At 31.0% G+C, this 71,892-nt stretch overlaps 5 protein-coding genes across 7 annotated transcripts; 2 read left to right on the forward strand and 3 right to left on the reverse strand.

Moving 5' to 3' along the window:
• The first annotated feature begins 6,176 nt into the window (after positions 1–6,176).
• Positions 6,177–10,134, forward strand: LOC124834435 (BTB/POZ domain-containing protein SR1IP1-like). Of its 2 annotated transcripts, XM_088094248.1 has the most exons (6): positions 6,177–6,406; positions 6,513–6,668; positions 6,829–6,898; positions 6,979–7,581; positions 8,096–8,638; positions 9,412–10,134. In XM_088094248.1, the coding sequence occupies exons 2-6, from the start codon at positions 6,649–6,651 to the stop codon at positions 9,949–9,951; spliced, it is 1,776 nt and encodes a 591-aa protein (XP_087950374.1). In that variant the 5' UTR covers positions 6,177–6,406; positions 6,513–6,648; the 3' UTR covers positions 9,952–10,134. The 2 variants fall into 2 exon arrangements, with proteins under 2 accessions (XP_087950374.1, XP_047165070.1); XM_047309114.2 differs by having other exon boundaries at positions 6,177–6,668.
• Positions 10,135–11,896: 1,762 nt separating this feature from the next.
• Positions 11,897–14,474, reverse strand: LOC124834437 (uncharacterized). Its single transcript, XM_047309116.2, has 3 exons — positions 13,940–14,474; positions 12,653–12,834; positions 11,897–12,570 (listed from the first exon to the last, which is right to left on the reverse strand). The coding sequence occupies exons 2-3, from the start codon at positions 12,731–12,733 to the stop codon at positions 12,025–12,027; spliced, it is 627 nt and encodes a 208-aa protein (XP_047165072.2). The 5' UTR covers positions 12,734–12,834; positions 13,940–14,474; the 3' UTR covers positions 11,897–12,024.
• A 20,535-nt stretch (positions 14,475–35,009) lies between these two features.
• LOC124834436 (peroxidase 73-like) lies at positions 35,010–37,799 on the forward strand. The gene is made up of 4 exons (XM_047309115.2): positions 35,010–35,306; positions 35,538–35,738; positions 35,875–36,040; positions 37,090–37,799. Exons 1-4 carry the CDS (start codon positions 35,088–35,090, stop codon positions 37,491–37,493), a joined length of 990 nt encoding a protein of 329 aa, XP_047165071.2. The 5' UTR covers positions 35,010–35,087; the 3' UTR covers positions 37,494–37,799.
• A 2,017-nt stretch (positions 37,800–39,816) lies between these two features.
• Positions 39,817–42,160, reverse strand: LOC124834438 (uncharacterized). 2 transcript variants are annotated; one of them, XM_088094053.1, is made up of 2 exons: positions 41,942–42,160; positions 39,817–41,347 (listed from the first exon to the last, which is right to left on the reverse strand). In XM_088094053.1, the coding sequence occupies exon 2, from the start codon at positions 41,322–41,324 to the stop codon at positions 40,290–40,292; it is 1,035 nt and encodes a 344-aa protein (XP_087950179.1). In that variant the 5' UTR covers positions 41,325–41,347; positions 41,942–42,160; the 3' UTR covers positions 39,817–40,289. The 2 variants fall into 2 exon arrangements, with proteins under 2 accessions (XP_087950179.1, XP_047165074.2); XM_047309118.2 differs by having other exon boundaries at positions 41,819–42,160.
• Positions 42,161–52,015: 9,855 nt separating this feature from the next.
• LOC148195648 (scarecrow-like protein 32) lies at positions 52,016–54,219 on the reverse strand. The gene has a single exon (XM_088094877.1). The coding sequence runs from the start codon at positions 53,599–53,601 to the stop codon at positions 52,189–52,191; it is 1,413 nt and encodes a 470-aa protein (XP_087951003.1). The 5' UTR covers positions 53,602–54,219; the 3' UTR covers positions 52,016–52,188.
• Between the last annotated feature and the right edge of the window lie 17,673 nt (positions 54,220–71,892).

The following is a 71,892-nucleotide window of genomic DNA, read 5'->3' on the forward strand; positions in this document are numbered from 1 at the left end:
GGATTTCACTCTGGCAAGCGGACCTTGAGAGGCCGTGTTCTCCGTGCTGGATATTACTGGCCCACTCTCGACCACGACTGTGAGACATTCGTCAAGAAATGCATCTCCTGTCAAGCACATGGCCATGATATCCGTGCACCTCCCGAAGACTTGCACAATATTGTCTCTCCTTGGCCATTCGCCCAGTGGGGTCTCGACATAGTGGGACCACTGCCAGTCGCCAAAGCACAAAACAAATTTCTCCTCGTGGCGGTCGACTACTTCACAAAATGGATCGAGGCGGAGCCATTATCCATCATCAGTGCACAACGAGTGCAGAAATTCATTTGGCGCCTGATCTGTCGGTTCGGTCTCCCTAAAAAGATCATTACCGACAACGGTCGCCAATTTATTGAACGCAAGTTAGAGGATTTTCTCAGCAGTTTGGGCATTAAGCATGTCACGTCATCAGTCGAACACCCTCAAACAAACGGCCAAGCCGAGGCCGCGAATAAAGCCATCCTGACAGAATTAAAGAAGCGACTCGGCGAAGCCAAGAGTTTATGGGTAGAGGAGCTGCCAGAGGTCCTGTGGGCATACAGATGCACACCCCACGGATCTACAGGTGACACGCCATTCAACTTAACATACGGCACCGATGCCATGCTCCCGGTCGAGATAGGCGAACCCTCATTAAGACGACAAATCACTGATATGTCACTTAATGAAGAGCAATTACGGACAAACCTCGACGTACTTCCTGAACGTCGAGAGGTTGCCACCATCCGCGCAGAGGCCCAGAAACGCATACTATCTCGACGATACAACACAAAAGTCAAGCCCAGAGCCTTCAAAAGCGGCGATCTGGTATGGCGAAAGCGGGGAGAGGCTCGGAAAAATCGAGCCCATGGCAAGCTTGCAGCTAACTGGGAAGGACCCTTTCGGGTCACAGAAGACATGTCGAACGGTGCATATCGCCTCCAACAGCTTGATGGACACCCAGTTCCCAATACCTGGAACGCCACTCATCTTAAATATTATTTTAGCTAATATCCGTTTATTGTTCATTTCTTTTCACAACTCTATCAAGTTCAGTTATCAAATAAAGATTACATTCCATCATGCTTATTGTCTTAATTCATTTATCAATGTTATGATGTCGAGTCCCAAGGCTGTCGTACAGGACACTTCCACCTACAAAGGATTTAAGAGCAGACCCATTAATCGATGTTCGCCCTTGAACATCCAACACATGTGGAACACACTCCCATTAATCGATGTTCGCTCTTGAACATCCAACACATGTGGAACACACTCCCATTAATCGATGTTCGCCCTTGAACATCCAACACATGTGGAACACACTCCCATTAATCGATGTTCGCCCTTGAACATCCAACACACGTGGAATACGCTCCCATTACTCGATGTTCGCCCTTGAACATTCAACACATGTGGAATACACTCCCATTAATCGATGTTCGCCCTTGAACATCCCACACACGTGGAATACACTCCCATTAGTCGATGTTCATCCTTGAACATCCAATATCTGGTAGAGGTTCACCCTCGAACACCCAGTATTTTCTTCACTCAACCATCGTTCTCAACTGTCACACGACATGTTATCAACACACTCGACACTCACACTTAGCCATCACTACCGCAAATACATTGCAGAATCAGCTAAGTTAAAAAGCAAACCGCAAAGTCACCAAACATACAAGTCGAGCATTCATAAAATTATCAAAGTTTAAACATTCATAGTCGTCAATCAAATACTCAAGTATTTATACGCAGATCATTACTACTTCCTACTCTATTACAATTGGGGGTGCGTCGCCTTCAACAGCTTCAGCAGTCTCTTTGGCAGGCTCGTCAGCTTCCTTTGCTCCCTCAGGCTCATTGTCGGCGACCTCCTCTTCATTCTCTTCCCCCTCCAGGACAGCGTCATCCGGAATTTCCTTCAAGGGCTTCAGATGACCTTCATGCACATCCTTCCGGACGTCAAATTCAGCTCCTTTGGTTGATACCTGAAGCAAGTGCTCGACTTGTCTCAAGGCCTTCCTGAAACCTCTCTTATGTTCGTCCATGATTGCATCCTTCAACTCCTCGATCAACTCATTTTTGTCAAAGATCTCTACCTTTAGTGCGTTTCTCTCTCGGGCCACTAACAACATTGAGTTCTTTGCTTGATCCAAATCCCGGCCCATCTGATCACGTTCTTGTTGAAGGGCCACGCCAGCTTCTCGAGCCTTATTCAACAATATCTCGCCCTCCTTCAGCAGTTGTTCAGTATGCTTCTGCTTGGCCTCACAGCCTGCATGGATCTCGGCGAGCTCTTTCAGCTGGGCGCGCACCTTCTCTAACTCGGACCGCATCTGACCCCTATCCGAGGCATACGCTAGATGCCAAGCCAACGCTTGTGCTCGTGTGTTCATCTCTAGTAAGCCTTCAGCAATCTGTTGTTCGCTCATGTTTTCGATCACCTTCTTCTCTGAAACATCCAAGTTGAGGTCTACCCTATGACCAGGCATGAAGGCACGATCCCATATACCCTGCGGCAGGGGGCGTTCAGTTTCTTCAACCACCTCCTTACTTTTCTTTGCTGCCTCGCGGTTGATGTCGCCTGTCTTGGATTTCCTTTTGCGCACGAGAGGCACCTCAGCTATTGTCGTCTCCGCAGCCGCTGCCACCACGACAGGAGGTGGACCAGATGGTGGCACCGGAGGACATTGTTGCCCAGCGGATGACCCTGGACGATTGCCTTCATCCCTCTCATCGTCGATGGTCTGAAACCAACTGCGACCACTTCCTTTCCTCCCCATTATCTCTGCAAAACACCAAAACCCATCCAGCATGGTCAGCAACAACATAACAAGTTACAAAAATGATAAGCAAGGACACATACCAAACACCCTCGCCCCTGCGTCGTCGAACTCGAGGCAATTAATAAGCTGACGAGAAGAAAGGGGGCGTGGCAACGCAGTCAACACACTCAACGCCTCTAATTCTTCAACCGTCATCTTATCCTCCGACCAAGAGGTGAACCTCAGCGGGTCCTGCGTCCAGTACAGGGGAAATCTAGGGTTCCCCTCATCATCGAAAAAATACTGTCGACCGACAGCGGTAATCGACACCTTAAAAAATTTTTCTTTGAAATTCCTATAGGATTGCAAATATAGCTCTAACAGCGCGTTACCCGGCTCCGAAATCAATGACACCCATCCCTTTGTGGCTACTGGTCGACATCTAAAGAAATGCAGAAACAAACCTACAGTGGGCCTAATAGCTAGTGCCCGACACACTATGGCGAAAGCCTGCACATACGCCCAACTATTGGGGTGCAACTGACTCGGTGCAACGTTTAGGGTACGCAGCACATCCATTTGGAAGCTGGTAAAAGGCAGCCTCACATACAAGTCGTAGAATAACACAGAATAAAAATAAAAGAATTCCTCAGAAGCATTCTCCCTCCCATGGCACACTCTCTCATCATCCCGGCAAGCTATCAATTTTATACAAGTTTGATACCCTAGGGTTCGCAACACGCAGCTATTTTCAATCCAGTCTGCTAACACAACCCTACTCCTAAACTGGCTTCTAAGTTCTTTCACCTCACGCGCCGCCCAGGCGTACTCATCTCCACTAATCGGAGATATTATACGCCCCCCCGGTCCTTCACCACACACATTTCCATATGTAAAAGCCTCCTCCCCAAAAGGCAATGTGGTAATTTCGCGACATTCCGCCGTAGATGACGGCCCCGGCGTCTCGCCCCCAGTGTTCTGCCCCTTTCCTTCCATAGTCAACACTAAACAAACTAAGATGAAGGAGATTTTAGGGTTACCTGATAACGTCTCGTAACAGGGTAAGCAGTGAAGATAGAAGAGAAACAATCTCGCTCAGGATGCACACTGTCAAACTCTGTTCCTCCGCAAAAGTGAATAACCTCCTTCTGAATCGTGCTGAAGAAGCCAAACCGTTTAATCGTCAGGCGCCGTCCGATCCTTTCTAATCTAGCGGCTATTACGACGCGTCCCCTCACTTCCCTACAGGAGCGGGAAAACCCAAAATTCGTAACGCCCCGTACAGCTGTCATACACTTCACACATTACTTAAAAGTCCTTCATAACTCTGTCATCACCCATTTACTCGGACTTGGGGGGCTTGTACTACAGAATACCTAATCCTACAACTGTCGACCAATAACCCGACGACAATTAAACCAATGCAGGACATTCTCATGCCCGTAATGACATCCGACCACTTAGTGTGGTCGACCACTAGACAACCGACTATAATAACATACGACCATGTGGCGTTGTCGTCCAGTTGAGGCTCGACAATCGACACGTCGTCCGCCCAGATCGACACGCATGATGATCGACATACAATATGCGACATCGTGATCTAGCGGTTACAAATAAACAGTTACGCATATTGGCTAACAAGCGCCGTGAATCATGGAAGTACTTGACTCAATATCTAGCAGTTATACCTTATAGATAGCCAACTCCAGTAACCACCCGAGATTTCAGGTAAACGGTTTATTTTACTCCTTTAAATATACACAGCATACCAGAAAAAAGGTACGTTTTTCCCCTAAGAAGATAGATATTCTCATTTTTCAGACAACACCCTTGTTGACTTGAGCGTCGGAGTACTTTTGCAGGTACCCAGCCCACCTTGTTCAAAGGAGACAGAAAAAAGGTAACACAGTGAAAGCAGCACAGAGAAACAGCGCAGAGCAAGTTTGTTAGGTTCGTATCTCGTTCTCCACATCCCTACCGAAACAATATATAAATATAAGAAGAATTAAATTAAAAAAAGAAATTGTACTAGAGTTGGACCAATTTTACTAGTTATATCGATAAAGTTAATAAAAGTAACGGTACATTACACACTTTTACATTCATTTGAGACATAATATAAAGATAAAATAATCATAAAATATAAAATTTTGTATTTTTTCAAAAAATAAATAAATAAAAAGTAAAAAATAGTAGTGTTAAATGAAGATAGAATATTTAGGTATATGAAAGAGTTAATAAATATTTCATACTAATAATAAAATTATAGCCAGATCTATTTATGAAAATTATTGATAAAGGTAATTAACTTGATATGTTTGCAGTATTTAAACAAACAAATATAGCCATGAAAATTATTGAATGGGCTATACGCTAAAAGGAATTCAAGAAATTACAAAGAACATATTATAAAAAAAATACCATTATCTCTTTTACCTATCTCTAGTGCATACCATCTGTCCAGTATGAATAACGACTAACAATGTCATCTCAAACAGTACATCTAATTCTATTGATTAATTCCTAACGTAAACGACTATCTTACTAGATTTTTGTGTTTTGGTAGAATATAAGAGATATATTATAATTAAGAGTTTTTATTTTATTCATGCATTTTATATATAGAAAAAAAATATAATAGAATATTAAATACTAATTATATTTAAAATTGTAACTTTTTAAATCTAATCAATAATAATATATTTTTATCTTATTTAAAAATTAAAAAATTTCTCAAAAATTAATTTGAATAAAATTTAATTTCAAATTCATGTTTAATTCTACTTATTTTAATTGATTTATTGTGTTATAATTTGATGGATTTTGAGCAACCTCAGATAAAAAAGGACATTGGCGAAGGATGTGAGATTTATCCATGGTAGTGGTTCAACTCCAACCATTTTGTCCTTGGAAAATGACACTTGAACAACCATTTTTGACAACATTTAGACACGCGCACACGTGTCTAAATTTGAGTGGTCCATTTTCATTTAATTTTTCCAACTGGACCACTCAAATTTAGACACGTGTGCGCGTGTCTAAATGTTGTCAAAAATGGTTGTTCAAGTATCATTTTCCTTTGTCCTTTGGCCACTACGAGAACTTTGTATGAACATGTATGTTTATTATGTTGAGAACCCCTTTTCTTTTGCCTGTATGTATGTACAATGTCATCCTGAATTGAAGATGAAGACTAATGTATTGGAAAAAGTAAGCATCTATTTCTAGCTTTCTTGAAGGATTGAGTTTGGTCTGATAGGAAAGGCTTTTGTCTTGGGACTTTCCATGTGGGGAAAGTGCTGACTACACGCCAACCAAAATCCAACTATCTCATCCTTCACACTCTTACTCACTTAAAGCACACACCACACACCACACATCACAGACACAATCACAATCTCCACGCTAATATTTTCCTTCTCTTCTTACTCATTACTTCCAAAGTACAGCTCTTTCTCCTCCCTGTACTCTCAAAAAGGTCCATTTTCTTGCATGCAACAAGACCCTCCTTTGGGATTTCAAAAAAGTTAATTATTTCTTTCGTGGCCTTCAAGTCCCCTTATTATTGCCCACCACTTGTTCTTCTTCTGTTCGCCTTGAAGCTTCTCATTTCAGTATTATTTCACCCTTTTCCCCTCAAGTTATATGTGATATATAATTTAAGAAGAGCTTTTAACCGTCTTAATGTTTTTGCTACCTTTCTTTCTGCTTCATCGTCAGTCATGAAAGGTAAAGAAACTATAGCGGCCGACATTTCTGCCTCTGACATTGGTCGATGGTGACAACAGAAACCTACTACAGCTAGCTAGCTGTTGCTGATTTTGTTTCTCGGAATTAGGAGCTTATTTCTAGCACCATGAATAGAGCAAGTGGATGGTATGTTTCTCATCTTCTAAATTCCTTCTTTGGTGGCTCTTTTAACAAACGTTTCCTACTTCCTTTAAGTAACATACATTTCCTGAGTGCTAGCCTTAACATTTACTTAGATATAAAGAAAATTATTGGAAACTCTCCGACTTGAGCTATTTGATTGCAGGGCTTTTTCTCATGAGATTCCAAGTGATGTCACCGTAAAAGTTGGCGAAGTTTCGTTTTCCTTACATAAGGTAGTGAACCAATTCAAACATAACCCTTTACAAAAGATAATATTTAAGTTTGAATTGATGGATTGAGATATAATTTGCAGTTTCCATTAGTTTCCAAGAGTGGTTACATAGAGAAAATGGTCTCGGCATCCAGTGGCGATGATGTTTCATTCATTGAACTCTATGATGTCCCTGGTGGAGCAGAAGCATTTGAACTGGCAACAAAATTTTGCTACGGGATAAACTTCGAGATTAGTGTTGAAAACATTGCTGTGCTTCGATGCGTGGCAGAGTTTCTTGAGATGACAGAGGATTATTCAGTTGGAAATTTGGTGGGAAGGGCTGATTCTTACTTGAATGAAGTGGCACTGAAGACTATTTCTGGGGCTGTGTCTATCTTACACGTGTCAGAAAGGCTCCTTCCAATTGCGGAAAAAGCAAAAGTGGTGAGTCGATGCATAGATGCTATTGCGTTCATAGCCTCAAAGGAAACTCAATTGTGTTCATCTATGAGAAGTGACATTAGCAGTGATGGCATGGCATCTCACCAGAGGCCAGTTGTTCAATGGTGGGCTGAAGATTTCACAGTTCTCAGAATTGACCTTTTTCAAAGAGTGGTAATTGCTATGATGGCAAGAGGGTTTAAACAGTTTGCTCTTGGTCCCATCATTATGCTGTATGCACAGAAATCTCTACGAGGTTTGGTAAGACTATGACCTTACTCAAAACATGGAAAACATTCAAATAAATATGGTTTTATGTATTGACTCTGTGCCAAGAAAAGATTCATTTTTGTGATTACTGTTAAGAAATAATTGTTTCAAATACGAAATCATTTTTCATTCAGTCACGTATTATCACTAATAACAAGTTTATTAAATTTTATAACAATCACTTTCGCGAAGTTATGTTTAAAATAATTTCTGATTGATTAATATTATTGACAGTACAATGAGTTCAGCATTCATGCATTCTCAGTATACAAAATTTTACAGTGTCAAACTATCAGAAATTAGTGTTGATGTGACTTTTATGATAATTATTATAAGAACTCAAGAATCGTATATGATGGTTTAAGTTGACAAGTTTCATAGCCTAAAGCTATATACATAAAGGTAAAACGTAGTTTTATGATTAATTACAACAAATAACAGTGATTAATTATCACAAGTAATCAAAATGCAGAATGATTCATGAAAATTTCTTGTTGTGGAGCAGGAGATATTTGGAAAGGGTAGGAAGAAGATAGAAATTGAGGCACAAGAGGAACACGAGAAGAGGGTTGTTTTAGAGACTCTAGTGAGCCTTCTGCCAAGGGAGAAGAATGCAATGTCAGTGAGCTTTCTTTCTATGCTGCTTCGGGCAGCAATATATCTGGAGACTACGGTTGCTTGCAGGCTTGATTTGGAAAAGAGGATGGCCCTGCAGCTAGGACAGGCTGTTTTAGATGATCTTCTCATTCCTTCTTATTCCTTCGCTGGGGACACATTGTTTGATGTAGATACAGTGCAGCGAATCATGATGAATTACCTACAATCTGAAAATGAAAAACATTCAGCCTATAATGCAGATGATGAATATTTTTCTCCTCCCCAAAGTGATATTTATGGGATTGGAAAGCTAATGGAGAACTACCTCGCTGAAGTAGCCACCGACAGAAATTTAATTGTTTCAAAATTCATCACTCTTGCTGAACTAATTCCTCAACAATCAAGATCAACAGAGGATGGAATGTATAGGGCCATAGACATCTATCTTAAGGTACGCTTCTAAACCCATGTGGCTGTATCTTCTTTTGGGGTAACTTTTTGGCTGAAACTTGGTACTACATATTAAATTATTCATCACTCTATTGGTATAACTTATATAAATTGGATTCCTTAACTATACACACACAATAGGTCATGCATGTGTTGAAATATTAATCATTAAGTGAGTGTTTGGTCTTGAGTCAGTGACCTATACTATGTCTGGATGCAACCATGGGGATGTTTCGTTTTCCCACCATATCTCTTTGTAGCTTTAAGGTTATCATTTTTTCGTCATGATAAAGGCTCTCTACGGTAGCTTTTATGTCTCAGTTATTTGGGGTGAATTCTTACAACCTAACTTAGAAAATGTATTTCCAAACACATGTTTTATCCTTACTCATTTTAAGGAGTCAAATCCAACTTTTGTGGTGTACTCAGATTACCTGTCTCTTTTTCGGGTCTTATTAAAACTTTATTTGCATAATGATGTTATTTTAGTTGGAGAGACATGGAAGGAGATCGAAATCTGAGACAGGTTACTTCATTTCCTTTTGGTAGAACACGCACTCAAGATCACATTTTGTACTTTTTACTATTTTTCAAAGCCAACATCAGATTCCCCTTCTAGAAAGCACATACACTGAGGTTTTACCACATTTGAATTGGCTTTAGATTCTGATGTCACCACATAACAATATTAAACTTACAACAATAATCTAATGTTATCAATTTTATAAAGCATCATAGATTGCTGGTGGTAAAGTAAAAATTTGCAAATCTCAGGCTCATCCAATTCTAAGTGACATTGAGAAAAAGAAAGTCTGCAGCGTGATGGATTGCCAGAAGTTATCACGAGATGCGTGTGCTCACGCAGCTCAAAACGACAGGCTTCCCGTTCAAACAGTGGTTCAAGTTCTCTACTATGAACAACAACGTCTTCGCGATTCCATGGATGGTAGTGTAGGTTGGGATTCTCCCAATAATTTTCGTGACAAGACGAATCTATCCCCCAACGAGCTTAATCCAATGTCAAACGAGTTCTCCAACTTACGAAGAGAAAACGAAGAGCTGAAACTAGAGATAGTGAAGTTGAGAATGAAACTAAAAGAGATCGAAAGATCTTCCCTTAGATCAGCATCAAGCAGTCCTGTAATATACGGTTCACCCTCCGCTGATAAGCCTCCTCTCCCTCGAAAATCGTTCATCAACTCAGTGTCTAAAAAACTTGGACGTCTTTCTCCTTTTTCACGTGGCGGTGCAGCCTCCAACCCTCTCAAAGGTCGCGTAAAACCTGACAAAAATCGACGCCATTCTATATCCTAGTATGCAGGACACAAGTTCTATCTTTGTTCTCAGAGGCTTATTGTATACAGGGCTAGTTTTACTTCACTGTTATACTCGTGAAGATTGAATTTTCATGATCCTTACGTCCAAGAACTTTAATGTGTAATTTGTAAAGGGTGGTGAAAAGTAATACAGAGTTTCTTATTGATTGCTTGCGTTGCAGCCCAGTGACTACATGATTGCTCTATGGTTCCAGAAGAATAATAAAATCAATAATTTATCTTCTGGTATCATCGGAGAAGATAATTTTTGTTCTAATCAACATGAGCATATAAACGCTATAGAGTTACTTTTTGCAGTTATGTATGAATCAACTCCTGTAGAGTTATGCGTTATGTTGAATACCCAGAAGAAAAAAAAACTTTTTATTCATTCCCAAATGCCAAATGAAGTTGTAAATTTTGTTCTGTTCCATTTAAAAGTGCATAGCTTCTTGCTGAAGATTCCAATGTTAATAATTCTGTGTCTGTGGTCAATTAGAAAGGGAGGAACGGAAATTATCCGTGTTTTGGGGACAATTTCAGCAAAGGGTTTAGTGGTGTAAAGATGAGAAAAGTACAATTTTATAAAATTTCTAAACGAGTTAATGGTATAAAGAAAAATGAATATTAGGCGGGTCAACTTGGAACAGTACAGCGACATAGACACTACATCTTTCCAACGACCTTAAGATCCCTGGAAGAACACAACATCTGATAACAGCAGTTAGTGGGGTCTGTCTGTCTTTGAATTATTGAGTCCTTGGGATAAAAGCTTGGTAATATGGTTCAAGTGACAGCCTAGCAATGTCCGTGCTGATGTTTGAGCCTAATCATGTAAAGAAAGGAGATCATGGTCTGGATTCGATTCATGTATATTCCAAAGGCACCAAACATAGCTATAAGTTATACATATTTCGGGACAGACCTAACGTAAGTATGTTAATATGGATGTTTAAATATTAGCTGGAGAATCTGATGTCCATCCCATGGCAGACAGGATTTAGATCTCCAACTTCTTGTTGGCTTCCAAGTTATGTGAAGATAAGTGGAAAATGAATGACACTGGGGAGAGAGAGAAAACATCGTTTGCCTACTTAATGCGTTCAGGGAAGTAAACAACAATATCGTCAAATGAATCCTTTTTGCTTTCTACTCTTAACCAAAACTTGAATTGTTTTTGTTCTGTACCCATCCTATATTCAATTCACTTCCAATAACTAAGACTTGAGATATGCCACCACGACCTTCCAGCTGTCCAAATACACTGAATTATAGATTTGTAAGATCTGTGAGAAACTTGTATAGGAAAGGCCAAGATGACATAAATAGGCCTAATAGGGCTTGATGTATTGCTATCTAATTTCTAACTTCACTTGAACATTAGAACATTTGCAGATACACCTTGAGACATTGACAATGCCAATTTCCGAATTGACTCATTTGGAGATTCCGTTTGAATATTTTGTTCTAGAGAACTGGTTGTGTTGTGAACAGTTTTTATGCTATCTGCAAAGAACCATCCACTCTCGTCGGAGGTTTGAAGGGTTTTGACTCCTTCAGAAATAAGATTTATTGTGAGTGGTATCGGGAATGAACTACAGCGGCCTGATATTGCAGTAAAACACTGCTGGGGTCAGTTGCTTCAGAGAGACCTATTAGGATAGACAGTTTTTTCTCATTTTAAGGAAAATTGGTATCGAAAAGTTCTTTGTTGAAAGATTGAATGTGGAGGTGGGAATCTAATTAAAATGAAAAATCTCAGCGTTTCTAAAAAAGTGATATTTAATTCATCTAGTTGTCCTCCATTAATGTATGAAAGGATGTTTGCATGGCCTTTAGTGGGAAGGAACGCGAGTAAGTGCAGGACCAGAGAAATATGAGTGGCATGTGACTTGTGAATAGTAATGGGTTTGGGCATCAGGGAAAAAATCGATCATACGATAGACACATCAAATCCCACCACACTCAATAATTCGGCTGAACATTCAACACAAACATCATCCACAAAAGTTAGTCTTAACTTTTGAAACATAAACATAAAATATATCACATTGACCACAGATTTTTCTTTTCAAGTCATGTTCAGATTCAACACTTGAAAAAGCCAAGGTGACTGTTTTAATTTCTCTTGTCTTAATTGTTCTTCTACATCAAAACTGTTTCTAATTCCACTTTGGCACCCTGGGTTTGAACCGGGCATCTGGACTAGGCGAATTATGCTTCCACTTGATTCTTCTCTTGTGGTATGACTGCCATGACACCTTGTCTTGTTTATACGGCTTGATCCACTAGAAGAAGAAGACAAGCTGTGTCCTGAATCTGAAGTTAGTGGTGTCTCGACTTTCTTCCTACGGTTGTAACTTGAGGGGCCTAATGTTAGCTCAATCTCAGTCTCATCTATGATCTCTAGCACCCCATCTTCTGATTCTGCAATGTGCTCCTCTGCTGGCCGTTCAAGGTCAAATTTCATTTGAGGCTTTTCTTGTGCTCCTTTATGAGTTAAACTAATCGCATTCTTGAAGTACCACTCTTCTTGGTTTACTTCAACACCTCTTCTGGCTTCCATATTTTGCATCAGTATCTTCTGAATTCGGTACAAACGATGTAGTTCATATACCTGTTAAAAACATTCTCAGGATTTTAAGGCTCTAGTATTCATGATAGAAGAAGATATCCTGAAGGACTAGAAAGAGAAGTACCTGCTCTTTGAAGGTTTCTTCGTGTTTTAACATGGCCATTCTCATGTATTCTTTGTCGCAGGACCTAACAAGCTTCTCCATCGGTAATCTACTTAGCCTCTGAGCAAAAGAACTTTGAACGAGTGCTACACAGTTGAGTCTTCTTTGTAGGAAATTTTGAACTCAGACTTGTATCTTCATGCCTTCATTAAGTTATATGTCACTGATGAGTTTAAGTGATGTAGTTGAAAGATGAAAAGCTTTTATATAGAAAACAGGATGGTTCATAAAAAAGAAATGGTTGCAATGGCCTTCAGACCTAATACAAAATGATAGCATCAACTTCCTTTTAGTATAATTTGTCTGTTCCCTTGCTCGCTCTCCTTTCAAAACTTTGGACCACATTCGACTGAACCCCAGCAAAAAGAAAATATCTCCCGACACCTTTATCAGTTAAATTTTCCTTCCATAATTACAACTCCTCATTCATACACACGCATGATGTCATTATTCATGTTATCCGTTCAATTATTGCAATATTTAAATTAACGACCAAGGAGACATTTTTCTCTTCTTTTCATATGCCCAGATTAAAAAGAATGCTTGAAGAAGCAGTATCATTATAGTTAGGACCATAAGGAAGCCCATTTACTTGTTTTTTAACCCTAAATTTCCTTCCTCAGTTTCTCTCTCATTCACGGAATGTGTACCATAATTTTGTTTGTCATAATTAGTTTTTCCCTTGTTAAACTATCTGCAGACAGACATCCATCCCTATTACACTGGATATTTAAAGGCGTGAATGATTTAGGCTACGCTTTTGTTTGGGTAATCTTTTATAAGGTACTATACTTCTCCACATTGACCCGGCAAGACGCGAAGCATATTCCTCATCTCTCAATTTCTTCAGGATTCAACACTTTTTTGTTTTGTTCTCTACAATCTAATATCACAATCTGACATTAAATTATCACCCTAATGACATAATATAAATTTTGAACACATCAATATATCATCTTCAATTCTCAACAATAGAAAAACTTTGTAGCACCCTCTCATTAAAGTTATGCAAATCCAATCCCATAGCCTAAAATACATAACAATGATACAGAATGACACAAAATTTGCTTGCAAAAAGGGAAGACGAGGGGCATGCAACAGTTTAAAAAATCAGTTTGTACATATACCAACAATATGCCTATCATAAATACTGAACTGATTTTGGTTTTGAGAATATTCCTAGAATCAAACACAAGTTCAAATAAGAAATAACTGAATTTCCAACGCAAAAAGATTGTAACTTCTAACCTGCTAAAATTCTATGAGCCGAGGGCACCAAAAATTTGTTCTGAACAAGAAGACGAGAGAACAAAAGGGGATCTCAGAAGGAAAGGCGAGAAAGACAGTCTTCCTTTGAAATTCAAGCCAAGTTAAGGGACAAGACAAGACTGTGTTAATTTGACGAAGACTCTGCTAATCTGCTAATCTGCTAATCTGCTCTCATATTCCCCATCAGGGTGGTCAGTACATACTGTTGGGGATTAAATAGAAGAATACAATGTAACAGAACTGTTGTGGAATTTAAGATTCTCTCTTGAAGACACGGAAACCGAGGCGCTATTGCATGAGGCTAGAGGCATGCGAAAGAAATCCCAGTGCCTTGACCAATGTGATCGAAGTATTGTGGAGGAGATGCCTGAGACAGGTCCAGCAATGCAGATATATTAAACAAAGGAGTAAAGAAAGGAGAAGAAATAAAGAAATAGATGTATTATTAGCACTAATTTAAAAGTATATAATTGTTGAGGATCACAAGGCCTTGGTTTGCTCAAGACAAATCATGAACAGAAGAGCATAGCCTGCTGAGGTGAATCACATGCACCTAAAATTTCTACATCATAAAATAGTTGTCTGAAAGTGCACATCAGAGTATTATGTATGTATGTATGTATGTAGGCTAGTATTATTGTATAATTGAAGCGTGCCTATGAGGTAGAGAAGGAGGTTAAGGTGGCATGTTGTGTGCCGCCGACAGATGGATCCTGACCGTACGATGAATGGGTATCTCTGGTAGTTGTCGGAGGTAGAAACAGCCCTCAGGATCTCAAATCCAACCATTGGTGTTCAGTTTTGGGTGATTAAAAAAACAAAAGGGGACAAAAAAATCATGGGTTTATCCGTTCCTTAATTCTTTTGTTGGGGGCGAGCAAACAGTGAATGATGAATGATGGATGTTTCGTACCTGTACTATGGGAAAATAGATGCAATATTTGATGGGTTTTTGGCAATGATTATAGAAGTTAACTGGGCATGTGGGTGGTATGTTTTTGTTAATAATGTAATGTAATGATGTAAAGTAATGTGATGCAAGTGATTGCATGGTTGTGGTGAGTTTATAGATTTTTATTTACCAATGGATGTGCATACGTTACGGGTATAGATGTACGGTAATCCATGTAATAACGTTGATCGATGTGTACCGTGGTCTTTGTGAACATGACCACACAGATGGTTGTGAGGCGTAGCTTCTGTCTGTTTTGGCAATGTTGAGAAATAATAATAATAATTATAATTATAATAATATATTTGAAAAATGATTAATAAAAGAGAGGGAGGGAAATGGACGTGGAGTGGAAGCACGCGTTGCCGGGGAAGAAGGTGCATTCTTATGGGTTGGTGGGTCCTTTCAGTTTGCACAAAAGCCTGACCTACATACGGGGCTTCCCTCGTTCTTTCAATCACACCAACCAACCAATTCACACAAAAAAATACTACTATATGTCACATGCCTAACCTTTTTAAACTAACCATTTCACCTACACCCTCTTAGATCCACTCAATTCTTATTAATATACTTACTCCTACTAATCACCATCTGCCCAAATTTTAAATTTAACATAACATCTCGCACAATGCTGAAAACATTTTTTCTTAACTATTTCTTTCCCTGTTACGTTTATTACTTTTTCATTTTTCTTTTAGTTTATAGAAACCTCTTTTATTTCATTAATATATATTACAACAAGTATTTTAATGACTTTTTTTAAATATTTTCAATTTTTCTTTTACTAATGAAAAACAAGATTTAGCAATGATTTATTATTTCTGTTGTAATAACTTGTAAATATGAAAAGAGTTTTATGTCAGATTATTTTTTTTTCTGATATAAAATATCTTTCCTTAAATATTTGTTGTTGTACTCAACCATTTTTTTTCATCTTTTTCGTTATTAGTGTATTTTTGTGTTTAGATTAATAATAGTCGTAGAATCTAACAAAAATATAATTGAATGGTATCAAATAAACCTTTGAAGAATATAGATGGTAAGACTTTTTTGAAAGAAATAAAAACACCTGACAAAAGCACTACTAAGAACGAAATAGAAAAATAAAACACAACAGTAAATATGCCAAAAGAGTTGCAGCCTCTTAGCATTAACACATCTCCATCAAATTTCACAGTACAAGTTTTATATGGGGTTAATTATTTTTTTGTTTATAATTGGTTTTTTAAGTGAGTATTTACTAAAAATTATAATAATGAAAAAGGAAAAAGTAAAAAAGTATTATTAAAATGAACAATTGATTTGAATGTTTTATATCATAATTCAAAAAGTCTTGTGTAGAAAACTTAGATAGTTGTACGTTAAGAGAATATTAGTAAGAAAATTGTACTGGAAAATTTATAATTTTTATAAAAAATATTTATGGTTTTTATAAAAAAATATTTATTATTAAATATTAATAGTTTCACTAAAATGGATTGTAATAATAACTTCAAAAAACATAATACATGCATAATTCATTATAAAAGTCTTAAGCCAAAGAATTCTATCTCGTCAGATACTTTGTATATTGAGATCTAGTTTCCACTCCAAACAACAAAATTTGTTCTATCAACCGAATTGCAATTTTTTTTTCTTATTTTGTGGACGAGATCGTAGCTGAATGAAGACTTTGGGACAATAGAAACAACCAGCAAAGCAGGAGCCAATACATAAGTTATCATTATAAAATTGTTTGTTTTAGACAACAATTGAAAACGTTACACTCATACTCTACTTATAATATGCCGGGACTCAATGAAGGATTGGTGACTGGAATCAAACTTTCTATAGGGTTAGTTTCACTCCATACTTTATAAATTCATCAGTTTTAAACTTAGATTGGATCATCATCCACTCTACATATATAAAATAATAATAGTATCTCACAGTTTCATCTTTCCTGATAAGAATGCAACTGTCTCCATAAAATTATTGTTGTTGGCTTGAAAGGGTCCCATATTGTGTTTTCCTTCACGCGGCAAAACATTAAAATGGTGATTTTTTTCAAAAAAATTATTAAAATAAGAAATGTTTCAGGTATGGGTAGAGGCCAAGAGTTCAAACTATGTTGTATCTAAAATTCAAGTGCTGGGTCTAATTGATTGTCCAAATCGTTCAGATGGTACTTTGCATAAGACATTCCGATACTAAAGTCAATGTTTAAGAGTTAAGCACAGTAAATTCAAATCACCTATCTTCTTACCTCATACTTTTATTAATAAGTTTCAGGGTGAACTTTTATTAACACTGACATAATTACGATCCAATCACCGATAATCATACTTTACCTTTAAGTTGATAAGTAATAAGGTTAATGCGCTGACTTATGACCGACAAGTTTGCTTGGTGATCGGTCAGGTTCATTGGTGGCTCGCTTGATGGCCTGAGCTATGATTGATCGTCTGATTTTTAGTTGACAAACGATCATATAGTATGTAAAGATTTCAAAAAATTATAATTACAAACAAATTATGTTAGTTTAGTACAATTTCATTATAAAAAAGCCGATTATAACTTTTGATTTATTAAAGTGAACTTAAACTTGCATGGTACAACTTCAATTAATTGTAATTTTTTGAAATTTTAAATAAAGTCATGTTTGAGTGACACTATTTTAGTGTATTGGTATATAAATTAAAGTTGTGGTGACACAACTTCAATTATGTAATATTTTAATATATATTAAAAGTTTAAAAAATGAAAACTTTTGTCCTTGAACATATGAATTATTTAATAAATCTTTATTTATTATAAAGACACATCACAATTTTTTTTAAATTCTATCATAAATATAAGTATATCAACTAAAAGATTAAAATGTAGAAAAAAGAAAGAGAAAATAGTAAAAAAGAGTAGTAGTAAATTATGTATTTTTTGAAAAATTGGATTTCTAATCCCCTTTGAACAACTTTCATATATAAAGTATATAAAGTGTTTCAATCCGAACTCCCTATAAAAAGTTTTAAGGGTTTGAAATTTTTCTCAACAAATTTTTTTATCTCAAAATCTATATCCTATAAAAAATAAGATAAAAATCAATTTTTAGCTATTTTTAATAGTTTATAGAAAACAAATTGTATAAACAATTAAAATTTCGTCACTCCTAAGTTCAATTCAAACTACACTAAATTATCACGACTTTAATGAAAATTAAAAAAAACAAACTAACTGAGTCAAAATCAATATAAAGTTGAGACCACTTCTTATCATACCAAATTAATAAAATTGGTCTATTTTCATAAATTTTTTAAACATGTCTACTTTGATAATTTTGAAAAAAAACACATCATTTTAGTAATTATTTTGCCTATACAGTGATATTGAGGGATTTTCATTCTTAGCACCATAGTTTCAACCTTTTGATATATTAATTTTTAAATCAAAGGCAGAGATTTTTTTTTCTCTTACAATTTTCTCTGATTCTTTTCTGATTTACCCCCTTTTATCTGTTCATCTGGTTAGTGCGTGCGTGTTGTGGTCCCTTGTTATTAACACCATTATTCATCACTTCATTCTTTTACTTTTTTACTTTTTAACCATTATTACCAGTCAACGTAGTTAAGCATTCCATTTTTGCTCAAAACAGAGTATAAGGATAGTCGAAGAAATTAGAGTAGGATCTTAGGTTTCAACTTTATCTTCTTATAAAAATGGTTTTGTTTTTAAAACCCGAGATTCTGATATGGTTGACAAAGATAGATTGGTCTTTGACAATTTTTGTTGTTACTGTCCATATTGGATACAAAATGCTTAGCAATAAAAGTATTTGAGACAAAATAGAAAGGCTAAATTAATGAAATGGAATAATATAGATAAAATACACTATTACTATTTATTACAGTATAATATTTAGACTAAAACAAATATAGTCATGTTTATTTAAATTTTATTAGCACAAAAGGAAACATTCTAATTTATTTTACTACTAAAAAATAATAGATAGAAACAGAAGAAGGTACGATAGGTTCTATTAATTTTTTAAGATAAACTTTAATAACACTATTTATATATTATAATTTAATGACAATTTTATAATTAATTGAAAACTTTGAATATAGTTCTCTTGTGTGGAAGAGATGGAACGTGAGAGGAAAGAAAAACTGAAACAATGAATGGCAAGATAAGACAGGACATAATATTGACGTCTTGCCAATTTGCTAAAGCATGGTCATTGACTTCACTTTTATGCATTATATAAATAAAAAATGAAATCTTCAGAGAAGAAGTAAGAAGTTGAAGAAAAAAAGAGGAGAGAAGAGAGATGAAGAGGAGAAGTGGTTTTTTTATGCTTTATTCTGATGAGCATTAAAAATATACTTTGTACTTTAATTTTTTTAATTAAATTAAATCTTCAAAACTAGTGATCGTAAGTGTATTTTGAAGATACAATATGGGAACAAAACAGAAAAACTCAACAAAAAAATCTAAATTCGATAAAATCACCCATAGGTAGGGAGTAAGATGAGATTGAAAGGAATAAGTGTATTATGTTAAAAAAATAATCAAAATAAATAATAATAATAATTATATAAAAATAAGATAAAGATATAGATAAAATAATATTAATTAGAGTCAATCATTATTTTAACAAAAAATAAAAATACAAGATAAAAGTAAATAAATAAAAGAGTAGAAATAACATGAGATGAGCCATGTGTAATGATGTCTTTAGTAAAAAAATGTCTCACACGATAAAATAAATTATATACGTTTCTATCCAAAGATATAATAAGATCGATCGAATGCAACAAGTGATCTTTAAAAGACAATATAGAACAAGAATGAAAATATTTTTTATAAGTTGATGTGTTTATTGTATATTTTCTCATGCACATGAAAGATATTTATAAATAGAAGAGAAAAACTTATTAGTTAATTGTAATAAATTTGATTTTAAAATAAAATAATTTGTAATGAACATAATAAATATAAGTCGTCTATCTATAAATAACATTTACTTTTAAAATTAATTTGACATAAAAACATTAGTAACACTAGGATTTTATTTTAATTATTTATTTTTTAAATTATATTAAATATTTTCAACAATCTCCCATATAATTAAAAATAAAAAATAAAATAAAATACATCCTTTTAAAATGGCTTAAATACTCTTTTGGTCCTTATTTTCGTTGAATGATTGTCAGCATCACGAGTGATGATGGTGGAGCAATCAACAATGGTGTCGCATGGCAGACAACATGGAGGAGGTCATGGTGGTTGCCTAAGGTTTCTAGGTGTGTTTGAAAGAAAATGAGATGACATGGTGGTCACGCTAGAAAAAATAAAGCAGGTCATTCAAGCAATGCCCGCGTGTATAGTATACCAGTAACTGACATTATGAAAAACAACCAAATTGAACATAAATTACGAAATTTTAGACCACATTGAACACTCGAAAAAAATGAGTGTTATATTAAACAAAGTCGACAAAAATAAGGATCAAAAGAGTATTTAAGCCAAATAAAATATTGTATTCAACATAAGAAACCTTCCGAATTTGAGCCTTACACCTAGTGTTTATAAACTTCCTCCCTAGAAAATGCAAAGATTTAATTATCTTGAGCTATATCTCCTGTAGAGACTTCATTATCTCGAGCTACATCTCCTATAGAGATTTAATTATCTTGAGTTACATCTCTTGTAACTGGGTTTTAATAAATAAAATATCGATGTTCATTTTAGGTTTTAATCAGTGGTTCCACGTTACGGTCTTATGCATGTATCTTGGTTCATGAGTGTCACTTAAAGATTTGTTCATGTCTCGTAATAGTGGTTTCGCCTATGTCTCATAATAGTGGCCCCACCATCACACTCACTGTGTAAACCCTCAAAGGATGGGTTTGACTTGCACCCCTACAATAATTGTTATTGGGTTTATTAAGATGTATTTTTAAAAATAAGTATGATAATACACATACTTCAACCTTATTATTGCCATAATTTATAGTACACATCACTATAGGAATGAGACATAACATTTAGTCAAACTAGTTGGTGTACTTTAGTCAAAAGTAACTTCGTTATTACCCATTGAACTCTATTCCATGGAATTGCCATTCACGTGGAGACAGGTGTCCATTATTGCAACAAATTTATGGGCTTTAGTCTCACTCTCCTTGGTGAATCAAGTACTTATTAATGCATCAACCTTTGATGTGTGGATATCTTTTGATATGACAAAGTCAAGAAAATTAATTTCATAAATAATTCTAATATATTTTTGCCTCACAATTAGTTGCCTTCTTTTTTTAATAAAATTTTTGCTAGAAATTTTAGATATGGCAAATTGACTATCACAATGTATTGAAATATGAGGTATAAGTTTATTTAATAATGGTAAATCTTATAAATAATAAAAAATTTCCTCAACAACAATAGTATTTACAATAAGAATCTTTGCTTCCATGGTATATCATGAAACAACATTTTGTTTAGTAGATTTTCATGATATTGACTTCCACCCAAAGTAAAAACACAACTAGTAGTTGATTTTGTGTCACCGAGAACACCATTCAATTTGTATTAAAATATCCTTCAATAATCTCAAGAAATTTCACAAAGTGAACGTCATAATGAGAATAATCACAAATAATATCACTAGAAGACTTTTCTTAGAAGTATAATAACCTTTGTAAAACACTAACACACTTTAAATATTCTAAAGGTGGTTCTCCTTTTTTCCATAATTCATAAGGAATTTTATCACAACTTTTATAAGGAATATAATTCTAATGTCATTACCAAAAACAACACAACTCAAAAGTTAACCCACTTAATTTATGTCACTCGCAACCTTTGCTATAAAATTTCTGCAGTCAAATCCAATAAGTGTGCTGGTTCGTTCATAGTAATATCTCAAATATCGTACCAACAAAAATTTATCAAGAAAACTCATAATTTACATCTATATTTTAATGGACCAATGTAAAAGATTTGGTGATCATAGAGAAATAAATTATGCAAAAATAAATTGAAGTGATTGGAATATTGATTAACCAAGGAGGTTGGATTTCATATCCTTTTATGCTACTGCGCTATTATTGGTTTGATTATGCTTATTGCATCAATGTACTTATATCCTAGAAATACTCTTTTTTTAGATCTAAATTCATTCTTGAATCACTATAACTTGAGGATTTCAAACCCTAGTTTGATTCCTCTACCTCTGGTAGAATAAATTTTGACTTTTCTCGCTCAACACACCCTCTAGATCTTGTGAGAGCCTATAGTAAGAGTGTGATGGTTAGATTAGATCTTAGTTTGAAATTAGTTTTTCAACTGAATCCAAACCTGTGAGAAGATTGATAAGTGTGAAAAAGAGTTAATTTTATACTTATAAATGAACTCAATCTTGTAATTATTCATGTTGTTCCTCATTGAAAAGTTGTAATAGGTAGTAGATTGTTATGTAAAATATTGTACAGGGAATGGTGTATTAATTAGACTCTGTAAGCCAATTTTCGCAAAGCGAAAGCCAAAATTCGCACTGCCAGAAAAAGGAAATTCGCATAGCGCACCAGTACTTGTGCGCTGAGCGAATAACATCAGTTAAAGTGCATCAGTTAAGAAAATTTGCATAGCGCACCAGTACATGTGCGCTGAGCGAATTAATGAATTTAATGGCTTTAAAAGACGTGACAGAGCGACAGAAACATCTCTTCTGATAGAAGTTCCGGACAAAAGAAAGAAACGAAAACATCTCAGGAACTTCCGGAGACTACTTCAAGGCATCAAGACACCATTGTTGCAAGGGATTGCTTCAAATGTGTACGTTTTAGATGACTAGGAGCAGTTAAATTTCTCTTTCGTTGGGATTGGATGTAATGAACTCACTGTAATTTTACTGTTTAATATATTGTTGTTCGTTCATATGCTCTTTCTTGAATTTATTATCATTGTATGAAAATATAATGTTATTTGTATGTCTTTGATTACTAGAAAGTAACTTTGAACATGAACGAACGTAGATAGAGCACTTAAGTGATTTGGGATCTAGGGATAGACTCAATAACTTGATCATTCTTAACATCGGACTTAATGCAAATTGTATATTAAATTGACTAAGGGATTATCATTTTAATATATTAATTTAGAACTAGTTGCTAAGGAATTAGGACTAGTATACCTTGATGTGAATGTTTGAATAAAGTAATGAAATATTGAACAGAGTTTTATATTCATATGATTCATGAAACCAAATTCCAACGAAGTTTCTTTTAAATATAATTCTTTGCACACCAACTGTTTGATAAAAATACCAAAAATAGTTTTGTGCATTTTGATGTCTAATTGAGTTATAAAAGGAAGAATTGTCATGTGTTGCACAAGTCCCTTGGGAGACGATACTTTTACTTATTTACTGTATTACTTGGAACGATTTGGTATACTTGTCAAAAAGTTATCAAATATATGAAATAAATATAAACCAAACCACAAAGTATAAAATCAAAGATGAATGAAACATAATAAAATATAATAATGCAGAGAATGTGAGTTAATTACATCAACCTACCAAAAGAAGATTCAACCACTCATGGTGAATTTTGCCGTTAAACTTTTAGAGTTGTATATCCACGTCTTTATCATCTAATACAAATGATAAATATCGAGACTTTTGACAACTCTTACACTCAATAATTTAATTAGATCATAAAGTTCATAAAAATTACAAGAAACTATTTTTGGTATTTTCATTTACAAGTGGTGGTTATTCTCTCACTAACATTAATAGAGTGGATTGAGACGAAGAAACTCTAAGTTGTAACAGCAAAAATAAGATCATGATTCGACAAACATACAAAATGAAGTCAAGAAATTTTCCGAATTAGAATGATCCTTGGTGAGTCAGAAAAGTGCAGGAGATGTGTCGTATATGAAATAAAGAAAGCAATTGGCTAGGATTTTCGAGAAGGCAACAGAAAGAAAAAGGGGATGTGCATATACATATTTGGACATTTGCTCTTCTAACTTGAACTTCTTTAATTCCGATTGGTTTTACTCATGCTACAGATTTTAGACATCTTCGATATGCTCCACCTTCATTGGTTCTTTTGCATTGTCTGCTTAGCACGTTATCCCCCACATGTATTATCGTCTTTGTTGCATTATGATGGAGTGTTCCATGATGATGTGGACAGAGAGAATCCAAATTGGTTAAAATAGCATAATTGCGCCCCCACCATGTTCAAATTTAATACATCGACACATTTGATTGCGTTACCAACACCAGAAAACAGAGATGAAAAGGTCATGCAAGTCTTCGTCGCATGTCGTATGTGGAAAAAAAAGACACCCTATGAATGTACCTTAAATCTATTTCACTCACAATCACACCTCCTTGGACCCCCACCCTCAAAAAATCAATCTATATCTTCTCCTTCGTATTCTTTTAATATCATTTTTTAATTTCTCCATAAATTAACTTCATCATTATTCCTTGGAATGCATGAGTATATGCTCACATCAATTATTAACTTCATAACGATTTTTCATGATCACAGCAAGATCATGAAATACACGTGGGAGAGTGGAGGAAGTGGACTCGAGACTCTGAAATACACTGTGAAATACGAAAAAGAAATTTGACAATACAAAAAATAACCAATCTTTTTAAATTTTATCTTAAATTTTTTTATATTTATGCATGTGTACACATAGATTCTATTATATCTGTCAGAAATTAAGCCTATTCTAGATATTTTATGATTTTATGTTCCACTTGTTCACTCTTCTTAGGTTGAACTTAATTGCTGCTCTGTTTCATAATGTTCAAAATCAATAGAACTCAGTCTATCATATCAGTTTGTGTTTTCTATAATGATTGCCATATTGTCTGCGACTTAATGTACATAATATGAAAAAAACTGCATAAAAGGAAACAATTACGAACCGGTGCCAGTGTTGTAGTTTGAGATAAGGCGTACTTGCAAAAAAACAATGTAAGCAAAATGATGAAGTGAGCCTTAACAAATAGCAAACCTTTAAGGTAGTGGAAACTATTTTTCCTTTATTCGTTCATAAATGGAATCCAGTGCATCAACTTTAAGAAATTTCCCTACACATGTTATGGTACCATCAATACCCATTTCACTAACAAGTGCATTAACTTTACCTCTTTAGCTTTACCATATCTTAACAAGGAATATAATAGTCTCGTATTGTCAAAAAAAAAGTGTCGATAAGTGATACATAATATTGTTACTTAGTTATTATATAGACTCGTAAAGTTTTTATATGCATTTTTTTGTTACTATATAATTCAATACAATGCTTATCAAAACGTTTATTTAAACAAACCTTAAAAAGTAAAAACAAAGCGAAAAGGGTAATGCGATATTTGGTACCCAGGATCCACTCCCATACAGATGAAAATAAAAAAGCTAACAATAATTGAAAAGTCATTTTCATCTAAATGGAAAATGTTATTAATGGAAATTAAGAGGAGCCCATTGACGAGAAGAAGAAGAGGCCCATTATGATTTTTCACGTGGCCGTGAAAGTGTTGGGTTTAAAACAGAAATCCAAAAAATAAAATGGACCCATTGATTGCAGTGCCGAAAACAGGGGAAGGCACAAAGTGGATCTTGTCGTGTATCTCCGTATCTCTCTCTCTCTTGCTGTACTTAGAATTCACTTCAATAAACGAACGTGACGGCTACCTAGATCTTTAGAGTTTTACGGAGAATCTCAAGTAAGAAAATAATTTTAAATTAAAGTTTCAAGTGAGAAATGTGAAATTAGAAATTAAAAAAGGGGACAATTAACTATTTTAAAATTAAATTTAATGTTGTGAGTGATTTCGAGTAAAAGAAAAAGGAGACAATTCGAGAGGTTTAATTATCAATGAGGGCATCGGATTTGGTTAATTTTAAAATTAGAAGGACTCAACCGAGTTTTAAAAAATGCAGGAGAAAATCATACATTGACCAAATTATAAAATAACAATTAAGTCAAATTTCTAGTAAAAGAAAGGTGAAACTCAAACAAACAAAAATATTAAAAATAATTCAAATTTGCGAAGAAGAGAAGAAAACAAAAACAAACACATAAACATGGACTTATGATCTCTAATACTAAAGTAAAACACATAAATATAGGTAATGAATGAAAGCAAGACCTGTAATTTGTGAACTCCCATAGGTTTCTAGTTAGTGTATACTTAAAGAACAAAGTCAGGTTTAAAATTAAAGACTGGTCAAAATTTGAATAATTCAAATTAGATTGAACAGGGGTTAGAAAACAAGACTCGTATTAAATGGTTTGAAGAAAAATAAAAGAGCAGGGAAAGATAATTATGAGTTTAAGATAAATTTTTAGGTGAATAAAGTTGTTCAAACTAAATCTTCTTTTTTACACTGTTTAATTTTTGAATAGCTTATCTTGTATTTTTTTTATCTATTAAGATAATAAGTTAATAGAAGTTAGACTCACACTTGGATTTTCAACATCTCTCCCTCAAGGGTAGGGTGAGCCGGTCACCAAGACAAATATGGCAAATCTTCGGTTCTGATAGCACTGTTGGGTCTATCGAGAAGGAGGTTCCTTGTGGGTTACATAAACACCAATAACATCTGAGTCAACTATATAAGGGATCGACACCCTTCTTTACCCAAAACCTTAAGGCAATGAGTTAATGAATCTTTCATCTTTATATATTGTTCTACTTTTCTATTTCTATCTAATGTGAAACTTAGACTTAGATTTGGATTTCCAACAAAACGATCATCCAGAGAGTGATCTATCTAAAAGTGATAGACTAAAACTAATCGATTATATTAATCGAAGAGTGTTAATTCATATATGATTAACCAAGAATTATTGAACTTAAGTTAATCAATCCAAATATATATACCTTTAAAAGAAAGTATATTTTATTTTAATTACTTTAAAATTTAGAGTGATTATATGAAAAGGATATACTTTGAAAAATAAGTTTTGGAACTTAAAAAAGTAGGAATAGTTTCTTGCGTTTGTATGAATACGAGGGCAGGTATATGATAGTTTGGTTTAGAATAAATGATAAAGTTTAATTATTGGTTTTGTCACATCAACAGGACAAGTAAAAGAGTGTAGTTTATTAAGATGATAGCTGGCAAAGTTGATACACTTTTGTCCTTCGTTTTCCTTCATAATTGATACATTTTTGTCCACTATATAATTACACTATTCTCAATCAACATTTTATTTCCAAAACACAATTTTCCTATTAAAAATATGGAGACTCCATCTCTCCTTATCCTTATGGAAAAGTCATTAAAATGAAGTTGTTATCAGAACTTGGTTTTTCTCATCATAAAAGGCCAAAACTATATAATTAGTAACTACTTTTTCTCTTTGTTTGCGTACACGTGGGAGCATAAGATACAAGAACCTCTAAATTCTTTCTACTTCCTTTTAGACAAAATTTCATACTTTTTTTTTTCTTCTATTTCTATGTTTATTCAGAAGAATAAATCAAATTTGAAATTTACAATGACTTACACAGTCTAACATCTGAACAAAATATATTATGTCGTTTGCATCTAGATTGTTATTTTAAAAACTGGCCAAAAGATTTTAACAACTTAAGTTAAATTTATTTGTGATTAAGTCTGATCTTTTGTAAATACTATTTTTGTTTTAATCTGTTACTTTTGTGAATCATAAAACAATTTTTGAGATATTTATATTAAATATATTTGATATTTTTAAATACATAAATTGACTAAGCCATTTACTGCATTTTATCATATAAATGATTTTGAGTAATTTTAATTTTGAAAAAAGTTGTTCATTAGGAATAATTATTCTCTAGGTAAATTTTAGGGTTTGCAGTCAATCTATCTAATTACGGATTTTCATATTATATTTTGGGAGTTTTAAGTTTTTTTGTAAATATACAATTTTTTTTAAAATGTCATGTATATAAAATATATTAAAATTTAAAAATATATATTTGTACTTATATACTAATATACATGTTAAAAAAAATTGCAAGCCCCCTCAACCACACTTAAGATGCCATTAACTCTATCATATTATTAATGTAGAAACCTCAGTAGAAATGGATATAAGTTTTTCCATAACTTAATACTTCTACTAATGATTTATTAGTTCTTAAATATTTAAAGTTCTAAAAATACTAATTAGAGGATGAATTATATAAATACAGGATCAATTATCGGATAAATCGATATCATCGCAGTGCAATGAAGTTGTTATTAAAAAACATATTTAGTATAATGAACTTGTAAATATATATTTTTTGTTTACATTAGTGTTATAATTATAAAATTATTGTTTTAGTTTTTCACTTATTCAAATTATATGTATTTTAATTCATTTTGTTATTGCGTCAACATATTGATTTATGTTATAAATTAAACACGAAATTTTTAGAGAATAAATTCTTATTACTTTATGTTTATCTATTTTTCACACTACTTTTACCATTAAATAGAAAAACTATTTTCAATGTAGCATCTTTTACTTTTATTTACCAATTAAATTATATATTTTAAGAAAATGTCAATAATTACTAAATAAATTATCTTAATTTAAACTATTCATTTTACATGTGAAAACTATACATTATATATTAAATATTTATTTATTATGGACTTTACTCGGAGTATACTTTATATATCAAAAATATTTATTTATTATAAATTTAATATATAAAATAATAACTTATCTTATAAAATATTAATTATATATTTACACCATGTTGTTCATCTCTCTACCTATTTTTTGACGTCAGTTTGTATTTTTTTTATAGCTATCTTTATAACTTATGTTTACTAATTGTAAACATTTATCACGATAAGAATTTAAACATAATTTATTTTTATTATTATATAAAAAACTAATTCATCATCTCATTTCGATCAATTTGTGTAATTATAAGTTAAGATATTACTTCTTACATTGATAGTAGGGATTAACTTATTTAATTACGCTCTTGACATGATAGATACTTATGATATAAAATAATGCAGTTATTTAAAAGTATAGTTTCTAACATGTTTTTCTTTTATCTTGAATTAACTATGTATTAAAATAGTGGTCATTTGTTGTACTTATAGCATTAATACGGCTTTATTTATAAAGTCCTTCTCATGCCAGACATCAAGATATAAAGTAATACTAATTTTAAAACTATATTAATTTTCAAATGTTTTTGGCATAAATATCTGTCTTTTCTCTTTGAGGAATAAAATAACAGACAACTTCTTATTTTTGTTTTTGTACTGATCTTCTTATATAACCGTTGCTAGCGTGAGCCTTAATACACAATCTAATATTTTTATTATATGCATTGACATTGACAATGTAAAAGTTAATATAAACTGGTTGTATTACTATTTAGTTATAAATTATTTTTACATTCACTTTTAAAATAGCTATAGTAAAAATGAACAAATTTATTATATACTTTCGTTTTTAATTCAAGAACCTTGTAAATTATTTTGCAATGTTATAAGCTTGTTTTATCATATACTACTTAATGTGCTTATCAGAAAATTGCTAACATTTTTTATTTTTCTGGTATGAAATGTGGATTGGAAGAATTTGATTTGATGATATTATCGTTATTATATGGTTATTTATTTATTGATTTCGAGGTGAAAAAAAGAATTATGATTTTATGTTTAACATGTTATTTGTGTGAGAACAATATTGACTTTTATTCTCATTTATTCTTTCAATATTCTATTATCAATTGTGGGAATGGTTAAAGAGAGTTTTTTAAGATTTATAATTTTTCTCTTTGAATTTGGTTATACAGATTTTGAAGTCTTCTTATAGTTATTTACTTAATGTAATTAAAGCGACAGTCATTGCTTTGGTTATTTAGATAATATAGAGAATAAGAAACCTTAGAGGATTTTAGGTTATAATTACTTTTACTTTTATTATTTTTTTAAAATTAAAAAATTGGTGAGTGTGACTAAGAAACTTAGGAGTAATACTATTTCTGAATTTTTAGTGTTGAAAATTTTCAATATAGGAGAGTACAATGATTTCATTTATGGACGTAATACGGCAAGTTCCATGTGCTACTTGACTTAAGGTGATATATCAATATTTCAATTTGGATTACTGGATTCAACAAATATTTAAAATAATGATATTTTTATGATGACAATAAATTATATTATTTTATTTTGACAATATTTAGTATATAATATTTTAATTTAGATTCACACCATAATAATCTTATATTTATTATGTTTTAAAATTATATATATATCCCGTACCATATATCTTATTGTTTTTAAAAGGTTTAATTGCTTCCTTTGTCCCCAGTTTGGTTGAATTGTGTCAAATTCATCCTCATTTTTAAAAAAGTTTCATTGTCATCCTCACGTGGTGTAAAAGTTTCATTGTCGTCCTCACGTGGTGTAAAAGTGTCAATTGAATCCAAACATAGAAAAAATTTGTGTCAAAGTAGTCATTTTTCCTATATATCTGTGTCTTCCTTTCATACAATTAAGTACAGATATTCATTTTACCTTATCCAATTTAAGGCTTTTCATAGCTCCAGAGAAGTGACATATGAAAGGAAGACACAGAGATATAGGAAAAATGACTACTTTGACACAAATTTTTTCTATGTTTGGATTCAATTGACACTTTTATACCACGTGAGGACGACAATGAAACTTTTTTAAAAATGAGGATGAATTTGACACAATTCAACCAAACTGGGGACAAAAGAAGCAATTAAACCTTTTTAAAATAAATGTATGTACGTATCAAATATATATTATATCCTATACACATATCACAGCGTGCATCATATAATGATAGTTTACTAAATAACAATATGTGAATAGAACGTTACAATTGTTATTGATTAATTTCATTTGTATTTTTCTGAGTGTAAATATTTTTCAAACTTTCATTTAGTTTTGACGTAACATATAAAACATGTATTTTGATTTATACACTTATTGATGATAAATAATGGATTAAGTGAGTGATTATTATGACAGATAGAAGGCCACATCTTCGTTATCACGATTTTAAAAATTAGTCTTCAAATCCTCATTATTTCAACGTCAAACAATACTCCAATTCTTTTGTCTTTTTCATCCATCACTTTCTTTCTTTATAACGGGAAGATTATTGCATAGTAAGTCTTATATATCTCACATCAATTACTATATGAAATACAAATATCATGTTTCACAATAACTAAACTCAATCTAATTGACCCTGTTATTTTATGATTTTATAAAATGCTTTGAAGTCATCATGAATTAACATTATAAAAACGCTAAACATTTTTTTATAATTTTTTAAAACGTGAAATATTTAGAATTTGAAAGCAACCACAAGAATAAAAAGTAAATTAAATAAAGAAATAAAGAAATCCAAAATAGTCTGTGCATCAGTAATTTAAAGTTCAAGTACCAAAAAATTGAATAAAAACAAGGGTTAAATATGTTTTTGATCCCTTAACTTTCATTGAAAATTGGAATTAGTCCCTCTTCAAAACTTTGGACTAATTTAGTCCCCAAACTTTAGAAATGTGTGAATTTAATCCTTTGAACCAAAATTTGTTAACTTTATTTGATATTTCAAACGCATTTATCAGTTAACATTGAATCAAAAATGTGTCAAACAGTATAAACAACTCAAATGCTATCATGAAACGCACTTGAAACATCAAATAAAGTTAAAAAAATTTGGTTAAAAGGACTAAATTCACACATTTATAAAGTCTGAGGACTAAATTAGGCCAAAGTTTTAAAGAGGGACTAATTCCAATTTTCACTAAAAGTTAAGGGACCAAAAACATATTTAACCCTAAAAACAATAAACTAAGTCACATGTCCCACACTTTTAATTACATCCACTTGATATTAAGTTTTTTATTGGATTCACAAGTTGCCACTTTTCTTTATTCCTTATTGCTTGCTGGTACTATTTATATAGAGAGTAGAAAATGAGAATGACTTGACCAAATGAGAAATTTCTCGATAATAAAAGAAAGTGCAAGAAAATAATATAACCACATCATCTTTTCACAGCGTCGAACATAACGACACTTACTTTTATATATTTTACTTAATTTAATTAAATAAAATTTAACATTTATTATTAAAAAATAAATTTTAATATTCATACGGTTGAAAGTCTTATATCAACTAGAGATAAGATAAAATATATAAGTGAATGAAAATCTTACCTTACAAATTAATTTTATGCTAGACTTAAAATTCACTTCTTAAAACATACATCCTATTTTTAATTTATGGAAAAATCATTTATGTTATTATTTCTTGAATGCAGCCCAAATGAAGTATTTTTGTTGATATAATTAAACCAAGCATTAGGGGAAAAAGGGTTAAAGCAGTAGAGAAAAATGCATGAAGAAAAGGATGTTGGATAGTAACTTGCCCCCACACAAAAATTGGATAAGAAATTGCAGCAAATGAGGGAATAAGAATGCGAAGAAGAAGAGGAAAAAAGAGGAAGAAAAGTCAAAGATAAAGTTAAGAATGAGATTACGTGCATGAGCAGCCAATTATTGAGGGTAGTTCCACATGAGGGAGCCTACTTTTTTTGAATGCTATTTCCTTTTAGAGTCACTATTATTCCGAATACCCTAATCATTCTAATACTTCTCTAATTCCTTATTTTTGGAAACTAGTGTTTCATTTTCTTTACTAAAGCTTCTAAACACACTCTCATTAAGTAAAAATTGAGATTCAAACAAAAATAAATGTATAAACATCTAAAGCAATACTTTTTATTTAATTACTTGGAGAATTAATAAAAAAATTCTACTACATGACAAAATTAAAATTGTTTCCAAGTTAATCATACTCGCATCTTGACTTTTCCTTTTCTTTTTTATTTATTGACAAGGCTGTTTTTTGTTTTCGGTTGCTGGCGTGTATATGGGGCATGTGCAATGTTTAGAGCACGCCATTCACAAAAGTTACCACACCAATTATGATTCTTCTTTTTTTTTTCTTCAAAACACGAGCCATGATCTTTTTGTGAAGCTTTTGTTATGTCCAAAAAGTTTAAAAGATAAAATAAAAAATCGCTTACAAGTTGTTTAATAATTAAATAAATAAAATTAGATTATTGTCCTCAATGATTTTTCTTCATTTCATCAGATTTCCTATTGTAGTGATAAACGTCTGCAATCTACAATTCGCCATTAATAATTGTCCTACAGATATTATACTTTATAGGTATAAAAGGGCATCTGAATTAGAAAGAAAATAAAACTAGAGTTAGAGGATAAGACACCCCAAAAGAAAATTACATTAAAAAACGCATACGAAGTGTACAGAAGATAGTTACAGAAAATTAACAGTTTGTAAATAATGACAAAAAATTTGGTGGGTATTTAATGGGTGCAAGAAAATTCCTCTTTTATGAGAATATACTACTGCGATAAGTTTACGCCAAAGTATTATTGCACAAGTCTTTCTAAGGTTAAAACGTAAGTTTTTTTTTCCTTAATCAAGCAATGTCTCTCTGTACTGTTTCAAGGCTTTTAATGAACTAGAGACAAGTTTTTAATAATGTTATCTTAAAGAAATTCATATGAAGAAATGATTATGCAGAAACATGCAAACATTTAATTTCTTAAATGCAAAAATAATGTAGGAAATTAATACAACAAAATCTGGAGAATGAAATAAAAGAATGGTTACAATTTAATTGTTGCCTATGCATTCTACACAGGCAGTGAAAGCCAACTTTTACAATTAATTAATCTTTTTTACCGGGAGTAATCATATTTATATAATCAATATTATATAGTACATTACTTTTTTAATTAAAGGTCATATCTTTTTATCAACATATATGTTTATTGTGAAAATAAATTTACACAATTAAAAGTAAATTTACACATGTAGAGTAGAATAGATAAAATGAACATTGTATAGAACTATTGTGATTACTATATCATTATCATAACGAAATCATTATATTTTTAGTTTCATTATATAAACTCTGAAAGACATGCATCACTCCGAAAAAAAATAAAAAATTAGGGATCCAATCTTTGATAAGCATACATTGTTTTTGTACTGAAAAGGCTGAATGTCTTCTGTATCATCACATGTTCCCAGGATTATCCTCATCTTGTGCCCAATAATCTTTCATAAAATAATCCTCTACCCTGCTGTTAAGAATCGACCACTGTCTACTTCAAGGTCAAATTATACATATATATGCACATCAATTTGTTCAATTAAAGTATTAAATAAAATTATAAATGTAAAAATATTAAAAGTATGCAATCAGTATGTTATTAATTCACTTCAACTTCTTCAGGAAACAAATCCTTTGCAGTTTTCAAACAAGTTGTAACTTTTTTCATTGTTACATGGTAAAGTTTAAATAATTAGTGTAGTTCAATCAAGTTTGGCGTGTACATACAAAATAACGAGTTTAATCTCCATATATCAATAATATTACTGTGAAAAATTTGACATTAATCAATCAATTAAAAATGTTCATAATTGGTTAAAACTATGAGCGCACACATATTTTTGAAGAACCTTTATTACATACTTTATGAGGAGAAGTCGAAGTAACAGAAAAAGAAAATGCAAACTTTATTCATACAAGGGAGCCCATAGAAAGTGGGAAGCTTGACCTTTCTTTCTCGTGCTGTATATTTTGGCAGCCCCTTCACCTTTCTTTCTCTCTCTCTGTATAAAAAGTTCTCTATAACTTTATAGAAATTAAGAATTGAGGATTCCCATGACATAAATAATCCCTTCCCCAGCAACTTTCTGGAAGCACTTCGTTTGACAAAGATAAAAGCAACGAAGCAAGCAAGAAGTTATTTGAATGGAACAAGGCGGCCACAGACACAGTCACAAACACAACCTCTCAACAACAGTGTCCCTTTCGGAGTCTTCTATTATTGTTTGTTCAAAGAATAATATTATAATAATAATAATAATAATAATAATAATAATACAATTTTATTTTCTAAATTGCTGTGTTGAAAAGATTCCAAGACAACTGGCTGCCTCGTGAGCCATGTCCCACGACGCTTAGCTTAACTTGGGTTGCTCTTATATATCCCCACTTAAACACCCTTACTCAGCACCTTTGTCACAAAATCCTCTTTCGTAATTCTTCCTCTGCAAAACACAGTAAATGGGTCGGCTTAATCTCATACTTGTGTGGTCGCTCTCATTAACACTGTCCCTTTATAATCTACATCCAACCTCTGCCCAGCTTAGTCCAAACCACTACGCTAATGTATGCCCCAATCTCGAAACCATCGTTAGACAGGTAGTTACCACCAAGTTTCAGCAAACCTTTGTCACTGTTCCAGCCACCCTTCGTCTCTTCTTCCACGATTGCTTTGTCCAGGTAAATCCACCAATCTATTAATGCCTACAAAACTCTCGCTTCAGTATATTATTATTTTCAAAAATACCCAACATTAAGCTCATCACTGATTTCTTTGTTTATAGTATTGTAGTCACACCTCTACAAAAATCTTCACATTGTGAAAGAAATCAAGGTTGAAAAAGAGTTTTTTGAGATAACAATTTGTTGTTGAAGTGGTGATGTTTTTGTTGATTGTTGTGTTACGTAAAGGGTTGTGATGCCTCGGTTTTGGTGGCATCTACTGGGAACAACCAAGCGGAGAAGGATCACCCAGACAATCTTTCCTTGGCAGGTGATGGATTTGACACGGTGATCAAAGCAAAAGCTGCAGTAGATGCTGTCCCTCAGTGCAGGAACAAAGTCTCGTGTGCTGATATTTTGGCCTTGGCTACCCGTGATGTTATCGTACTGGTTAGTTCTTCACTCACTCTAATCTGTTCGTATATAAAATAATTTTATGCTTTCAAAACAAGCTCTAGCTTTTAATTATATGACATGGTATAAAACTATAGTTTTTTTTTTAAAATTTCTGCCTTAATTAATGCAGTCCGGTGGACCTTCGTATACCGTTGAGTTGGGAAGGTTTGATGGGTTAGTTTCAAGAGCTTCTGATGTAAATGGAAGGCTTCCGCATCCCACGTTCGATTTGAACCAGCTCAACTCCCTTTTTGCTGCAAATGGACTCACCCAAACTGATATGATTGCTCTCTCAGGTAATCACCCCTGCAACTGTTTTCAACAATGGTCCCATTAACTTATAAACCTTATTAGGGTCGTCGATAATGTAATTACTCATTTATGTTGTAGTCAAATGAAGAGATAATGACTCACGAGTTCTTTTGGCTATTGTGAAAGTTGAAAAGCCAAAAGGGGTTGGTGAGGGGGAAATTTATTACATGGTTAATCAATACTGTATATTTAATTCAATTTTATTAATTTCACGAATTAAAAAAGTTAATCACATATCATATCCGTTGATACTATAAATCTTTGGTAATGTTGTAAAATGTATTGATCGTTTTTCAAAAAAAGGGATGGTTCACTTTAGAAATAGAAGCTGAAGTAGAGAAACTATTAAGTGATTGATAAAGGACCAACAACACGTGTCTACGTGTACTCATGGGTTTTAATTTATGAGAAAAAAAAATAATGACATTTAATTGTTTGTAATGTAAAAGTTAGAAAAGATGGTGACAAGTTCCAAATCACCTGATATAGCTTTTTCAGACTTAAAATGTTTTTCCTTAGAGTTAATTCTTAAATGGATTTAAATAAGTAAAAAGTGAAAAATCCTTATATAGTCTTCATCACAGAGTTTTAAACAAACATATTGACTTGTCGTCATTCAATTAAAAACATATTATGACATCAAAATGACGACCTTGATCTAGATTTTATCATTAATTAATATTTTTCTAAAACTTAAAAAGGTTACTTTTGAAAATAATGCAATAATTAAATATATTTGAAACTTGTTTTTATTATGCTGTTGTATAAAGGTTGATACAAGTCTTTAGAGATAAATAATGGTGTATTAAATATAATAAAACACAATCATTTGTGAGTCAGAAAGCACTAAAAAAAATGACATAGAAAAGCGAGGTCGGAGCTTGTGATCTGCATGCAAGTTGCAGAGGCTGAAAACGAGACGTGGTTGAGAGATGAAATCTGAATAAAAAGTGTTCACTAGTTAATAATTTTTGTAATCTTGCGTATTTACTTTATCCTCCCTCAATCAACGTGCTTAATTGCGAATTTGCAGGTGCACACACCCTTGGATTCTCCCACTGCAGCAAGTTCGCGAATAGAATATATAACTTCAATGGGCAAACTCCAGTGGACCCATCATTGAACAAGCAATACGCAATCCAATTGCAACAGATGTGCCCAAGGAACGTGGACCCAAGGATTGCCATTAACATGGATCCAACCACTCCCCGAAGATTCGATAACGTTTATTACCAAAACCTCCAACAAGGAAAGGGCCTTTTCACCTCGGATCAAATCCTCTTCACTGACCAAAGGTCCAGGAACACTGTTAATTCCTTTGCTTCAAATGCTAACGTTTTCAACTCTAACTTCATTGCTGCTATGACCAAACTGGGTCGTGTTGGAGTCAAGACAGCAAGAAATGGCAAAATTCGTACCGATTGTTCTGTGCTTTAATTCAACACAATGTCGCAAACAGTGCATGTTTTAGGGGGAAAGCAAGTTGCAACCTTAATGGGGGAATTTAACTTGCAAGGGGCATTTAGATTAATTGTTTTTAATAAATTTGTTTGCGAATGATTCGGGAGTTGCTTGGATGCCCAGGGGAGGGAGTTTAAGGGAAGAAGAGAAGCTAAGGTTCAGTTTTTATTTGTTGTAATGTTCCAAATAATTCAAAGTCCTCCAAAACTATGAACTTTGAATTGTTCATAAAAATAATGGTTACCCAGAGGGAAAAAAAATCAATAAATGGATTTTAGAATACTTGAATCTCTATTGTTTTATGTTTATATTTTATTCTAGTATTAAATTTCTGGATCAAATAATGACATAAAGTTTAATTTAATAAAAATCATCAGTGGTTTAAGTATAAGCGTGATGCTATAAATCTTTTATTTTTAAATAGTTAAATTGTTGTCTTCATACTACTCCAAGTATGCTACACATAGTTTTTATTGAAAGACAAAATTTTTAATTTGTCTACTACCCATTTTCATTTATTTTCTTGCATAACTTTTCCTGTATTCGTTCCCTTAAAATAATCAACCTCACCATCCGAATATAACTTAAAAAATAATGCAAGTGCAAAACTATAATATTTGCTGACCTATTTGTATTAACTATTATTTCAATCCATTTCAAAGCCATGGGAGCAATCTTATTCTTACATTCACACTCCAATATTTTCTGTATAAAAAACAAAACCAATTCCATCATGATAAAATACAACCCCGCACACAACAAGAAAATGAGCTGCATACCTGGTTTGTTCAGCATACCTGTAACGTGTGCAATTTACAATCTCCATTTGCAGATTACATTCATTGATACTATTCAACAAAAATCATATAGATGTTACGCTGAGAGTAACAACCAATACATTTACAAACCCTAAAGAAGCTTAGGTTCAAAAGTCATGCCAATAGTAAATCCCTCACTTAACATAATTCACAAAATGCTCTAAGGCAAATTGTTAAGAGACCTGTTAAAGAATTAAGAAATAGACAGAAAGAATGTCTATATATACTTTGGCTAAGGCATATCTATATTCAACTAATGCCACAATGTCATAATAGTAGCAAAGACGGATCACAAGTTATATGTCATGAACATTATATACTCTTAAAAATAGTCATTATAAATTAGAATATACAAAAATAATCTTATTGTGTCTCTCTTCACCCTTCCCATTGAATATTCACATCATTCTCTCTTTATTCTTATTAATGCTTCACCCATCAATCTGTTGAGGCAACTAGCCAAAAGAATCCTCTCAACTATCTCAAACTGCCATCCTTTTAGCTTTATTTGAATATTTATCTTTATACGTGAATTGAAATATCAATATTATTTAATGAAATATTATTAAGAGATGAAAATAATCTCATACCACAATCTAACCCGCCCATTGTAAATTTAAATAGTCAACGATATCGATGTATTATGAATTTTAATTATAACAGTAAAAGACATTTATTTATTAAAAAATTTAATTTGATAAACCATAGATTTAACTTCTAATTGCTAAATCCTTAAAATTTCAAACATAATGGTGACAATATTTAAAACTGATATACCATGAACACAAAGGGATTGCAGTTTCACATATATCTTACCATGACCATCAAGCACTAATCATAAAAATAAAATGCAAGAAATGAACCACACGTTAAAGTCCTTGAACCATCAAACACAAGTAAAATAGTCAGAAAACCCAAAGCAATAACTTGGAATCTAGATCAAAAGCAAACCAAAGGTCAAAGTCCTTGAACCATTAGTCAGAAAACCCAAAGCAACAACTTGAATCTAGATCAAAAGTAAACAACAGGTTAAAGACCTTGAACCAAGTAAAACACTCAGAAAACCCAAAGCAACTACTTGGAATCTAGATCAAAAGCAATGGTTGCAAATTCATATCTTTTATGCACAGCAGATAAAGCACTCTTATTGGATTTGTGACATGAAATTCAATCCTTCACAGAAACCATCACATCACTTTTACCAACCGTTACACTGTTAATAAATCTATTATAATCAAAACTTGAAAATAGAAATATTACAAAGACCATTAATATCTTTAGATCCCAAGACAACTCATGCGAAATAAAAAAAAATTACTTATGTGGTTTTAATATGATGATAGAAGCCGTCAGGTTGACCTGGAGGCCGAATTCTATGGTAGAGAATGCTTTTGTTATAGTAATTGGGCCATGAGAGACCTTATTACGCAATGCAAAAGAAAGGGTGTGCTGATATGAAGAAAGCTTGTTAGTTGCGCATATGAAGACCAATTTGCAATGTTTTTGAAACATACTACAACCTTTGTACAAATGAACACACAAGATGCTATAGTCACGCATACATTAATTATATTCAGAACTTGGAACAAAACGAAATGTTTGGAATGAAATGATTGAAAATGAGCTTTACACCAAAAAAAAAAACTCGATACAATGAAGACATAACCTAACTATATCAAAAAGGGATCTCATCTATTCAGTAAGCTTTATTCTTGTGGTAATAATTTTTAAATTTAACTCGTCATAATGTCCCAAACTAAATTTGTCAGCACTGAAACCTATACAGCTTGTAGTCACCAGATCAAAACTTCTCACATTTCCACTAAAGTATGTCAGCAATGTTGAGTGAAAAATCAAATATTAGATTCAGAGTAGACTTACCCTATTCCAATATCATCCATCCACTTCAAGGGGAATTCAATTTTATAGCCGGCAGTATTGAACCTGTCTTGCATCATTCCTCTGATTCACGTAGGCAAACCTTCTCTAAATTTAGAGGCCAATCTTTCCCTAACACAGTAGGATTCAACTCTATTGCTGTTCTAAAGTCAGATAGAGATCCAGAAGCAGATCTAAATTGCCTTTGCACACCCCTTCTCATTGGTAGCTCCTTCAAACTAGGTTGGATTGAAGCACCAAACTTATTTACAGACTTTGAAGCAGCTAAATCCAAACACGGCTTTATCAATCTTTTGAGATAAAGATCAAGTGCATTATTTAACAAGTTGGCTGCATCCATGGAAATCTTACATCCTTCTGTTTCCAATTTCTGTTCTAACCTTTTGGTTAAAGAAGATGTATCTGGTAACTGACCAATGTTATGACAGGTATCACTTAAAGTACCAAGCGATAATCCTTGGGATAAATATTTTTGTGGTCTTCTGTTGTAAATTGGAATACCCAGAGGTGCTTCAATAGGACCCCTTTTGTAAAGGTTCATGATTTCAGAGTCCTGATCAATCTCTTCCTCATCTTCCACTGGAAGAGCAAGTCTACTCCCTGGGGACTGTAGATCAGCAATGCTCTGCTGCTCATGAGTTTTTAGGACTGAATCCTCACATCCAATGTTGTTCTTCCCATGAGGACCAAGAGGGCTGGGACGGTCCCTGTATCTGCGATCACGCAAATTTGGAGTCCTGCCTTTTCGAGGAGATTGTGGAAAGTCCTTGCACAGAAATTGAAGATTGCTACACCCATTTGATGTTTTCACATTCAAAGAACTTACTGTTTTGCTTTCTCTTGACCCAATTGTCTTGGAGAGACAAGCTTTTCTCAGGATTGACTTAAGCAAATGATTATGAAGAGGAACATTTTCCCTCCCAATAGTTGCTATGCAGGTCCTATCAAATTCACTTTTGCTAATTTTGAGACTCAGAAATCTCTGCAGCAGATCAAAATACTTGCGTGCTTTGACACTACCAAGCTTCCTTTCTATATGTAATTTCTGATTTATGGTGTCTTCAGGAATAAAACACCGCACCGCTGGCATGATGCCTCTCCAAATTATCACCACTGAAATCAGAAACAAACCATCATACAATTAAACTTCCTCAGACCAAAATTCATAATGTAACATGAACAAAAAAGTTAAACTCGGGTTCCACATCAATTGAAGCAATAAAAATAAACCAAGACAAGGCACAAACACAACACAGAATACAGGAGGCAAATAATAGCCAAAACCTAACTACTAAAATTCTGGAAGTCAAAAAAGAACACTGCATACAATTATTCGCTGCACTCGCAATTAAGAGGACAATATGTGGCACCCTAAAAAGAGAGAGTAACCAATTTAACAGAAAGGATAAAACAAAACAAAAATTGACAAATATGGAAAAGAAAGTTCTGCTACTTGAAATCGATAAGCAGAGCAATAGAGGAGAACCCGATTGCGCAAAATTGATAAAAAAAATTGAAAAGTAAGAGGGGCAATGAGGAGAGAAATAAAATAAATGAAAGTGATTATGAGAGAGAATGCAAAACCTTAGCTATGAAAGTTAAAATAGATAGTTGGAGCAACAGCGGAGGAAGCTGAAAGCGCGGAATTGAAGAAGAAGAATGGCGAGGGTGCAGTGAAAAAGAAAGTGAGTAGCGAGAATGTAAAACCTTGAAAATTGAATTGAGAGTGAAAGGGTTGTTTGGAATTGGTGTTAATGGATGAGTACAGTGGTAGCTACCGCTTGGAAAGTGGAAGCAGAAAAAGGATTAGGGCTGGGAAGGATAGAGGAGAGAGTTGCCGTTTGACCTTTCCCAAGCCTCCAAGTTCCAAGTCGTAATATGGTCAAAGCCACATGCGTTTTGCAATGCTTTCAGTGTTTAACTGCATCTCTTACTCTTAACCCTCACATGTCCACCCTATTACCATCTCTTATATTTAAACTATAACATCATATCAAAATAATTCAATTTTCGTGAATAATGAAAAAAAATATGAGTGGACAAGTTATTTGCAATCCCAAAAAAAGGTAACCAATAATTGCTTTTTTTTTTTATTTTTAAATGTAATTTAAAAAATATGTAAAAGAAAAAAATGTGTACAAATTTGCACTCCAATTTAAAATATTTTTGCATTCTTTTTCAAAGAAAATATTTGTAAATTTGATTTTTAGTTTTATTAAAAACTAATAATCATATTATCTTTGATACTAATATTTTATATTGTCGCTAGTAATATAATTATCAATAGTAAATATTATATAAAAGTATTAATATTATATCATTTTACCTTTTATTATACCATTATTATCAATATACTATTATTATTATTATTATTATTATTATTATTTTATTGTATTGTATGAACATACCCATAAACTAATGTTAATATAATTGAATTAAAAGATTTTTATTGAGGCAGTTTATGTTCAACAATGAATATAACTTGAATCTTTTGAACTAAAGTGAAAAAAAAAATCTTTAAAAATATAATTATGTCTTTCTCATTCCAAATATTTCATATGACTATACATCTTAAACAGTGGTAGATTTTAAAAAAGTATTTTGAAATGGATGTATAAAAACTGTGAGAATGTCAAATATATAATATATTACTTTTTTTTAAGAAAAACCTTTTACTTATGTACTATTTTACACATAAACAAAAAATGGAGAACAAAGCCAAAACCTCCCTAAAAAAAACTTTATCACTAGTCATAAAGTTTCTAGTTAAATTTCTTTTTCATCACACCAGTCTTTCAAATATGTTCAAAATCTCTCTATTACATTTCAGTATAATACTTGTAAATGAATAAACTTTTCAATTTAATGTAGAAAAGATATTTTAGTGATTTTTTACTTTTATTAATAAAAACAAATTCTACATATCATACCCACTTCATTAAATTCATATCATTCCAATCAATTATGATATTATCATGATAAATAAGATTAAAAGAAAATTAAATCATGATTAAGTTGTCATTAAAGTAGAAACCAAGATGTTTATAAATATGGTGTTGTAAGACATTTATTACTTTTTCATTTATTGTATTTTTAGAACTGTATCTTAATCAAAATATCTTTGAATGATTGTCAATCGAACAAGACAAATCGAAAAACGGTAATAAAAGTGAAGAGTGATGAAAGTAATGTAGAAATCATTACAAAAAAATTTTAAAATTATCGACGAAAATAAATCCACCAATAAATTAAACTATTGATAATTTTTTAAATTTTAATTTTGACAGATTTTTCTATTAGTAAATTTCTTAGTAATATATGTTTCATTTACTAATAGATTTTTTAGTCGATAAAATTTGTCAGTTAATAAAATTTATCTTATTGATAGATTATTCTATCAATAAAATTCATCAATAAAGAAAATGATAAATTTCCTTCCCACTATCTTTCTCTCCGCAAGCCACCCACTAGAAAATTGAAACCTCCCTTTTCCCTTTTTCCTCTCTTGCGCGTCAATGATAAAACCATTCATCGTAAATGAAATGCAAAGAAAGTCATCGCGACTCTCAACCATCATTACCAGATAGATACACCACGAGCCAAACTCACCGCAATGAAGATTCATCTCACCTTCACCACAGAGGACAAATCAAATCACATGACAGAAAGACCATTGTTAGCTTTATATTGGCCAATCACTATGACAAGGGCATCACTGCTACAAGAGCTTTGTTGTCGTGTTTGAGAAAAAGAAGCCTCCATTATTGTCGTTGGTGATTGGATTGACATGAACCCCAATAACTTTTTCACCAAAATTTTATCAAAGTTTGTAATGAAGGATTTAGTTGGATTGAAGGTAGACTACCCCTTTCGTTTGTAATGTATTAATTTTTCTGGATTGAAAAATTTTTAAAATAGAAGAAGGAGAGAAGACGAAAAAGATCAATCAAATTGTGATATTTACTGACTTATAAAAGAATTTTTTTCTTTAAAAATTACTGATTAATATAAAATTTCGTCGGTAAATATTATCTATTACATTATTAGTGATGAATTACGACCCATTGAAAATTTGTCAAAAAAAAATCATTATGAGCATATTTTTAACATTTTTTAACAAATTTTAACTAATACCTAGTTTTCTTGTAATTTAAGAAATGCAATTTATATATATCCTTATCTTATATACAATAATACAAATAATTAATAAAAATAAATATAAAAATTAACATATGAATACAATTCTAACCTACTGAGTCTTTTTCCTATCATTAGAGAAGAATCATAATCTTTATCTGGTATAGGAACCAATAGGAAGACACTTCATTTTGCATCCCTTATAAATTAATAAAATACAAGATCAAAAGAATGTTTCTTGTAGGACTTTTCCATCAAAGCCTCATCCTAACCATCATGGCTAGACTATTTCTCAAGAACATTCTCTTCATGTTCTTAGTATTATGTTTTCTTTTTAGTTGGTAGTCATATTGAGAGATATCGTTTTTCAAAATCCTAGCAAAGACATGCACATCTACTTATTTAATATATTTTTAGCTATGTAAATTTAGTTTAATAATAATTACAATATACATTTTTTTTTACTTTGAAAGTAGATGATCGTTTCTATTCTCTTGCATTGATTTTAGAGTCTTTAACCTCTAAATCCTAACTTTGATATTTTCTTCCATTAGAAACAGCTGATTATTAAACATAATTATTGGAACAGCAATTGAATAGTTCCTACTTTGTGTTTAGTTCATAAATTTGTACTACCGTGGTCCATGATTTAATAGAATGATGTCACTCATTATGACACTGATCAATTTTAAATATGCATAAATGCATTATAATGGAAAAATAGTTAACCAATTCCATTTGTATACAAAAAGTCAAAAGCAAATAAGGATTGATATACTATCATCATGTGGTACTACATTAACTGAAGCAATTCATAATGTGGGGAAATAAAATAAATTTACAATTTGGAGAGAATGCTATAAATAGTGACCATTAAACACTTAAAATGAATAAGATATTAAATGAGAAATACTCAATAAATAAGATATGTTCTAATTAAGATACTGATTATTTGCTTTGAGATGTGAATTATAAGAAAAATACTCAATTCATGATAGTTATATAGAAGCTACACATGATAAACTATCAGAAAAAAGACGTCAGATTAAACCAAGAATGAGATACTATTATTGTATTATTGAGAATGAACAAGAACAAAAGAAACGTACCAACAAATGTCCGAAAAATCAAGAATGTTTGTCTGGTCAATCGAGTGCCAATGCTAGAGAAATTTGTTGCCCAATGACTGTATTCAGAAGGATAATTCAAAGTCATTTTATAAAGAAAATTGAAAAGATAAATTAATAGATAACAATAATAACAAAAACATAATAAAAGATAAATGATAAAAGATAAATATAAAATAAAAATATAACATAATAAATAATAAAAGATAAGAGATAAAGATAAAATAAAATTATAAATGATAAAAATAAAATACAAGATAAAAATAAAAGTAAAGATAATAATAAAATTAAAAAAAAAATCAAACTCTTAATTAATTTTTTTTTAAACGATTAACATATAAATAAAAAGTAAAAGGAGGTGATAAACTTTACAAAAATTTGTGGGTATTTCACGTCTCCCAGTATAATAATTTACTTATAAAATAAAGTTATCTTACTTAATCAAAATTTATATCATCAACTAATTAATTTAATCAAATATCAATTTCATAAACAAATGAATTCAATTTTATTACAAAGTAACTATAACTAATCAATCAACAAAATAGATTAAGAATTTTAAAATGAACAATTAGAATCAATTTATTCCTAACTTTAATTTCAATTAGGTAGTTTTTACAACAATATAAGTTTAAGATTATTTTCTAAAATTTATTAAAGCCCAATGAAAATAAAGTAAAAAAAAGATTAATCAATTATAAGCACTAATTAAAGAATAAAGAAAAAGATATAATTCACATAACAAATTTTAAAATATTAAAAGAAATTTGACTTGATTTGGGATGTACATACTATAATATTTTTCAACAGTTGATATTAAATTTATTATATTGGTGATATTTACATTAGATCTGAAACCAATAAGAATACTTATAAATAACAGAAATAAAATCCAATACTCATAAATAATATAAATAAAATGTTTTTCTTTCCAGCAACAAATCTTTATTTATAAGAATATAAACCTAGTAAAAGATATTTTGCATAATTAATTTTATTTTTCTAAATTGTTACTAATTTTATCTTAAACTTTCAATAAAACATAAAAAAACAAATACTCCCTAGCAAAAATAAAAAAAATTAAAGAAATATGTGTTAACAATAAAAGCCAGAAACAAAAATACATATACAATAGTTATAGGTAGAATAATTAAACATAAATTTCTGAAGATGAGAGTTATGTAACAATAATTATGAAGTATTGTTTAACCCAACAATATAGTGAAATTTAAAAAATGATAAGTTCAGTTGACAGAAAGGAATTGACATTTTAATAGATTATTTTAGAAGATTACCCAAACTAAGCTTCGTGAAGGATAAAACATGTTAGGACAGTGTCAAAGGACGAATCAAATCTATGTTTGACATGATGTCAGAGATCATTGGAACTTGGAAACAAAATATTTTTGGGTCAACTAAGACACTTATACTAAGGGGAAAGATATCTGATAGTGAATAATTCCTTAGATTCACATGCATTCTACTCCTAGTCATAAAGATTGAAGCATTTGGTTGAGAAGCTTTGTAAAAAGGTTGATAGGGAAAAGGCTAATTTTTTTGTAAGGATGGAGAGAGAATTTGAAAAGTCTCCATTCAGAGCTTTCTTTGACGAAACATGACATATAACTCCTTTATCTTACAAAATCGTAATCAAACTTATTTGTGAAAGGAAGTACAAACTCTTAAAGCGAAATAAATAGAAATAAATTGAAGGATTTTCTTTGATATAGTAGCTTTTTCAATGTATAATTTTAGTTTCTATTAAACTTTTACAGTAAATTTCGTGTCTAAAATCACAAAATTAAACAATTTTAGTCCAACATAATATATCATATAATTGCTTCAAAAATGCTAACATATTTTCTTTTAACAATATTAAAACTTATAATTAAAAGTTGTTATTAACATTCTACATAAATAAGTATCTAACATTTACTAAAGAAAAAAAAATATTACATATAGTCACTATCTATCGATAATAGTATATATTCTTCAATAAATCATGTTTAGCGATGGATGATGAATAAATTCTACTATGAAAAGGTTATTGGTAAAGTTTATCAATAGATATAAACATTCATCGCTAATTACTGACGATCTCAAATTCATTCGTAAAATGTACAATAGATATCCTTTGATAAATTTAAATTTAAATTTAATTAAAAAAATATTAGTTTCCTAAAGGGTGATGTATGACCAGAAAGACATCTCTTAATGCACCTAAAAAGATGAGTTTCAGTCTCCTAAAAGGTGAAAGGATATCTAATATCTTAAAAAGTGAATGGAACTATAATTTTTTATAAGAAACAACGATCTTTTAAGACACAAAACATTATTCTTTAATGTAAATTGAGTGAAACATTCAAATTCTCCTATATCTTTTAAAAGGGAGCATTAGTCTCTCAAAAGACGAATTGATAATCTTTTCAGACACCTGAGGACAATCTTCCTATGAGTTTTCCACTAGTAACTTTTTAAGGCATTGAACAAAAAAGATGAGTAACCTCTTAAAACAATCCCAAATGAATAAATATATTTCATCAAAGAACTTTTAGTTTTTCACTCTACGATGCTAAAACTAAGGAAAAATTTGGTTTAAAGAAGTTTTAGTTTATGCTTTGGAATACTAAAACTAGGGAGATTGTGTGGTGTTAAGTTTAATACTAGTTTGGTTAATATGCTTAATACTAATTGAGTCAATAAATCTAATGCCAATTGTGCCATTAGGTAAAGTGTTTATTTAATAAACAAGAGTTTAATGTTGATAAAGTTAGTATACCTTGTGGATAAGAGAAGAGTCATGTTATGTAAGAGAGACATTTAATTACAAAAGTTAATATGGTGTTTTCTACGTGCGAAAATTCAAAATGTCAGAAAACTTATAAAAAGATTCTGGGAAATAAGAAAAGACAAATTAGAACTTTAAATACTTTAACTGATCAAATTTTAACCTTTTGGATTAGAACAATAATAATAAAAATATGATAAAAGTAGAAACTTTTCATGCTTTATATATATATATATATACCACAAACTTGTAAAGAAATGAATATATAATTCAAAGAAATAAATAATCACAAGTGTAATACAAAATCCATAAATACGTAATCCATTATATTTAGAAACATTTTATTATTATTTATGTTTATATATATATATATATATATATATATATATATATATATATATATATATAAATTTACAATACTTATATTACTAATATATTGATATTATATGTTAAATATAGAGCTATTCATTTTTAATATAAAATATAGTAAAATAAAAATATCAAAATAATGTAAATAATATAAATAATTAAATTTGAAATTCCTATTTTATAAAATATTTTATTTTAATATTTTATTATTTTATAATATATTTTTTTATTAATTTATTAAGATATGATAATTATTTTCTATTAAAGATGATTTTTCTATGATAATGATTTTTATATCAAGTTATTTCTAAAAATTTATAATACAAATGATTTTTTTAAACATACATATAAAAAATATTTTATTATATCAATCACATCTATTATAATTTTTCACTTAATTTGTTACTCTTTCTTTCTTAATCTAAATAACATTTCTTTGCATTTTCTTTTGTCTTTTCTTTCTTTTTCCCTTTTTTTTCTTCTTGTTTTTTACTTTGTTTAGTCCAAACAATAGACTATCTATACTTCAGATCCAAGCATGTTTCCAAAGAATCTATCATTTATCTTGTTCTATGCCTTGACTAAAAATATTGACCATACGGAACACCTTTCAAAAGCATGACACCCTCCTGAGAATAAAGAAAGAATACAACACTGTTTATAAGAAAAAATAATCTTCCTAAAAGTTGGAGATTAGTTGGTACACAATATCTTTCTACTAGAGAAATTTAATTGAATTCTGTAATAAATAACTTTCCCCAATTCTGAATTGGTATTTGTTTTACATAATATCAATAATTAGCTACAAGTATTTGCGACTCAATTTATTTTATTTTTCATCAAATAGTTATTGCAATCAAACATTAAAATTAATTTGATTAAATTTAAATTTAATACAAAAATCAAACTACATTTATGTTTTGCAATTTAATTTGAATAACTTTTTCAATTTTATAATAAAAATTAACAAATAAAAATATCCTTGAGTTATTTTGTATAACTATTGTTATATTCATAATTTGCAATTTCTCTCTATTTATGAATACATTATATGATTTTATAGTTAAATTACAATACAAATTTGTTTCGATATATATAAATACAACCAAATCATAAAACAATTTCCTAATAAATCCACCAATGTATGTTTCTTAGGTGTTAATTAATTTCAAATATATGATATTATGTTTCTATACAATTAGTATTTTTTTTGTTGGATTTTTAATTTGAATTTCGAATTAAATGGTTACGTTTAGAAAAAGTAGATCAAGTTTTTATTAAAAAAGTCAATTTTGATTATTTTCATTTTTTTTTCAGTTTTCGATTATTGTTTTGGATGCATTCGATCTTGAAAACTCCTCCCATTGGATGTTAAAGAATAACGTGGACTACATGACTAAAACAAAGTATAATCAACTATGTCATCTCTAAGTTGATACTAAATAAATAGATCTGTAAAAAGTTAAATATATTAAAGATTTACATCAGCTTAACTGATGCTAAAATAAAATATTAATAAAATACATTAAATTTTATGTTGGTCTAAACAATAAATAAAGATACAAATACATTAACTTTTAACTTTAGACTATTCTAAAAAAGAATTAAATATATTATAATAATGCATAAGCTTTAACTGTCGTATATGTCCACTTAGCCTACCCTATAAAACCAAATTTTAAGCCTCTTTTACGTTGTCCCAATCTACACCCTGAGGACTAGGGAAATGCAGAGTTTTGATTTAGATTTCAAGCTTTAAAAAAAAAGTTATTTGTAATTTTAAAATAAAACTATATTAACATCAATTTGGATAATGTAAAATTAAGTAATTTTAAAAATAAATTACATTAGAATCAACGTTATCAATTCTAAACTATTCTTAATAAGTTTAATTTAAATTCTAAATTTTAAGCTTTGTTAATCTTTAAAAACTGAAACCAGTAAATTCGCGTGCATAAATTAAGAGTGTACTACTTTTTTTAATGTATATATTAATTAATTAACATCAATTTCTCCCTTACTAGCGTTGACCCATATACTTATGGGGCGTATACAAATATGGCTTTTTAGTTTACAAACAATTTTTAATAGCGTTGATATTAGTTTAATCTAAATTATTCTTACAAATTGAAAGACATGTTACAGTTAAGATTATGGGACAAGTGTTAAAATACCTTGTTCTATATTATATATCCACCAAAGATTGTGTAAGCTTGTAACTTTGAGAAATTGAGCAGCGTTATATACATAGTAGACCTACACCATGTTACAGGAGCAATTGTGTAGTTACAACCAATAGCAGCCATTAGCTTATGATGCCACTTTTCTCAGCCATGTCGTTGACACAAGGGAGTTGCAGAATTGTAACCTTTAGCCATTATCAACACTTTCTATCTTTGATGTCCTTCAGCGACATAACTTCTGAGACATAACCTTGAAATTTGTATGTACCTTGTCATACTATTGTATTATGGTACTGTTAGTAACTTTATTTTATATTATAAATATTCAACAAAAAAGGAATTTAATATATATATATATATATATATATATATATATATATATATATATATATATATATATATATATATATATATATATTATCGGAATCTAAAGTTATGGTGAATTTAGTTAAGGACAAGATTTATAAGAATACTGTTTTTATTGACTGTACGTAGGAAACATTACTTTAGGAGAATCCAATTCCTACCATCACATATACAGGAAACAAAAAGGGAAGATCACACGTCCATAATGTCTACGACAATTATATATATGGAAATTCCGCACAACATCCACAATTTCACAAGAGTATATAATGGACTGTCATAACCTAGCTTACCATTTAATGCAACTTCAGCATTATTGGTTTCAGGTGGTCAAGTATTCAGTGGTCATAGATTTCATCTTCAATATTTACTCTTTTGTCAAAAGGCACTGGTTCAGAGAAAATTAAAGAAAAAAAATTATGGTAAAAATGATGTTATGATTTTCAATGAAAATGGTTTTAGTCATGAAGACACTCGCTGACCTCCTCTTATTTCAAAATTAATGTCTTTTTTATTGGAAAAATGATTGTCTCTTAAGTCCAAAACACAAGGAAATATTTCTTCTGCTCATGAGATTTATCACCTGTACCCGGCTAACAACTAGTCTATTACTGTTGGTTACTAAGAGACAGCAAAAGTATCCTAAGATTTGGATTAAATGTTTAAAATCTCAAGAATGTCTAGAAATAATAAAAATGAATCGATCATTATATAAACTGAAAAAAAAAGAAAAGAAGAATTACTCTCTTTGAAAGAGAGAGAAATTGAGGAGAGAATAAAAGAGGGTAAAAGTTGAAAGGAAAAAATATGAAAGAGCTGCGTTGATAGTATCTAAAAGCACCAGAAAGACCTACAAATAACTTCTGATCTAGTTATTTACTCTTAAAAAAGTACAACGTAACTATTTAAGGAAGTTACTAAGATAAAGTAGGGAAATAATGAATGTCTGTTATTGATAGAGTACAAAGCGGCAAAAACTGATGTTCAAACAGGTAACCAAGCAGAGGCAAAGACCACGTTGTGTCCTTTCCAAGTGAGGACAATGTGTTCATCTTCCCTCTTCAATCCCCATCCCGCAGCATGCTCATCAAGCATGCCCTTCACCTCCCCAACAGAGTCCTCACTAAAAGCCACTCCTTGGAAGTTCGCGTTCTTCATTCGCTGCTCCCACCTGTTCTTAGGCTCAACCCTCTCCACCCTCTGAACCCCTTCCTGCGCTATCACGTTCTCAATCTTCCAGCAAATGTCTGCTTCGTACCACTGCCTTTGCTTGCTCCCTCGTGGAAGGAACGTGTCCACAGTGTCGTATGGTATCCACAGATAGTTAAACGCAGATCTTAGCCTGCAAACCAAGTTATTCGATGTCAAATCTGCATCTTCATCCACCAATATTACAACCGTTGGATCTAAACCCCGCAGGGACTTAAGGAACAACGATCGCAGCGAGGAAGTGGAAGTAACACTAATGGCAGAAGAAGAACCAGCAGCCGAAGAAGAATCGTAGAGCAAAGAGGTTAAGTCAGTTTCAGGCATCGCGTGTAGGGTTTCGTCGGGGATGTAGTGAAGCATCATGTGACAGTTGATAACCAAAGCCTCACAGGGACGAGGTTCTACTGCATAAACAAAATGCTGTTGTTGCACTCTTAACTGTTCTATCAAATCCGCAAAGCCATCTTGGTAAGTGGAAGAAACCACTCTGAACTCCATGACGACGTTCCTGGACCTTGCGAAATTGACCAACTTGGCGCCGAGTTCGTCGTAAGAGAGGTCGAGCATAGGAGGGATGTCTCTGAAGGTGGCATCGGCGACAGTGAGTTTGATGAGAGGAGGGACCTCGTGGCGGCTAGCGATGGCGTCGATGAGCGTCGGAATCTGCATGCAATGCGTGAGGCTGAGATCGACGATGTGGATGACGGAGAAACCCTCAGTGGCTTCTAGGATGGCGGCGTTGGCAGCGGTGAACCCGAAGCGGTGCCAGGGAGTTAGGTCGACGAAGTTGGCGAGCTCGATGACGGAGAACTTGTGGGTGTCTATGGAGATGTTGGTGCGGGCGTGATCGGCTACGGCGACGAGCATCTTGCAGGTGCCGGTTTGGGCGGCACGTGCAGTGAGGGCACGGAGGAAGCTGGAGGCAAGGCGTTGATTGGAGTCGCCGTCGGGGGATGCTATGTTGTTGAGGACCCAAAGGATTTGCTGTGCGAGGGTTACGTCGTTGGTTTGAATAGCGTTGGCACAGTGAAGAAGTAACTGTTCCATGCAGTTAGCGTCGGCGAAGTTGGTTAAAGCCTTGGAGGTAGGAAAGCCTGCAGGCCAGGGCCTAGTCCTAGGGATTTGGTTTTTGTTCATGGTAGGGTTGGGGAGGGGTGTGATTTGGTGGAAGGGTGTGAATTGCGTCATGGACAGTGTGGGTGGAATGAATGAATGAGTGAGTGAATGAATGACTTAAAAGGGTGAAGAAGAAAGTTGGGGGCAGAGGGGAAAGGAGAATTAAGGAGAGAAGAGGGGAAAAGGGAAAGTGACCTGACTAGTAGTGGGTGCCTTTGCCATCGGGAAGCGATCCAAGTTGTGGGTGAAAATTGGCAGTAGAGTTTGGGAGAATTCTGCACAGAAAATAGACAGTTCAGCTTTTTCGTGGGGGATTATATTATGGTTCCTCCCAACAGAGACTGATCGGTAGAGGGGAAACTCTCGCCCCGAGAAAACATATTTGAAGTCAAATTGGGCAAAAGAGACCCTTCTAGGGGAAGTTCAGGCTTTTTCAGATGGCAAAAGGAGTAGTGCTGAGAACATCACTTTCATGGCTACAAAAGGTGCTAATCCCACTCCACTCTCCAGAGATAATTAACTTTTTTTATCTTTTCCCCATTTTGGTTTGGTTTCTTTAGAAAGAGAGATGAAATATAAGAGGGAGGCAGTGGAGAGAGGATAGTACCTGTAGCTGTAGGAGCACTGCTCGTGTTAGATTTTGGAGGCATGTGAAGCAGCCGGCCAGCAAATTGTTTGTACATGGGAGTTGGGGTTTTGTCGTATAATGGTGGGCACTGTGAGAGGGATTTGAGGCAGTTAAGCTTTTGGCTCACTCTCTCACGGGTCATCACATAATTGAACAAATCATTTTTTCATCACCATCAGAATGTGCTATATTTTCTCACTGCCATTCTCTGTAAATCTTGCCAAAATAACACACCATCACCATGCATGCCCACCTACCTTGGATCCCCTCATTAATTCAGATACTTAACATCCGACAACTACAACTATTCCCTCCGTCTGCGCCTCACCTTCGCATGCTCTTTTCTTCGTACTTAATCTTAATCTTCCACATTTTCATTTTCAAATTTCATCTACACACAAATTTGTTACAACTTTAGTCCTCTTTCCTAATAATATCTTAAAAATTTGTTTGTTGGAACCATTTTAATCTATTTAGATAATAAAGTTCAATCATTTTTTAAGGATAATTACAATATTTTTAGTGTGAGTTTTATATTTCTATAGTAACAATTTATTTATTTAAAAAAACTTTTCATTTAAAGAATCTTTATCACTTGATTTTTTATTCTTCAAACAAAATTGATTTTTTTACATGAGATTCACGAATACTTTTCTCAAATTGGAATTTCTACAAATTCATATTTTTTACTTTACTTTTTTTTCCTGATCAGTTTTGTGCAAACATATAAAGGTGGATGTAATTGGTAAAAAAATGTGGTGGTCAACTTAATGTAAAAGACAAGCTTGGAAAAGGTTGTATTTATAATTGTAATGTATATCTTGTAAGATGGTCAACTTTTTAAACAACAAAACAGCCGAAATTCCTCACACTAGTATAGTATATTTAGGTCATAATTAGATTGACAATAATAATTTTTTTTCAAAAAATATAAATAAAGATTTAAGATAAGGTGATAGATGACTTGTTGATTACACATTTATTACCATACTAAACTATTTCCAACAGGCATATATTGGTTCATTCCTATTGGAGACCCAGAAAGAAAACAACAATACATGATGAATACGAATTTCACTAAGCTATCAAATTTTAATCATGGTAAAAGTTTTCTTGTAAAGAAAATTGGACAATGTTTGAAATCTATTTGAGATTTTTTTGAAGTTACTCTTGATGAAACTAAATAATATTAAAAATAGATTTTATCAGTGTTATAAACTAAATTAAATAAATTTTAAAATAAAAACAGATGAGGCTAAATAAATTGTTTTAACTTTAAAGTTAGTAATGAATTATAATAGACTTAACCCACCCTAAAAGTTGGTCTTTAAAAATTAATATCAGTGAATTAACTTTTGTAATTATAGAATCCTATTATGATTTAAATCCGACTTATATAATTATTTAGCGTAGATTTTTGCAAATTAGCGCTAAATGTCTATTTTTTGTTAATACTTAAGTATATATATATAAAGGTAGTAATATACATAAAGATAGTTTACTTGAATAAAGTTACAATAAGGACATACTTGTGAAAAAATGAAAAAAAAGTACTATACATTAAACTTTTTTGAATTTCATGCGTTGTGTGATCTAGAATATTTTATTTTAGGTGAGGAATAATACTGCTAGATATATACTAAGTTGCTTTAAGGTTGAAGATAGCCTTTGCAACTAAATGAAATATTTGAGTATAAAAAAACATTATTTTGTTAGATGGAATCCAATTGAAAAATTCATTGAACTTTTTTTGTGAGTTTAATGATAAAACCAAATTTTGAACTAAAAAAACTGCACAAATTACAATACAAAACTGTCAACTTAATATAGCAGAACACGGTTTCAGGTGAAATAAATAGTTATAAATATGTTAGAAGGATTACTGGTGAGTGTTCAGAGTGCACTGCAAAAACACATTGCAGCGATTGTAAAATCAACATCATTCAAACATGATTGGTCTAGGGCATGTATACTGTGAAGATCACGTCTTATAGAAAAAAATAATAATATACGGCAAACAAAAGTATATTAGAAGATAGTTAATTTTAATCGGATAGACTAAAACATTATTAATTTGTACTTCATAGATGAAAGGAATGATCCCAAAAACAGATGGATAATAAACCATTTCATCCACTCTTTTCCATCATATTCTCATTATAATTTTATAATTGACAATTGAGTCTACTCTTTGTAATAACTCTGGAATCTAACTATTTTTAATGCTGTAATCAAATGAAGCAACAACACGTGATGTGTTAAAACAAATACTAATTTGAAGAAGCATGATATAGTATATGAAATGAAATATATTAATCTACAAGCCGTTTCATCGCAATCGAATATAGAACAATCCCCAATAAATCTCAGAAACTTTGCGATTAAATTACAGAGAACCTTAATTAACAAATCTGTTATATATTACATCGAAATTCGCATGACAAAATAGACAAAAAAATAATAATATAAGAATCACTGGTATAAAAAGTCCTGTGTTTATTGTCTGCTATATATATCATTTTCCATATCTGCTTGGTCCCCACCCTCACTTTCATTCTCTCTCTTCTTCTTCTTTGTTTTCCCACTTCGATTCTATCTTTTAATATCAAAATCCAGACTAGAACATCTGTTTTATCTAGCATGTAACCCAACGCATTTCTGCAACTATCCAGAGAGTACATTTTTTGTCCCCACTCTACCTCTCTCCCTATGGTTTTTCCTCTTTTTTTTCTCACATGCATTCTCTCTCTTAATATCAAATTTCAGACCACAACATCTGTTAGTTTTATCTAGCATGTAATCCAACACATTCTTTACCAACTCCTGGGAAGATGTTCCTTTTAAAATTCTCTAATCATTCTCCCTCTGTTAGGGTGCACATATTTGAACTACATCATTTAGATCAAAGAGTAAGCCATTAAAGATAATTGCAAATTTTGAAATTAGTGTGAATTATAAGAAGTTTATGAGTAAATGAGCAAATTATAACTTTATTTTTTTTATTCTGTTTTGTAAATTACATATTCTCTAAATTCTAGTAGATGTTCATAATGATCTAACTTATCTTTAAATCATGATCTAGTAAAGAGATCGCGTGATATGATTATCTTAGGTGACCTTGAATAGTTTTGTGTAGTTTACCATGTTTACTTTTGGGAGGAAAAAATATTAACAAAGAAATGCCAAGACTTTTCTATACCGTTAAGGTGGGTAGAAAGGGGATTTTGAAGGTTTCTGACTAGCTACCTAGCTAGCCTATGGAACCAAGAAGAGAAGGATTTTAATATGGCAGTACAGGAAGAATTGAAGGATTTTTAGTTAAGTAGAGTGCATAATATAGTAGTAAAAGTTTAAGATAATAGTAATAAAATATATTATTAACACATGAACTTTATATAGGCTTTATTGTCGTTTGAATGAACTTTATATAGGCTTTAAGATAATAGTAATAAAAGATATTGTTAACACAGTGGGACACTTTGAACTATATTTCCAGGTGTTAAAACTTAAGATCTTGTTTGTCTTACTTGATTACAAGCTTTTATAGGGGGTTCTTGTGAATTCAAATCTGTATGCATCTTTTCCAAGTGTTTCATTATAATTCCATCTAATGTATAATCAAATTTATTCTTTAGTGGATTAGATATCAAATTCATAAACTCATTTTTTTTTTCTTTATTGTCTTCTTTTTCTTACATTAACTTCATTGTCCAAACATTTTTGTTTGTCTTCTTCTGTCTATGTTAGTTTCTTCTTCTTTTAATTTAAATACATTAATATAATATTATAATTTATTATAATATTCAAAATTTTAAACTAAGCTTATAAAATAAAATAGTATTATTTTTTAAATTATGAATTATATTGTTACTTAGTGTTATTTACTGAATCAAAACCCAAACAAATAAAATTATTGATTTAGGCTTTTAAGAAAAAAAAAATCAACTGTTTTTCTTAATATTAATTGTTTTATATTTCTATAAAAGTGTCTCAAAAAATTTGAAAAAATAAACTTTAAATAAAACTATAATATATTTTAAAATAAATTATTTTATTTGTACATAAAACATTTTATTTTAAATTTGTTTTAGGTCTCTTTAACCTTTAAATCGTCCATGTGTTTAATAAAAATTGTAACCTCACTAAGTAAAAGTAAAAGTAGGAAAAATAAAATAAAAGAGTATGTTTTTTTGTGCTCCAGATATTGTTGAATTCAATGTGATGTATCTATTTTTAATTATTCATTTTGATTTATCTATCTTTAATTGATTCAATTTTATCTTTTAAGTTTGAAATAAAACAGTCTCAGTCTTCTCATGTAAACTAAACTAAGTTCATTACAATTTTGAACCATTAAAAATATAATGACCACATTGAACTTTATATACAGAGAGAAAAACTAATTTAACCAACAACTTTTTTATATCACAATTTTATTATAAAAATTCAAATTTCAACTAAATATAAATAAAAATTTAAAAGTTTCAATAGTAGCTTTCAATTTAGAGATTTTTTTATTTTAAAGAATTAATCTCATTAATACCAATAACAGTAAAACAAATCTTACTAAAATTAACAAATCATTACATTACTATATTCATATATATTGATACCATTGAAATATCTCCTCATACGTACTAACCTAATATAACAGACTAACATTAAAATAACCTAAATGAATACAAATGTAAAGTAAATATTAATTTTCTTTTTTTACATTTTTAAACACGTATTATACAGTATTATAATGTCATTAATTGTAACTTACAACTAAAAAAATGTGTAGGTATAAAAATTTCATTTGACTCTTTCATTTAAAATAAGCTAAGTTTTATCCTAGTTCAAAATCATGATGACGTGAACTTATAATTTAAACTGAAAACTTAATTTAAACAGACAGTGTTACATTAAACTTTTTTTTAATGATTAAGATACCAAATTACTCGTGTAAATCTGTTTTTGTGGTAACAAATTAGTACTCGTTTCTTACAACTGTTTTTCTTTAATAATAATTTTTTATTTATTTTCATATGTATGTTTTAGTTTTTCAAAATTCAAAAGAATAAAAAATTTAATTAAAATTAAAATTATTTTTGAATAGATTATAATTAAATTATCTATTTCTTTTTGGTTTACATAAAAAAGATATTAAAAAAAACATAGATTAACTTTACTCTTTTATTTCTTCAAATAATAACTACATTACCTCACAGCAAAATCACTACATCTTTTCACATGTAACAACATGTTCGTATGATTTCTTAAAAGTTCTTTTTGTCATGATGTTCTTCAAGCACACTATAAACTGTTAAATTGTTCCACTCAATTATTGTTGATCTGATCATTTTCTGTTCAGAATAAGGATTAAACATGTTTCGAAAATATCATGTAACTATAAGTATAAAATGTCTTATAAGTGAACAAAGTGATGGAGTTTAGAATTGTCAATTTGGTCTCCTTACATGGTTTGGTCCTAACCCACGTGAGTTGGGGTCAGAAAAATTCATAGGATCAAAAAGCCCCTCGTAGAAAAAGTTCACAGGGTCAAAATATCTTCAATATGGGTCAGGGCCAACCCATGGGTTTCTTTTAGAAAAAATGTTCATTAGAAAAAATATAATTAACTCTTAATTTGTTATAAAAATAGTTACTATAGAAAATAAATTGAAATTTTTATAGGAGGAGAGTTCTAGAATCAATAAATAAAAGCAAAATGACAATATTTATTGAGTTAGATTCTCTAAGTATATAATTAAAAGATCATTTTATAAATTTGAAATTTAAATATTTAATTTCGTTTTTTTAGGTTATAAATCAAAAATTAACTTTCTATCTAAAATTATCCAAATTGAAATTTAAGAGAAGATTTTCTCTAATTGAAGCTCTTAATTTAAAAAAAAAATAAGGCTTCTTTATTTTCTTAGAAAGCTATTGAAAAAGAAATTAAATATAAATGATTTTCTTTTTCATTTTATACTCAACAAATCATGCTCATAACATAAATAATAAGTAAAAAGAAAAAACTCAAACCTTATGCGGGCTGTATTCGTCTATAGGATTCAATCTCCTCGTACTACTTACTCAAAATGTTTACATTTTAAATATCATAAACATAAACATAAACATACATTTATGTTATGTGTTCTAATTGAAAAATTATTTAATGTGTTAGCCAAAGAATTGAAACACTATAACATTTGTCATTCTTTAGTACTTTAGGTCTATTTAAAATTTTCATTTTTTTATAAATTTTTAACAAATTAACTTTCTTTTTATAATATATCTTATGGTGATTTTGAGAAAAGATTATCAAAGGGAAAAAACCAAAATAAAACATAAGTTTAATTTACACATAAAATATTAATACTATTTTTGATCCAAAAATTTTAGATAAAATTTTTTTGAATTATTTTTAATTTTAAATAATTAAAAAAAGATTGAGTGATATTTTAGAAGTCGAGGAAACAAAACAGTGATTCTTTTTAAGATTTGTAAAAGTAGTGCAAATATTAAATTAATTTAATATGTTATTATCTTTTTGGGGTTATTTTGACATTACTAATTATATATAATTTTTTAATTTGTATTAAAATTGACAACAAAAGAAAGCATTTTTATAATATTTTAGTAAAAAGAAATTTGTAATACTATTTAGTTGTATAAAATTAAGTGTGTGGTTTGCAATTGTTTTTAATTATTTAAAAAAGTGGTTATTTTGAATATTAAATATTCTATTATATTATAATTAATTAGTTTTATTTAATAATTTGAAATAAGAAATCAATTACATGAATATAAAATTTAGTACTTTTAATAGTTATTATGAGAATATTGAAGTTTAGTTTCCAAAATTTTTTAGTGGGACTAAACCTACCTTAACACTGACTCTAACCCCTTGAGAGGGGATTTTGGGGCTGAGGCTTTTTTTTGACCCCAATTTGAGGGGTTTCTTAAGAGGGGACTTTTTCAAGAATGGGTTAGGACTAGTCCCGGGATTATGGGTCAAATTGACAACTTGTAGAGTTATTATAATATATCTCACAAACATTCACTAAATTACAAGTGGTGAAGTATGTGATTTCAAACTGGTTCCACCTATCATCTCATATATATATATATATATATATATATATATATATATATATATATATATATATATATATATATATATATATATATATATATACATAAAAGCTAAAAATATTTTGCCAAATTATGGTTTCAAGAAATCCAGGAAAGCTCTTTCATGTTTGATCTTCACTTGCTAACTAATATTTTCTTTTTAAGACACACACATTAAAAATAAGATTAATTTTAATAAAATTAATTTAAAATATATATGTAAATTTCACTTAATAATGTAAAACTTATTATAGCGATATTTATTAAACATATTATTTTATTCATTATCGAAATATTAAAATATTAATCTCTTAATATGAAATATGTGATTTCAAATTTATGAACAGGTTCCCCATATCATCTCATACCTACTAAGAAATATATTAAAGAGCTTATAAATAATATTTTGGTTGGAAGAAATCCCCAAAACTCGCTGATGTTTGATCTTCACTTGGTAACTAATTTTCTCTTTTTCAGGCGTAGAATGGAATCTTAGAATAAAAAAAGCTGATAAACTTTTCCCATCTTGGTCATATAAGTTGATTTTAATATAGAATTATATGATGTTTGTGTGCATTGGGTGAGGAAAAGAAAGGAATGAGAAGAATCTGAAGGAAGCAGAAAAGGAGAAACACATAAGTTAAGGGAGCTTAAATATAATAATAGTGCATGAGAATTTTGAGGAGGATTCCTGAGTAAGGTACAAGAACTAGAAGACATATGGGATAAAGCAATTGTCTTTAAGCAGTATTTTGGAATTTCTTGCAAGAAAATTCTCTGGCATCCATAGTAAAATGTTTCTTCCTTCATAACAATAAAGACGAAAAAAAGGGTACCATGAAAGTAAGGTATATGGCCATGTGCATTTAGATACCCAATTTGATAGCAATTCTTCTTTGCATTTTAAATTCTTCATAATATGCATGCTTCCTGGATTATGTTAATTTTTACGAAGGGAACATACCCAAAACATAGCCAAGCCAAAGGTATAAAGACACCAACATCGAATGTTGAGCTATATTTACGATAAATGACAATTTCTCCTTCTTATTATATATGCATTTCCCCTATCAAGCATCCGATTTAAATTATTTTATCCAAAAATATCTAACCAATCATTGCCCATGCCTTTCTATTTTTCTTCACTTAAATCAACACCCATCTCTAGTAACAAATAAATTCAAATCCTAACGGAAAAATTAAACTTAATTCCCATATGTTTTTTAACATATATATAGTTAGACCCGTGTCACATACGTATATATAGTATGAAAAAAGAAATGCTAAAATAGATGTGATAACGAAATCATCATGTGCTAATAAATATTTATTTTAAAATAACTATAAGAAAAATATTACAAAACTAAAATCTAAATACAACATATATGTATGTGTAAAAAATAAAATAAAATATTTCTTTTTTGTTTTCACTTTTGCATCTCTTTATGTGTGTTCCTTCTCAAAATTTCGTCCTTTTACTTTATCTTAATTGTGATAAAAGATGGTATAAATTATAGTCAAAAGACTATAATTTTAAATTTTACAAAATGATAATGACGCATGTAAAAAAAACAAAATGTTAATTGTGATAAGTTAGTCTTTAAATTAGATTATGCTTAACCCCAGTTTAAGTTTATCCTATTTACTATGTAGACTATGAAAAAAATATTCCTTCTTTTAGATGACAAAAAACAATTATTCGAGACCCAAATTTTACCGCATTAAACACAACAGAGGTACTCATAAGAAATTGATCAACAATAGTTAAATTTACACTATTTTTCCAACATAAAATGTAAAGAAAAAATAGAACAAATATTTTTTTAAAAAATTATACATGTAAATAATATGTTTAAAGATATATCACATTTTTAATATTACAAAACAGTTAACTAGAAGAAAAACATATAAATTATTATTATAATTATTCATAATATATATATATATATATATATATATATATGGGTTTGCTAACGCGTTTACGATTGTTTTTCAGTTTGTACATTTTAGTAATGTGTACCAGGTTTTAGTAGACAAAAATATCCTTATATATCATGCGTTCTAAGTTTTAAGATTAATGATATTTTAATAATTTTCATTCTCAAAACTAAAAAAAAAAAAAGAAACCCCGAAACCCTTGCTCATCTCCCTCATTCCTCTCAACCCTTTCTCTTTCATCTCTCTCACTCCAACATTTTCTATCTCATCTGGTAGCCTCAACTGAAAAAAAAAATTAGAAACACTAGCCGTTAAACAATCTTACAAAAAATGATTATATAATGAGTTTTCATTTTATAATTTTTGTCTTATATAATTTTATCCAATTTTCACAAGCATAATGACATAAAAGGAATTGGTAATTGGCTAGGAAAAAAAATCAGAAACACTCGTTGTTAAACAATTTCTTACAAAAAATTATTTTATAATGAATTTTTATTTTATAATTTTTGTCGTATATAATTTTATCTAATTTTCACAAGCATAATGACATTCGAAGGAATTAGTAATTGGCCTTGAGGGTTTCTTTTAGAGATGATGATTCAACATATGCAAATGATGAAATTAGAAAGGTCACTGAAGATGATGAAATTGAAAAGATCTTGAATGAACCTTTGCGTGAAGGTGAATATGTCAATGACTCAACTCTTTACAAAGACAAATTGTTTAACGACAAATGTTTCTGATTTTTATCAATTGGGGTTACAATAGGGATGACAGAGAAAATGTTGGAGTGAGAGAGATGAAAGAGAAAGGGTTGAGAGGAATCAGAGAGGTGAGTAAGGGTTTGGGTTTTTTTTTTTAGTTTTGAGAATGAAAATTATTAAAATACCATTAACCTTAAAACTTAGAATCTATGATATATAATGGTATTTTTGTCTACTAAAATCTGGTACACATTGCTAAAATGTACCAACTGAAAAACAGACGTACATGCGTTAGCAAACCCATATATATATATATATATATATATATATATATATATATATATATATATATATATATATATATATATATATATATATATATATATATATATATATATATATATATATATATATATATATATATATATTGTTCTACAATACAAGGAGATACTACACTAAATCATCAACGTACTATAGACTTTATAAACAAAAAAAGAACGATGAAACATCTTACTTTAAGCTTTAACTACGCCACCAGTCAGTTAGCTCCTGCTTACCAAAGACACCTTAAACTCACACCATTAAGGTGATAATTGCAATAGAAAAAACAAACACATATATGAACAGACAAAGACAGAAGGATAAACTAAAGTATCAAAAGAACGTTCATACATTTTAAAATAATAATTTCACATTCATAATATAAATCAAGCCATAGAGGAAAAGTCATATTGATATCGAACTCATGAGAACCTGTCCCGTGTGTGGTGAAACAACTCGCCCATATCATACTACTACTCCATTAAACTTCAACACACCAAAGTTAATCCGTCAAACATCTATAGTCAATATATATGACCATCAGACTAAGGACTTCCTGCTACTATCCACGACATAACCACCCATCTCTATTTGAGGTTGGAAGTTATTGAGAGTGTCAAAATCATCTCCCAATCCTGGAGTTCCTACTTCAACACATCACACAACATAACAATCATAAGGATTTCCCCATGGAATCCTTTTCGCATTATACTTAATCCACACTTTCCATTTAATTTGAATATCATCATACATATAACACATACTAAATCATACACACATCCATGCTTACCATCCATAAAACATTCATTAATGCACACAAGTAAATAATTAATCTATATACACCAACTCAACCAAACAAGGAATCAAAAGAAGAGAAAACCTAAATAAGAACTTGAAACAAGGCACCTAGCGACAAGATACAAGCATCCAACGAACAATTCTTTAAAGAGGAAAAAGAAACCAAACATGTAGAGGAAAGTGGTGCTCAGCGCCCAAAAGCTTTGCTCAATGCCCAGAAACCAGAGGCTCACTGCCTTGAACAGCGCTTAACGCCCCAGAATATCGCTTAACACTAAGAAACCAATGGCTCACTAACTTGGACAACGCTTAGCGCCCAGAAACACCGTTCAGTACCAAGGAATCAGAGGTTCACTATTTTTCTTACACTCAGCCCTACAGTAGTATCACTCAGCCTTATACTAGTATCGCTTAGCCCTATATCAGTACCTCAACCCTATACTAGAAAAATCAACAACTTCATTTTCTGCGAATTAGGGAACCAGAGACTTATTTAGATTACCAAATTGGTATTTCAGACGCAATGGAGAGTTCTAAAATAGGTTTTGATGTCAGATTGAACACCAATTCACTCAATTCATTCAGAAACCCCACTTCTTCAATTCTAAACTAAACCATGATAAGAAAAATCTAATATCACTTTTATCAACAACCCAATAACTCATATAGTAGTTCTCGCCTATTTCAAATTATATTTTAATGAAATAAAAGGCTAAACAAATCTTAAATGGCCTAAAAACAAACCCCAAACAGCAGGTTTCTCCCCAAAAGCATTACTCTAGAAATTCACTTATAAAAGCTCCCAAATTAGACCCAAAAGCCAGCCAAGACTCTCATATTTCACTATCAAGATTTAACAAAATTTTTCAATCACTTATAACTTCAATTACATAAACTCAAGTGACCAAAACAAGTAATAACCAAAAAGAACTCACAAAAAGACTATTTCAATATCAAATACACACATTTAAATTCAAGTTCAAGCAATTATACCACAACACAACATAATCTCAACAAGCTGAATCTTTTTAATCAAACTCAAGCATACCATCTCAGATTATCAAAACATTAAAACAATAGAAAAGAGATATTTAGCTTCTCTTACCTTACAAAGGACCCAACTACTCTACAATAGCTAAGATGACTCCACCAGCTCAAGGAACTTTATTTGTAGTTACAACTCACACAAAAATGATCAGGGTATACCTTAGAACTACTGATTAGCATAGAGTCTTATAGAAGACTCATATGGCACATGCAAAAACACTACGACTCTTCGAAACAGACTAAAGAAAAAGAGTAGAAATTAACTTACTTTTTTGGAGAAACTAATTATGTAGAATGGAATATATTACCGCTGTGATCGTTCAAGCGATATCTGATCTTTAAACAGTTTAACACAAGAGAAGAACTTTTAAAGGAAAGTCAAAGAAGTCTAGAAAGATGATTTCGAGAGAGATTGAATATTTTAAAATAATGAAACTGGTTTATAACGAAATTATTTATATTAAAATCATTTAATATTAAAATAATTGAGTCTCACTATTTTTAAACTATTATCACTTCTAAAATATCATTTTCTATGTTTTTACATTACAAATCTAAAAAAAAGTTTATTCAATAATAACATAATTGATTCATTATCAAATAAATGAGTTTTATTAGATTTGTTTATTTTTTAATGTATAATTTAAATCTATACTTAAATTATATCCATTATTTATTTCTCTTTAATATATATATATATATAACAAAAAGTATATTTAGTAATTCAGTGCAAATATTTTTAAATTTATTGATGGAAATTTGTGGACGAAAAAAATTGTTAATAAATGTAAATTATCAATAAATTTTACCGATGTGTATAGAAAGATTAATTATCGATAGATTTTATCGATAAATTCATTATCGATAGATTTTTTAGTCAGTAATACATGTTTCATTTTATCGAAAAATCTTGTTGTTGGTAAATGAAATATATATTACTAATGAAAAAATTCTTTGATAAAATTTCTTGATTATTATAAATCTTAAAATTTGTCGCTAAAATTTATCGATAATTTAAAATGTTTATTACCGACGAAACGTACTATTTTATTAAATATTATAATAAATTTTGTATGTTTCTAGTTGGTAAAGTTTTGCATGTTTAATATTATAATAAAGTAGTACTGCATGTTTCTACTCCATGTTTTGGACTTTATCATAATATACTACGTATTACTTTATTAAATATAATAAGTTTTCTTCTCTAAGAAATTAATAAAATTAATAAATATATTATAGTCAATAATTGTATTAAATTATATATTATATATTTTATTAAATAACATAATCAAAAGTATGACATAAAAATATTAATTTAAATATAGTAAAATTACAACAATTAAACTATTTAATCAAATATATAATCTTATGTATATGATATTGTCTGTAAGAGTTAATAAAAATATTATAACAGGGTCAAACTCACTCTAATTTTGATTCTAACTCAATTTTGAAAATTGAAAATTTGTTTTTGATCCTCGCTTGAGAAGGTTTTCTAAAAAAAGTTTTTTAAGAATGAGCTAAAATTGATCGAGAGACCATAGATCAAATTGACAATTCTAAGTGAAAGAGAAAAACCGTATGAAAGCAAAAACATGACAATTTTGGAGATAAAAAGCATAGTATGCACGAGAATGAAAACGAAGGTAATCTTTTCAGCATTGCTGATTTCCTGTGTGGTCCTTTACATGTGCACGTAATTCTACGACAATAGTTTTAGTGCTGGATCAAAAGATCGAATGTAAATCTGAATGAAAGTTTAGTTTATCTTGTAAATAAAATGTATTTTCTATTACAACCTTTTATTCTCCTTATCTATCTTTGCATGTTTCATTGTTTAATTGTGATTTTAGAATGAAAAACATAAGAAAGACACTGTGTGAATGTTATGTTTTATGCAGACACTAGTGTAGAAAGAGCTTTAGACGTTAGTTATTTTGGGCTTGTAACGTCAGATCCTGATCCGACGTATTTATGTGTGACGTTATATAAAGACTTCGGATTACACCAAAATCGACGTCTAAGGGCACTATAGACGTCAGATATGACATTAACCGACGTCTACTGAGTTTTCGTTGTGTTTTATTGCAGTTTTGCTCATGTCTTTGGGTAGTGTAATAACACCTTCTTCCTTTGCTAGGTTCCTCCTAAGAAAAACTTGCGTCTTTTGGATCTCTTATAGTATTTCAACCCAAAACCGAACCTGGATCATTGCCTAGTTCATTCCAATCCTCAATGAAAAAGAATACGGTGACATGAGAACTAGGCAAGGACCTATGTTCGATTTTGGGTTGAAATGCCATAAGAGATCCAAAAGACGCAAGTTTTTCATACAAGAAAACTAGCAAAGGGAGAAGGTGCTACTACGCTACCCAAAGACACGAGAAAAACTGCACCAAAACACAATGAAAACTCATTTTAATCGGTTCAAATGGAAGATAATCATCAAAGACTAATTTAATCGGAGTAAAAGTAAGTTTAAATGGTTCAAAAGAGATAAAATGCACCTGAAAATGCAATGCCGCAGAGAGAAAAGGCGAGGAGGAAGACGATGAAGTGCGCGTAACCGCGGGTTTGCGATTTTTGATTTAACAGGAATCAACACGTCGGTGCCCCCAGTGCCCGACGTCTATTCTCGACTAGACGTCGGGGACCTCACTAATATGACATCCATTCGATTTAAAAGTTAATATTCGCGGTGTATATAAACGTCGGATGTAAGGTGGACCGACTTCTAAATGACTATTTAGACGTTGGGGTGGCGGAATCCGAGGTCTAAATTGGGAAAAATGACTTTTCACATTCTGACGCTCCCATTTTTGCGTCTAATTATACGAACTGACGTAGTTTAAAGTATAGACGTCGGTTATGCATCTTTAACTGACGTCTAGACGTCGGGCCCCCATTAACCGACGTCTACAAGGCCAACTTATTTACAAAAATGTCACCGATCAATTTTTTAATTTGAATATTATGTGATCCAACATTTAAGAGGTGACGTTAAAGGTCATTTCTGTACTAGTGTGAAAGTAATGATAAATGAAATCACACTATTTGATTCAAAATGTGTCCATGAACAAGAAAGGAAACATGACTCCATCATGGATAAGACTAACACGTTAAATATGAGATTTTTTCAATAACCAAACAATAACATTTAAAATGGATATCTAATCATTTTGTTTCTATTTCAAACTTCACCTAAACTCGTGTGTAAGACTTCACTTGACTTCAACGTAAATGTATAGTGTGTTACAATCAATCTTACCTATCCTGTAAAACTAATTAAAAATTAATAACTTGGCGAAATAAATAAAAATCGTGAAAAATAAAAATTAACAAACAAAATAAGTGAGAAATAAAACTAAAATGTAACCAATTAATATCACTCCTATTTATGAGAAATAAAAACCTATTTAATATCTAAATTAATTTTTCTTAAGTTTAATTCATATTTCAATTAATATATACAGCAAATAAATGATAAAAATTACTTTATATTGTTTCTCCATAATAGTTTTAAATAAGCAATAATTTCCATTACAATAAGCTAATTTGTACTGAAGTTATTTACGTTGTCTAGTTGTCTCCGCAAAAGATGTAAATGATAGCAATCACTTAATAAAATGATGAGATAATTTCTTTTTGAATATGAGATTAAGAGATTAAGGCAATGCCAATTTTAATATGAAGTAAACAGTGCTGAAATCAAAATCATCTATCTATTGATAAATATGATTACCTCTTATTGTATACAATTTTCTTTTTAATTTTATCTTTTAAGTAAGTATTTTTTAAAACTTACATAATTTTTTTAAGTAATAGTTTATTTAAATTCAGTTATTTTTAAATTCAAATCATTATTTTATTCCTTTAAGTGAGTGTTTATATAAATTAGTTATTTAATTAAATCAATTATTTTGAATAAAAAAGAGAGAAACACACAGCGTACCGCGTATTTCTTCACTAATGGTTATAATAAGTTTTAAGAAAACTAATCAATGATTTACTTAATTAAATAATATTTTATCGCTATAAATATTTTACATTCTAAAAATGACTCTTGGGGAGTCAAATCTTATACCTAATTCCATACGAGTTTAAGCTTTTATTATTAAAAGTAGCTTTACTATAATTTAGTATTATTTTGTCAGAGGTATCAGGGTTATACCAGAAATAAATAGAACTTGATTAATAGCGTTGGCAAATATCAGCTCAAACCATGATTAAGTGACTGAACGACTGTAGCCCACTTGGTTTATAAAATAAAAATACGGGCCAAAATATAAAAAAAAAATAAAAGGAAAAAAAACATAAAAAGAGTAAATGCATTGCCTAAGTCTATCGTTTTGACTCTCTCACTTTTTTTTTTCCTTGCCCTCATACTTTTTTTTTAAAATCTATACGTTTGGTCAAATTCTTAACTCTGAAAAAATGATAAGTAACTACCAAAAAAAATGGTTCAGACATGCAATTCCTAACTACGGAAACATTCAGATAGTGAGTGGTTGGATTTATAACCAGATCCACTGAAATTAAACATGATCTGAAATCTGAATATGAGACAGGCATTGAATGACCCAGATTAAACTGAACCAGCACATCTGAGAAACTTTCTACATATAGAATGTCTGTAATCTTCTCTTTTTCGGAAGTTCAGGTTGAACAACAATGTATAAAGCTTAGGAACTTAATTACTTTACATATCACATGATGAAAACGACCAAAACAAATAATTACAAATTAACATTCTTGCTACAATAAGTATTCGACTTACTTATAGAACCACGTATATTGAAGTGGATTCATCTCATACAACGGCTGAAGAACCGTCCTCACGGCCTTGTATGTGAAAACCATTATTTCCCATTGAAAATTTCATTGAACTTTTTGTGAGTTTAATGATAAAATCAAATTTTGAACCAAATGCACAAATTACAATACAAAACTGTCAACTAGCAGAACACAGTTTCACCTGAAATAAAAGAGATATAAATATGTTCGAAGGATTACGTGCACTGCAATTGTAAAATCAACATCGTTCAAACATGATTGGTCTAGGGCATGTAGACTGTGAAGATCACGTCTTATAGAACAGAATAATAATATACAGCAAACAAAAGTATATTAGAAGATAGTTAATCAACAAATTAACCTGAGAGACTAAAACATATTATTAATGTGTACTTCATATATGAAATGATCCCAAAAACAGGTGGATAATAAACCATTTCATCCACTCTTTCCATCTTATTCTAGTATAATTTTATAATTGATAGTCAATTCTACTTTTGTGATGACTCTGGAATCTAGTAATCAAATGAAGCAACAACACGTCTACAATAATACAAATACTATTTTGAAGAAGCATGATAAGTAGTATATGAAAGGAAATATATTAATCTAAGCCGTTTCATTGCAAGCAATTAAATTACAGAGAACCTTAATTAACAAATCTCTTATATATATTACATCTAACAAGTCCTGTGTATATTGTCTGCTATGTATATATAACATTTTCCATATCTGCTTGTCCCCACTCTCACTTTCACTCTCTCTCTCTTCTCCTTTGTTTTCCTACTTCATTCTATCTTTTAATATCAAAATCCAGACTAGAAAATCTGTTTTATCTAGCATGTAACCCAACTCATTCATTTTTTGTCCCCACTCTACTTCTCTCTCTATGGTTTTTCTCTCTTTTTTTTTCACATGCATTCTCTCTCTTAACATCAAATTTCAGACCACAACATCTATTAGTTTTATCTAGCATGTAATCCAACACATGTTTACCAATCCTGGAGG

Source organism: Vigna umbellata, chromosome 7 (genome assembly GCF_029865625.1).
Source record: "Vigna umbellata cultivar VRB3 chromosome 7, Vumbellata_1.0, whole genome shotgun sequence".
NCBI classification, from domain to species: domain Eukaryota; kingdom Viridiplantae; phylum Streptophyta; class Magnoliopsida; order Fabales; family Fabaceae; genus Vigna; species Vigna umbellata.

What these genes read in the sequence shown, in the direction of transcription:
- LOC124834437 (XM_047309116.2), bottom strand. Translation starts at nt 12,733, where the DNA reads ATGGAGAAGCTTGTTAGGTCCTGCGACAAAGAATACATGAGAATGGCC. An exon ending in AAGAAACCTTCAAAGAGCAG is followed by an intron (nt 12,571 to 12,652) that starts GTACTTCTCTTT and finishes TGTTTTTAACAG; the next exon opens with GTATATGAACTACATCGTTT.
- LOC124834435 (XM_047309114.2), top strand. Translation starts at nt 6,649, where the DNA reads ATGAATAGAGCAAGTGGATG. An exon ending in TTTCGTTTTCCTTACATAAG is followed by an intron (nt 6,899 to 6,978) that starts GTAGTGAACCAA and finishes TATAATTTGCAG; the next exon opens with TTTCCATTAGTTTCCAAGAG. An exon ending in AGAAATCTCTACGAGGTTTG is followed by an intron (nt 7,582 to 8,095) that starts GTAAGACTATGA and finishes GTTGTGGAGCAG; the next exon opens with GAGATATTTGGAAAGGGTAG.
- LOC148195648 (XM_088094877.1), bottom strand. Translation starts at nt 53,601, where the DNA reads ATGACGCAATTCACACCCTTCCACCAAATCACACCCCTCCCCAACCCT.
- LOC124834438 (XM_088094053.1), bottom strand. Translation starts at nt 41,324, where the DNA reads ATGCCAGCGGTGCGGTGTTTTATTCCTGAAGACACCATAAATCAGAAA.
- LOC124834436 (XM_047309115.2), top strand. Translation starts at nt 35,088, where the DNA reads ATGGGTCGGCTTAATCTCATACTTGTGTGGTCGCTCTCATTAACACTG. An exon ending in TCCACGATTGCTTTGTCCAG is followed by an intron (nt 35,307 to 35,537) that starts GTAAATCCACCA and finishes TGTTACGTAAAG; the next exon opens with GGTTGTGATGCCTCGGTTTT. An exon ending in TGATATGATTGCTCTCTCAG is followed by an intron (nt 36,041 to 37,089) that starts GTAATCACCCCT and finishes GCGAATTTGCAG; the next exon opens with GTGCACACACCCTTGGATTC.